Source organism: Arachis duranensis, chromosome 9 (assembly GCF_000817695.3).
Source record: "Arachis duranensis cultivar V14167 chromosome 9, aradu.V14167.gnm2.J7QH, whole genome shotgun sequence".
Classification (NCBI taxonomy): domain Eukaryota; kingdom Viridiplantae; phylum Streptophyta; class Magnoliopsida; order Fabales; family Fabaceae; genus Arachis; species Arachis duranensis.
In genome coordinates, this window is record NC_029780.3 from 27,039,236 (window position 1) to 27,105,595 (window position 66,360).

Consider the following 66,360-nt stretch of genomic DNA (forward strand, 5'->3'; position numbering starts at 1 on the left):
TGTCAGGCGATCAACCATGCATCGTGTATCAGGAATCCAAGAGATATTCACCCAATCTAAGGTAGAACGGAGGTGGTTGTCAGGCACACGTTCATAGGTGAGAATGATGATGAGTGTCATGGATCATCATATTCATCATGGTGAAGTGCAACGAATATCTTAGAATAGGAATAAACTGAATTGAATAGAAAATAGTAGTAATTGCATTAAAACTTGAGGTGCAGCAGAGCTCCACACCCTTAATCTATGGTGTGTAGAAACTCCACCATTGAAAATACATAAGAACAAGATCTAGGCATGGCCGAATGGCCAGCCTCCCATGATCTAAGATAGCATAAGACTAAAGATAGCTATCAAGATGAGAATACAATAGTAAAAGGTCCTATTTATAGAGAACTAGTAGCCTAGGGTTTACAAGGATGAGTAAATGACATAAAAATCCACTTCCGGGCCCACTTGGTGTGTGCTTGGGCTGAGCATTGAAGCATTTTTGTGTAGAGACTCTTCTTGGAGTTAAACACCAGCTTTTGTGCCAGTTTGGGCGTTTAACTCCCATTCTTGTGCCAGTTCCGGCCTTTAACGCTGGGCAGTTTTGAGCTGATTTGGAATGCCAGTTTGGGCCATCAAATCTCGAGAAAAGTATGGACTATTATATATTGCTGGAAAGCCCAGGATGTCTACTTTCCAACGCCGTTGAGAGCGCGCCAATTGGGCTTCTGTAGCTCCAGAAAATTCACTTCGAGTGCAAGAAAGTCAGAATCCAACAGCATCTGCAGTCCTTTTCAGCCTCTGAATCAGATCTTTGCTCAAATCCCTCAATTTCAGCCAGAAAATACCTGAAATCACAGAAAAACACACAAACTCATAGTAAAGTCCAGAAAAGTGAATTTTAACTAAAAACTAATAAAAATATACTAAAAACTAACTAAAACATACTATTAACATACTAAAAACAATGCCAAAAAGCGTACAAATTATCCACTCATCACCCACACTATTAAAGTTCGAACTAACCAGCCCTTAAAAGGAATATTGCAGAAAATAGATTTAGCAGGCAGAATTCTACAATGGGCAGTCGAGCTGTCAGAGTTCGACCTCCAATATGAAGCTTGGACGGCCATCAAATCACAATACCTGGCCGACTTTATCGCAGAATTCACAGATGCCCTGGAAACCCCCATAGAGTGGAATCTCTATGTGGACGGTTCTTCAAATAAAACGGGAAGTGGCGCAGGAGTGATAATAGAAAGCAACCAGGGAACCCAAGTTGAGCTCTCCCTCAAGTCCGGATTCCCGGCTTCAAATAACCAGGCGGAATAAGAAGCATTGCTAGCTGGTTTGAAACTGGCTGAAGAGGTGGGAGCTCGAAAACTTAACATTTACAGCGATTCGCAAGTGGTCACATCACAAATAATAGGGAGCTACCAAGCCAAAGATCCCACCATGAAATAGTATTTGGATAAGACCAAGGAACAGCTTGGACAAATCGGGGAATACAAGATCTGCCACATACCCCGTGAGCAAAATGCCCGAGCTGATGCACTCTCAAAACTAGCCAGCACCAAACCAGGGGGCAGCAATAGAAGTCTCATCCAGGAAATGTTACATAACCCATCAATCTCGGAAGCAGAAAAAGTCCTAACCATAACAGGCCAGGACCAAGGATGGATGATTCTCATAATCAACTACCTCAAAACAGGAACGCTCCCCACAGAAGAAAAGGAAGCAAAGAGGCTAAAAAGGGAGGCACAGTACTACACCATCATAAACAACATCCTGTACAAAAGAGGGATCCAGTACCATTACTAAAATGCGTACCGACCTTCCACACCAGGGAAGTGTTAGAAAAGGTACACGGCGGCATTTGTGGCAATCATCTCGGAGCACGGGCTCTCGCCAAAAAGATACTTCGGGCAGGGTTTTATTGGCCAACCTTACAGAAAGAATCTACAGAATTTGTAAAGACATGTCCACCATGTCAGAAACATGCCAACTTCCACATCGCCCCGCCAGAAGAACTCATTAGTGTGACTTCACCTTGGCCGTTCACAAAATGGGGACTCGACCTTCTCGGTCTCTTTCCCCAGGGATCAGGGCAAGTTAAATTCCTCATAGTAGGGGTAGATTACTTTACAAAATGGATCGAGGCAGAACCCCTAGCCAATGCCACCGCCCAAAGAAGCCAAAAATTCTTATATAGAAACATTGTCATGAGGTTCAGAGTCCCATATTCAATAACCACAGACAATGGCACCCAATTCACGGACGCAGGCTTCAAAAAATTAGTAGCCGACTTGAATATAAAACACCAGTACACCTTTGTCGAACATCCACAAGCCAATGGACAGGCCGAAGCCGCCAACAAAGTCATATTGGCAGGGTTAAAACGAAGGCTACAAAATGCAAAGGGAGCCTGGGCAGAGGAGCTTCCACAGGTTCTATGGGCATATCGAACGACGCCACATTCCAACACAAAGGAATCCCCTTTCTGATTAGCATACGGAATTGAGGCAATGATTCTAGTAGAAATTGAAGAAGGATCGCATAGGGTAGTCCATTATAACGAGGGAGCAAACTCCCAACTTCAGAGGGAAGAACTCGACCTACTACCTGAAATCCAGGAAAGAGCTCGGATCAGAAAAGAAGCTCTAAAACATCGAATGGCTTCCAGATATAATCAAAGGGTAGTACCAAGAAGTTTCACTGAGAACGATCTCATCTTAATCCGAAACGACATTGGAACAACTCGGCCTGGAGAAGGGAAGCTGGCAGCAAACTGGAAAGGATCCTACCGAGTCATAGAAGTACTTGGGAAGGGCTACTACCGACTGTCTGAACTCGATGGACGAGAGCTTCCCAGATCATGGCACGCCTGCAACCTAAGAAGGTACTACAGCTAGAAAAGGCAACGTATCTCACTAGTGGATGTGCTCTTTTTCCTGAAAAGGTTTTTTAATGAGGCACCATGTTGAGATCTAGGTCATGCCCGACTTAAAGGGATAAGAAAATTCCCACATGTATATATTTGCATTTTTTTCTTTGAATAAAGTTTATTTATATATTCTACAAAGAATCCAAGACGCATTAATCTGAAGTATTCATCGTCCGATTATAAAGCGACAGGTCGGCAGAAAGTGAAAAACAATTTCACTGCACGACCACAATAAAGATAAATCGCCCGATAAAGGTGAAAACGCGATTCACCCAAAGGACGATCTAAAGATGCCAACCACTTTCTACAAATCGGCAAAGGTGAACACAGAATAATGTAAGAAGTTATCGAAAGCAATCCAAAAAAGAACCTGACGAGGTCTTACGGATAGCTAAAATAATAACTTAAAGGCTGGCCGACGCTCACAAGTCGGACCAAGCCAACCCAAGTTATAAGTAAACCCTGGAAAGAGGTCTGGCCAACCCTATTAAAGAGGATTACTTTAACTTAGAAGGGCCTGACATAACAAAGTCAGCCCAAAACAAAAGTTATACAAGTAGTCCCTGAAAGAGATCTGACAAAGATCCAAGAAAGAGGACTACAAAAAATAACTTAAAGGAGACCGACATAACCAAGTCGGACTCCTACCACTAAAAAGTTATAAAAGTAGTCCCTGAAAGAGATCTGACAAAGATCCAAAAAGAGGACTACAAAAAATAACTTAAAGGGGACCGACATAACCAAGTCGGACTCCTACCACTAAAAAGTTATAAAAGTAGTCCCTGAAAGAGATCTGACAAAGATCCAAGAAAGAGGACTACAAAAAATAACTTAAAGGGGACCGACATAACCAAGTCAGACTCCTACCACTAAAAAGTTATAAAAGTAGTCCCTGAAAGAGATCTGACAAAGATCCAAGAAAGAGGACTACAAAAAATAACTTAAAGGAGACCGACATAACCAAGTCAGACTCCTACCACTAAAAAGTCATCAAAGTAATCCCTGAAAGAGACCTGACAAAGATCCAAGAAAGAGGATTACAGAAATAACTTAAAGTGGGACCAACGCAAAAGAACCACCAAGAAACAAGTTGGACCCATAAGTCACAACCTCAAAGGATCCAAGCTACAAACAATAAAACAAAGCAATCCGAGGAGGTCGAGATACAAGATTTCAAACATCAGTAGAAGACTGAAGATGCCAAGTCAAAAAACTACCTCTATTACTCCACAAAAGTTATAAGGCCCCGGAAGGCCACCAAAACCTACTGTGAAGGGATAGCGAGCTACCTTTTGTTTTTCAAAATAAAAAGTTGCTAAACAAGCAACTAGGAAATGTCAGCAATTAAATAAAAAGTTTTAAAACCCACAAGCCGGGCCAACTACATATCCAAAAAGAGATCAGTAAACATCAGGAGCCTTCTTGGCAGCATCAGGGCAAGGAGAAAGAGGACGAGTCTGAAGGGGCACAGCATCTACGGTTCCATCATCCCGGTTTAGAATCTGGCAATCCGGATCAGTTGTAACGAGGGGAACAGAGGAGGTCGACACCTTAAGAGAAGGCACTGGGGGAGGATCAGTCTCATCATTATCCTGGTCATCAGGGACAATCTTACCATCCCTCACGACATTATCCAGGCTGATGAGAGTCAAGTCGGCATCAGGAGCAACAACCCGGAACTGCTCCATCAGGTTCTCAGAGGCAACAGTTACGCTACCCAGTCGGAGGCAGTAGTTACGCTACCCACAAGGTGACCCTGAAGCTCACCATAATTAACTCGAGCAGTTTCCAAATCCTCCCGAAGATGCAGCAATTTCCTATAAGCTGAGACATAGCTATCCTTATGTTTCAATGCCATGTCCTCGGCCAGCTTCAAAGATGCAGCCAAGGCAATAGAACTGGCCTTCTCACCTTCCAACTCCTTCTCCACCTTTGCCAACTTCACCTCCAACTCCTCCTTCAGACCCTTGATTCGATCAAATTCCGACTTGGCCTCTTCCATGAAGGATTTAGTGGCATGAATCGGAATCCCCTGAACTATTTGGAATATAGCCGCACCCATATAAGCCATCTTCACGCTACTTTTGGTGATAAAATCCAGATGCTAAAGAAGAGAAATGTCGTCCCTAGAAAGCCCACCATAGGGGGCAATTTGCTGGTCAACAAACTCGATAGCATCAAAATCTGGGGCATCCAGGTTGAAGGGTTCGGACGTTTTTTGCTTCTTACTAGGAAGGGCACCAGGAGCTGCAGCAGAAGATTGTGGAGGATCGACCAGACGAACCCGAGGAATAGGAATTACTTTCCTCGGCCCGGGAGAACTAGGTACAGGAGGTTTAATTGGAACCTGGGAAGATCCCTCTCCGGCCGCCTTGGCCGAAATGTTTAAAGCAGCAGTTGCCTTCTTGGCCTTCTTGAAGGCCTTTATAGAATCATTATTCTTTGACATCTCTGAAGAACACAAAATCAACCACAAAAGACAAAGTTACAACATAGAAGAAGAAAAAGCTTGGAAAGCAAAGTATAAAAATAAAGCAGACAGTACCCAAAGCAGCCCGAACTAAAGATGGATCACTCAAAAATCTCTTCGTATCCAAATAGGGAGGCTTCCCCCATAAATCTTCAAGAATAACCACAAAGGCCCGCTCAACCTCACTAAACATTTCCCATGTGTAACGTGGCACTCTTACATTCTTTTGCCACTCTAGAGGAAAAGCAGGCTCATCACTTTCATCGAGAAAAAAGGGGCGGGCCCCCTCAACAGCTCAAACTTTAAAGAAGTAGTTCTTGAAGTCCTTAAAGGACTCATCATACATCGCAAACACTTTATGGCCCTGGGAGGACCGGAAAGAAACCCAAGAAGCTTTCTTTTTTGAAGAACCGCCAGCTTGGCGGAAACAAACAAGTAAAGAAAAAGAGTCTGGGAAGGTGTTACATCTAGTTCACGACAGAGAAGTTGGAAAATTTTAATAAAATCCCAGGAATTCGGGTGAAGCTGGGATGGAGCAATGTTACACGACCACAACAGATCGGTTTCAAAAGCAGTAAAAGGAAAAGAAACGTTCAACTGACTAAAAAAGTATTCGTAAGCATAAAAGAAGGGATGCTCTCCCTCAACAGAAGTCGGAAAGCAAACTCTATCATCAGAATCAGGGGCAACAAGCTCGTAATCCTCCTCACGGGCATTGTTACCACAAATCCTATGGGGCTTCCTCAGTTCTGTGCAAAACTCAGCATCTACAACAGAGACACACAACAAAACAAGGGAGTCCAGCCAATCGGACATCCCCTCGGGAACTCTGGACGACATTTCTACAATATTATTGCGAGAAGACATGAGGCCAACTAATCCTACATGTAAGAAAAGAAAATGAGGTTACTACAGACATCTCGGACAAAGGAGAAAACAACTCGGTCAATACTTCTCAGGCAATAAAAGCAGGAAAAGGAAAACCCCAAGACTCAAACCAAAGTCCTGGGGCATCCTTTGGAGGCAGTAACAAGGCAAGGTTTCCAGGAAAATAGTGTGAAGTTTGCACACCAGCATTTCTCAAAAAAAGAACTCAAAACAACAAACACTTTTCACCAAAGAAAAACACAGAAAATCATTACAAAGCCCACCAAGCAGAAACCATTAAAGATACAACCTTTTTTCAAGATCAGGCAATCTCCAAAAGTGAGGAACAGATGTAGATCGAGTATCAGACAGGAAACAACCAAAAGCAACAATAAAACCCTAGAAAGCCTCGACAGAAATACCAAGAAAACCCATAGGAGAAAGATAGGAAAAACACGCTACAGCCACAAGCAAATACAAGACCACGAAAAAGATTCAAACTGTCAAACATGCAAAATCACAACTTCACCAAAAAACTGAAGACAAAGCTACGAAGAAGCAAGGAAGCTAGTACCAACCTGGAAAGAGCAGCGAGCTTCAAAGAAAACTGAAGATGGAAGACGGAATTCGGGAACGCTTTCTCACAAAAGAAAGAACGCGAGCAAGAGCAATGTCGCAGGAAGAAACGTGAAACTCCAGGCAAAAACAGAAGCTCCAGAAACGCCAAACGACGTCGCAACACAGAGGAAGCAGTAACACAAGCGAAAGACAGAGAGCAAAGAGAGAGGCGGAAAAAGTTACAAAGAGGTTACAAGGAAAATAAAGGGAGAGAAACTGTTTTCTGGGTTTTTTCAAAATCAAAGTAAAGAGCCCAGGGGAAACGGGGCAATTAATGCTCAAAATTAAAGAAAGCATTAAACCCTCGCACGTTCCCAAAAAAGCGCTGATATAAAAGCGCGCGCCTTTTAGAGGAAACGTTCTACATTCAAAAACAGCTACAAAGGAATCGACAAAATGCTTGAGTTCGGCTTCACCAAAGAAGAACCGAAGTCAAAGACTCGACCTCAAAAAAAAAGAAGACCGAGCTCAAGCAGGGGCACTGTTCATACCCTGGGTCGAGATGACCGACCCGGGTTGTTCGACAAACAAAGCGACCGACCTCTTCAGGTCAGGACAAACCGACCTCTTCCCATTTATCTCGGTCAAGTCCCCACGAAAGCCCAAGGAAAGGCCTAAATAGAGGAACACGACCCAAATCCTAAGGCGGCCTTAGCCTATAGAGATAAAGGCGGTTCCGTTGAAAGATACGCTGACCTCAACTCAAAGATAAAAGATAAGATAAGATAACTAACTTATCTTATCCAAAAGGTCACATCTCACCATTATAAATACACTGGAGCACCCAGGTATAACTCATACTCTGATTCTACATAATACCTGCTTAATACCCTTGCTAACTTAAGCATCGGAGTCCCTTGCAGGTACCCCCCACCCTCCGGGGACAAAGGAATCAGCACCTCCACCAAGTCCAACAAGTCGGACACAACAGCTCTGGCCGTCTCCCACCATCCGAACACGTTAGCACCGACCAGTACAGAAGATCTCATCCAAGATCGACCTCCAGTTTCAGGTAACCCTCGGAACATACACCATCATAGATAATACTCTATATAAAAGAGGAATTTCAATACCACTGCTAAAATATGTGCCGACTTTCAACACAAAAGATTTCCTAGAAGAAGTACACAGTGGCATTTGTGGCAATCACCTCGGAGCGCAGGCACTCGCCAAAAAAGTACTTCGGGCAGGATTTTATTGGCCAACCCTACAAAAGAAGCCACAGAATTTGTAAGGACATGTTCACCATGTCAGAAACATGCCAACTTTCACACCGCACCGCCAGAGGAACTCATCAGCGTAACCTCACCTTGGCAATTCGCAAAATGGGGACTCGATCTCCTCGGACCTTTTCCTCAAGGATCGGGACAAGTCAAATTCCTCATAGTAGGAATAGACTACTTCACAAAATGAATCGAGGCAGAACCCCTAGCCAACGCCACAGCTCAAAAAAGTTTGAAATTTCTATATAGAAACATCGTCATAAGGTTCGGAGTTCCATATTCCATCACTACAGACAATGGTACCCAGTTCACAGACGCAGGCTTCAGAGAACTAGCGGCCGACTTGAATATAAAACAACAATTCACCTCTGTTGAGCACCCCCAAGCCAACGGGCAAGCTGAAGCTGCTAACAAAGTTATATTAGCAGGGTTAAAACGGAGATTACAAGATGCAAAGGGAGCCTGGGCTGAGGAGCTCTCACAAGTCCTATGGGCATACCAAACAACTCCACATTCCACGACAAAGGAGCCACCCTTCCGATTAGCTTACGAAATGGAGGCAATGATACTAGTAGAGGTCAAAGAAGGACCACCCAAAGTAATCCATTTTAGCGAAAAAGCCAATTTCCAACTTCAAAGGGAAGAGCTCGACTTACTTCCAGAAATCCGAGAAAGAGCTCGAATAAGGGAACAGGCGTTGAAATGACGAATGGCTTCCAGATACAACCGAAAAGTAATACAGTGGGCCTTTGCTGAAGACGACCTCATCCTAATCCAAAATGACATAGGAACAACTCGACCTGGAGAAGGAAAACTAGCAGCAAACTGGAAAGGACCCTTCCGAGTCATAGAAGTACTGGGAAAGGGCTACTACAGGCTTTCCGAACTCGACGGGCGAGAGCTTCCTAGGTCATGACACGCCTGCAACCTAAGAAGGTACTATAGCTAGGGAGGATAAAATATCTTGGATAAGGCGCACTCTTTCTCCTGAGAAAGGTTTTTTAACTAGGCGCCCAGCCAGGATCTACAAATCACCCGACTTAGGAAATTAACCCCCATCTATATTTGCATTCTCTTTTGATAAAATTTGTTCAGATTCTCTACAAACGCTCAAGTCGTATTATTCTGAAACATTCATCGCCCGATTATAAAGCTACAGATCGACAGAAAGTGAAAACCAAATTCACTGCGCGATCACGATAAAAACGAGGGTTAAGACCCAAATTCTACAAAATCGGCAAGGATGAAAACAGAATAATGCAAGAAGTTATAGAAAGTGATCCATAGAAAGGACCTGACGAGGCCCTAATAAAATGGATTTCTATAAAATAACTTAAAGACTGGCCGGCACAAAAAGTCGGACCAGCCACAACAACCCAAGTTATAAGTAAAGCCCTGGAAAGAGGTCTGACCAACCCTATAAAAGAGGATTACTATAACTTCGAAGAGCCCGACATGATGAATTCGGACTCCTACAAAATGTTACAAAGATAATCCCTGAAAGAGACCTGAACAAGGTCCAAGAAAGAGGATTATCAAGTAACTCGACAAGGCCCGACCTGACGAAGTTGGCCCAGAAAGATATGTTACAAAGATAATCCCTGAAAGAGACCTAAACAAGGTCCAAGAAAGAGGATTATCAAGTAACTCGACAGGGCCCGACTTGACGAAGTTGGCCAAGAAAGATATGTTACAAAGATAATCCCTGAAAGAGACCTGAACAAGGTCCAAGAAAGAGGATTATCAAGTAACTCGACAGGGCCCGACCTGACGAAGTCGGCCCAGAAAGATATGTTACAAAGATAATCCCTGAAAGAGACCTGAACAAGGTTCAAGAAAGAGGATTATCAAGTAACTCGACAGGGCCCGACCTGACGAAGTCAGCTCAGAAAGACGTAAAGCTGCAAAAGGTAATCCCCAAAAGAGACCTGAACAAAGTCCAAGAAAGAGGATTACCAAGTAAACTCGATAAGACCCGACATGATGAAGTCAGGCCCAGGACACAGAAATTACAAAAATAGTCCCCAATAGAGATCTAAACGAGGTCCAAAAAGGAGGATTATAAACAAAACCAAGCCAAATAAATCAAGCTAATCATGACGGACAAAATCCCAGCCTACGAAGGTACCAAGATGAGTGCAAGCAGACATGGTATAAAAACTACTAAGTTATGATAATAGCAAGCTCCAGAGGCCACCAAGATCAGCCCTGGAAGCTCGAAAACTACTTTGTTTTTCAAAATAAAGTTGCTAAAACAAGCAACCAAAAGAAGTATCAGCAGTCACCAAAATACCAGTTACAAGACAAAGAGTTCAAAAAGCCCACAAGCCGGGCTATCTACATTAAAAAGGGAGAAAAACTCAGTCAACATTAGAAGACTTTTTCAGCAGCATCAACTCGGGGTGAAGGAGGACGAGTCTGAAGAGGCACTGTATCTACCGTCCCATCATCACGGTTCAAGACTTAGCAACCCGGTTCCCCTTCTGGAAGATTGATCCCAGCAGTAGAAGTTGGAGAAGTCGGCACAGCAGAAGTCTTGGTAGCAGGCAGTGAAGGACGATCATCATCATCATCATCGGGATCATCAGGGATAATTTTACTGTCCTTAACAACATTGTCCATGCTAATAAGGGAAAGGTCGAGATCTGGCGCAAGAACTCGAAATTGCTCTTTCAGATTCTCATAAGCCGCAGTAACACTACCTACAAGATGACCTTGAAGTTCGGTGTAATAAGCCTGAACAGACTCCAACCTACTCCTGAGCTCCATCATCTCTCTATAAGTAGTAACATAGCTATCCTTATGTTTTAGCGCCGTATCCTCGGCCAGTTGCACGGCAGCCGCCAGACCAACAGCTCGGGCCTTTTCCCCCTTCAGCTCCTTCTCCAGCTCGGCCACTTTCACCTCGAGCTCCTCCTTCAAACCCTTAATTCGGTCAAACTCTGATTTTCCCTCCTCCATAAAAGCCTTGGTAGCATGGATAAGAAGATCTTAAGCAGTTCGGTATAAAGCCGCTCCCATGTGTACCAGTGTAATACCACTCCAAGTAATAAAATCCAAATGACGAAGAATGGATACATCATCGGTAGGCATGACACCATAGGGAGCAATCTGTTGATCTACAAACCCAACAGCATCAAAGTCAAGAGCACCAAGGTTAAACGGCTCGACAGTCCGAGGTCTTTTTGGAGGAGGAGCGGCAGAAGGAGAGGAAATACCAGCAGAAGAATCAATCAAATGAACTTGAGGAGTGGGGATAACCTTCCTCGGCCCAATAAAGCTTGTAACCAAAGGCTTAGATGAAACCTGAGAAGTTCCCTCCCCGGCCACCTTGGCCGAAGCATTATGAGCCGCAGTAGCCTTCCTTGCCCTCTTAAAGGCCTTCATGGACTCATTGTTCTTAATCATCTCTGCAAACAAACATCACAAACAGGAAACCAAACTACGAGTCAGAAAAAGATCTCCCAAGAGACAAACACAACAAACAAACCAATAGAAAAAATTGACCACTACCCAACTCAGCTCGGAGAAGAGAGGTGTTAGCTAAAAACTTCTTTGTGTCAAGATGAGGAGGCTCCCCCCAGTTTTCTTCCAGCACAGTCACAAAAGTTTGTTCAGCCTCATCTAACATCTCCCACGAGTATCTCGATACCACTACATTCTTTTGCCACTCTAAAGGAAAGGTGGGCTCATCATTCTCATCCAGAAAAAAAGGGCCGAGCTCCTTCAACAGCTCGGACCCTAGAAAAGTAAATTTTGAAATCGTGAAAAGACTCATCAAACATGGAGAAAACCTTTTTCCCCTGTGAAGCTCGGAAAGAAACCCAAGCGGCTTTCTTCTTCACTACACCAGGATTTGTCAAAACAAAAAGATAAAAGAAGAGAGATTGCGAAGCAGGGATGTCACGACACAGCAGCTGAAATATTTTTATAAAACCCCAGGAATTGGGGTGAAGTTGGGATGGAGTTACATTGCAGGACCATAACAGGTTGGTTTCAAAAGGGGTAAAAGGAAGAGTAATATTCATTTGACTAAAAAAGAAGTTATATGCATAGAAAAAGGGGCGCTCTTCAACAATCCGGGTAGAAAAGCAAACCCTTTCATCAGAAGTTGTAGATACGAGCTCATAATTCTTTTCATCACTACTGTTGCTATAAATCCTATAAAACTACCTAAGTTGCTGACAAAATTCGGAATCAACCAACGAGACGCATAAGAGGACCATAGAATCCACCCAATCGGCCATGCCCTCAGGGACCTGGGAAGACGTCTCAACAATATTTTTTGCGAGATGACATGGTTAACTAGTCCTACAAGAAGAAAAGAAGATTGGATTACTCAAAAAACACCTCAGAACACTAATTGAACAACTAGGGCATAAACGGAGGCAACACACAAAACTAAAGCATATAGGTGTCAAAGAAGCCAGGTAAAGCAACAAAAGGAAACCCCAGGACCCAATCCAAAAGGTTCCAGGGGCATCCTTTAGAGGCAGAAAAATGATTCAGGGAAGCCTACAAGCCTACACCTTTACACGTCCCAACAAAAAGCAAATAAAGTCATCAAAATAAGCGTTGATAGAAATTAGAACCTCAGTCCAACCAACAGCAAGAACATGCCAAACAGAAAAACAGATAAAAGCGCAATCTTTTCTTCAAAAATCAAACGAATCACTACTCATATAGAAACAGGCAATAACATGCAAAAGCCTTAGGAAGCTTCAACTGCCAAGGGAACATCAGAGAAGAAAAAGCCAGAAATCGTAGTAACAAAAAATACAGAAAAGCGAAAAGGTTCAAACTTTCTAAAATATACACTCAAACAAAAACCCTACTGTACCAGGAAGTAGAACAATGCAAGCAAAAAAGAGAAGCGCGCGGAGAGCGAAGACGAAGAGATCAGGAATTGTCGTTGAAAGCAAAAAGAGCACCCACGATCGCCAAACAATGTCACAAAGAGAAACGCGAAAGGGCAGACGACAGATGAAAATAGCAAAAGTGAGAAAGAAAAGGGGAAGTTACAGAAAGGAGAAAAAACAGTCTCCGTGTGTGAAGTTCAAAATAAAAAGAAGAAAGAGAAACAGGGCATTGAAAACCAATTAATGGGGGCATTAAAAACCTTCGCGTATTCCCATGACCAGGGCACTAACGCAAAAGCGCGCGCTTTCAGAGGAAACGGAACAGAAATGTTCCGCATTCAAAAAAAAGGGAAAACTCTACAAAGAAGAAATCGACAAAATGCTCGAGTTCGGCTTCACCAAAGAAGGGTCGAAGTCCTAAAACTAAAGACTCGACCTCAAAAAGGAAGACCGAGCTCGAGCAGGGCACTGTTCATACCCTGGGTCGAGCTGTCCGACCCGGGATGTTCTACGGACAAAGTGACCGACCTCTTCAAATCAGGATGATCCGACCTCTTCTCAAAGAGCTTGGCTAAACTACCAGGAAAGCCCAATAAAGGGCCCAAAACAGAGGAACACAACCCGAATCCAAAGGCAGCCCAAGCCTATAGAGATAAAGGCGATTCCCTTAAAGATAAGACGACCTCGCTCAAAGATAAAAGATAAGATAAGATAATTAACTTATCTTATCTAAGAAAGGTCGCTCCACACCATTATAAATACACTGGAGCACCCAAGTATAACTCATACTCTGATTCTACTCAATACTTGCTTAATACCATTGCTAACTTAAGCATCGGAGTCCCTTGCAGGTACCCCCCACGCTCCGGGGATGAAGGATCAGCATCACCACTAAGTCCATCTGATCGGACTCCACAGCTCTGACCAGCATGGAAGATCTCGTCCGAGATCGACTTACAGTTTCAGGTAACCCTCGGAACACTTACCTTTTCCCATATACGCTTTCTTTCTTTATTTTCCCTTTTTTTCACTACCAAGGCCGAAGCCTCCCTACCCATTCTCCTCTATCTTTTTTTCTTGTTCCTTTCGTTTGCGTCACTTATTTTTCGTTTTCATTTTACTCAGGGACGAGCAAAGCTTTTAAGTTTAGTGTTGGGTGCTCTACTTTGGTCCTTCATTTTTTTTACTATCTCCAGGGCACTCAAGATTGGAGAATCCCCATCAAGGAAGAGAAAAGAAAAGGCCCCGCATCCAATCCTTGGGATTTCACTAGGTTCTCCTCTTTAACACATGAGGCACACTTTTATGAGGTGGTGCACAAGAAGAAGGTGATTCCCGAAGTCCCCTTCTATCTGAAGGATAATGAGTATCCAGGGATTTTATATTAGATTTTGATATGGGATTGGGAAGTTTTGGCCAACCCCACAACTGAGGTTGGAGCACTGATGGTGAGAGAGTTCTGCACCAATACTTGGGTGACATATAAGCATGCAAGAGGCGTGAACCCAGAGCCAAAGAATTGGCGCACCATGGTCAGAGGACACATCTTGGATTTTAGCCCAAAGAGTGTGAGGGTGGCACTACAGTTACCACCATCTGGAGGAGACCCTCATTCATACACTCGGAGGATCAACACTGACCAGAGGCTGGATCAAGTTCTTGCTGACATCTGCCTTCTCGATTCTCAGTGGAGGAGGGATTCTAAAGGTCAGTCATACTAGCTAGGAAGGCATGACCTCAAGCCAGTAGCTAGAGGATGGTTGGAGTTCATCCAACGCTCCATCAGCCCAACTAGTAACTATTCTAAGGTTACAGTCAAGAGAGTAGTGATAATTCACTATATTATGCTCGACAATGAGGGTGGAGGTGCATGAGGTGATACCTCAGGAGATTTACAAGATAGCTGATAAGTCCTCCACCACTGCAAGACTGGCTTTCCCTCATCTCATTTACCGACTATGTGCAGTAGTTGGAGCTCACATTGAGGGTGATACCTCGATTGACATTAAGAGGCCAATCACGAAGAAGGGTATGGAACATGCTAGAGAGCTTGGGCATGGGCCACAGCAGGAGCCAGTTCCACCACCTCCACAGGATATCCCAGAGATGCCTCAGGAGATGTACCTCCCTCCCCGTAACTGCTGGTATCAGTTGACCACATCTTTAGGAGAGCTAACATCATCGGTTGATTAGCTGAGGTTGGAGCATCAGGATCATGCTGCACTGCTCTATCAGATGATGGAGGAGCAGAGAAGGTAGGGGCGTGATATTGAAGAGCTTAAACGCTCTAGCGGATTCCTGGAGGGAGCAGCAACCACCATCACTAAGGTGGTTAAGTTTTATTCTCCCTTTATCTTGCTTTTGTTTTCAATTATTTCATTCTATTTCTTGTTTTCTTTTCTAAAGTTTGCATGATCACTATTAGGATTTCCTTACTTTCTAATTTAGTTAGTTATTTCAGTATTTTATGAAAAGATGTCTCATGTATTCTGCACTGAACTTAAACAAAAATCTAAAGAAAAAGAAGTAATGAACTGCATGACACTTTGAGTTATATATAGTTGCTCTAATGTGATTGCACTATCTCTATTCTGAATGCATGAATTAACCGTGCATATTCGATGTTGGAGTTGAAAATATTGGTTCTTTAGGAACAAGAACTTAGAGAAGTATTATTGATTCTCTAAAGTAAGAAAAAGATTGATTCTTGAAGCAAAAGAAACAAGAAAAGAATTGAAATAAAAAGAAAAAAAGAAAAAGGTCCAAGGCTTTGAGCATCAATGGTTAGGAGGGTCAAAATTGATCTAAAGCTCAAAAGAGTAGTTTTCCCTAACCATATGCTTGTGGTGTGAAAGTATCAAGTAATCCTTGAGACTGAACACTTAAAGTCGTGACCCAATGCTCTTACAGAGTATGCAAGACTCTGAGCACCACTCTCTGGGAGAAAAAGAAAGAGAAAATTCGAACCCAATAAGTTCCCCAGTTAAGTGCTTGTAGTGTTTATGTATCAAGTTAAATTTGAAAACAAAACACTTAGAGTCACGACTAGGCTCAAAGGTGCAAACCACTAAGGAAAACAAAAGTTGTGTTCAAGAATCAATTAAAGCCTAAAGGAGAGAATCTATAATATCATCCGAGTTCTAGTTCCAAGGGATGCTGATATTTCTGAGCTTCAAAGGATGGTGAGATGCCAAAGTTATTCAGAAGTAGAGTGTCATAAGTCTCGTTCAGTAACTAGACTTAAACTTCATTGACAACTCAAAGTTTTAAGCATTATCTCTTCTTTGGTCCTATATTGTTTTGGTTGCTTGAGGACAAGCAATGGTTTAAGTTTGGTGTTATGATGCGTGAGCATTTTATACCCTTTTTACTAGCATTTTTTAGTTGTTTTTAGTAAGAATTTATTTAGTTTTACTTGATTTTAGTGCAAAATTCCTCTTTGGATGCTACTTTGAGTTGTTTTAGGTGAATTTCGAAGCAATTTGGTTGAGTTTGGAACAAAAAGGAGAAATGCTTGCAACACCTCCCATGGGCGCTAAATGCTTATTTGGTGTTTAGCGCAGGCAGAGGACCTTAGCTTGCACGAGTCGTACTCCCCTTAGGGCGTTTCACGCCCAAGCTGGTTCACACCAAGAGCAGGCCGAAGTCACCCCCTCTTTGGACCTCCAAGTGGATTTAGCACTTATTAGTTTTATTTTAATTTCCTTTTATAATCTTTATTTACAAACGGAATCTTTTTTTTAGGTCTAGAATTTATTACTAGGTTAGTATATAAGGAATAAGATGCACTCCTTCTAGGGCATCTAGGAGCTGGCATCAAGCATCATTAGATGAAATTGTGTTTTCTCTGTAAGTAAACCTCTCTTAGTTAAGGTTAGGAGCTCTGTTTATTTCTATGTATTAGAATTATTATTCTTCTATTTTAATTTATGTTTGATTCAATTCTAAGAATTTTTTTATTTCTTAATCTTATGAACTGGGTGGAACGAGAGTATGGCCCTTTTCTACATGAGTTCTTGTGATTCTCGAGAGAGTTATCTCGCTTGAACTACAGCTTGAAAACACTCCTCTTAGATGGCTAATTACACAAACTGATGGGGTTAAGCAACATTTATCCAACCAGTTTGGGGTGATTAGGTCCTTCGTGGTATAAATTAGTTTTTTGAACTTTACCCTCTAATCTGAGTTAAGTGACCACAAGAGTGGCGGTTGACGAAGGTTAGAGGAGGCTAAATCACTAAGAGATTAGGGTTTAGACACTTACAGTTTGCCATAGAATAAATCATTCATTATTAAAATAGTTAGTACGACTTTTTAACCTGGTAAGATAAACATCTTTGAAGCCTTAACTGTTTTCTTACATTATTTTCACACTAAACTATGTATTGCTTTCTTTATTTCTCTTGCTTATTGTTTATGCGTTTTTAACAACCAAAATTCCTTTTTCTCTACTTCACCTGACTAAGTCCAACAAGACAACCATTGCTTGCTCAGTCCGATAATCGTCGTGGGATTGACCCTCACTCACCTGAGGTATTACTTGAATGACCCAATGCACTTGCCAGTTAAGTTGTGTGAGTTCACAACTTGCACACTAACCAGTAGATCTGACCTTAGGTAGAGGCCCCGAGGATGATGCCTCTGTAGCAGGGAGGGATGAGGACTTCCGATCTCAAAGGCAATTATACGACGATGGCGTGCGACGCATGGCGAAAAAGGCGCCAAGGACAGCACCGTCGCGAAGGGGAAGATAAAGGATGCAGATCTTGAAATAGCAGAGGAGGAGGGAGTGCTTCGTAGCGGCGGCTTCGCGCTGCAAGAAGGAGAACCGCGAGCAACGACTAGTCCCCTAGAGGCAGCAAGTCGTTCTCGCTATAAGTAAACTATTTATGCAAATAAATAAAAACATTTAAATTATAAATTTATTTACATAAAAAAGTTTACTTGAATAATAAATATATTTAGTAAAATAATTAACTTAAATGTCTATATAATATAATGCAAATGAAAATGTTTCTTAGGATAACTAATTACTACACTAATAAATGTCTATTTTATTTAATTTAAATAAAATTATTTAATTAAATAGTGAATAATGTAACACCCTCACTACCAGAATGTCACACTTCCGGCTCCGCCACTCTGATAGCAAGTATTACGACTACTTTATATACTTAATATTAAAATAGGAGCCTGTGACTCAACACCGTATCGTTGATTCTTTTGAAAACCGGGAAAAGGTAAAGCTGTAGGGGGTGAGAACCTAACCACATGGTCTCACCACGGAGTTTCAAAGTTGTCATAAGAAGATATTTAATAAGAAAGTTGTTTTCAAGCTCAGTGATTATCATTGTCTTATGAATCTTTTAAAAACCAATAGGAAATTGTCAAAACCTTTTCAAAAAAAATGATTAATCTTCCAGAAATCCGAAACCTTTCCTTTCTTATAAGAAAATCTCAATCAGAAATTAACCACGCAATCAAACAACACAATCATTAATTCAGCATCAAAGATTATTCTCAAATGTAGCACGCCAGGACAAACACAAGCAAGACAGACAAGGAAAGCACAGGTTTAGGTAGCAGTTACAGCAAATAGTTCAAGTAGCAGTTAAGAACAGTTTAGCAAGTAGGCAAACCAAAACAAGTTCAAACCCAAGCAAAGCATTCAAATGCATATGATGCATGCCTGTCCTATGGCTGATGAGGCTCATCTATCGGTTATCCAGCCAACTCGACAAGTCTGAATTGAACTTAGACTATCCCCCAACGTGCATCCCCAAGAGTCTATGCATAGCTTTTTCTCAAATAATCAATATTGCTCAATGGGGGTTACATTCCCGGGAATTTATATAGTGCCCAGTCACACTTACGTCGTAGGGTCAACAGAGTATCAAGTTTTCAACCTGGTGCACGTGGTGACAAGCCATGGTACTTTATCCAGGGAACCTCGTATCTCAGATAATTCAAATTCACAAGCCATGTTAATAATTCAAAGTTCATATCTCAACATTCTCAACATCATAATCATTCATCAATCCAAATCTCATTTCCAAATTCATTCAAAAACCATATTTCAAAGAAAATCCTCGTCATCCTTCTTTCCATTCCGTTCATTAACAATCCCAATTCAATACAGAATTCTTTCTTTGATAAATAAATCAATCTTAAAACATATAATTTTTAAAAACAAATCTTTTTAATTAGTTACTTCAAATAAAACTTCCAATTTTATAAAACTTCAACAACATCTCCTCTAAAACTCGGACACTGCCACCCTTTTCGGGTCCCATCCAAACATTTCTCAAACCTTTTCTCAACCATTTCCAAATCTTAAATATTTTCTAGAGTTGAACCAGTTCCAATACCAATTTATTTTCAAATCAAACCAATTCCAACAATAAAACTCTTTTTAAAATCAAATCAGCTCAAATATTGAATCATTTATAAAATCAGACCAACTCAAAATCAAACCGCTCCCAGAATCAATTTATTTTCATATCTCAAATTATTTTCAAAATCGATTCATTTATATTACCAAGTAAACTCTAAAACAAAGAAAATCCACCTTTCATAATAATCAAGTAAATAATATTTCAAACCGGCTTTTATCAACAACCATACACCAATCACGCAATCAAGTACCCAATAATCCAGTCCAACAAACCATCACATCCATAAGACAAATATAATCACAAAAATATATCTTTTTTGCGTCAATATCTATTTATCACAACTCTATAATGTAAAATAGATTTTAAGAAAAACCCTTACCTCAGTTAGCTGAGTCTACGTAACTTATTGTGATAATTCCCTTTTCTTTCAATTCATGGCGACAGTGACAACAATAACCCCCACGGAAACAGCAACAACCTCGACGCCTCTTATAACAACCGTGTCAATACGAATTGCAATGACAGTGACTGAAACAATTTCAAGAAAACGAAGACAAGGACATATATCAAAAATTGAATCAAAACCAGCATATGACAACAATAATTATAAGGGTTCTAGATGAAAAACTCACTTCAGCTACAGAAAAATAGAGCGGTGAGCTGCAAGAAGCAGAAATCAAACCAGGAAATCCGTTTTGGCAGTGGTAGCATTAACCTGAGTGATTAAGGCAGCAGAGATACCAACAATAATCAGAACAGTGGAACAAAATAGAAGTGGAACAGGTTTCAAGAAAGCAAGAGACAGGGTTATCGGTAAATCTGGCCCGGTTCGGCAACAGCGTAGGCAAGGCTTCTCTTGGCGGTGAGACACGAAGGTGGCAACCCTGGTGACAGCCAGGTGATGAGCGGATAGTTTATACACTTTTTGGTATTGTTTTTAGGTAGTTTTTAGTATGTTTTAATTAATTTTTAGTATATTTTTATTAGTTTTTAAGCAAAATTTACATTTCTGGACTTTACTATGAGTTTGTGTGTTTTTCTGTGATTTCAGGTATTTTCTGGCTGAAATTGAGGGACCTGAGCAAAAATCTGATTTAGAGGCTGAAGAAGGGTTGCAGATGCTGTTGGATTCTGACCTCTCTGCACTCAAAGTGGATTTTCTAGAGCTACAGAACTTTAATTGGCGCGCTCTTAATTGCATTGGAAGGTAGACATCAAGGGCTTTCCAGTAATATATAATAGTACATACTTTGTTCAAGTTTTGATGACGTAAAATGGCATCAAAACGCCAGCTCTCTGCCCTTTTCTGGCGTTAAAACGCCAGAACTGGCATAAAAGTTGGAGTTAAACGCCCAAACTGGCACCAAAGCTGGCGTTTAACTCCAGGAACAGCCTATGCACGTGAAAGCTTCAATACTCAGCCCCAGCACACACCAAGTGGGTCCCAGAAGTGGATTTATGCATTATCTATCTTAGTTTACTCATTTGCTATAAACCTAGGCTACTAGTTGAGTATAAAAACTACTTTTAGAGATTTATTTTGTACCTCATGACATTTTCACATTTTACATTGTATCTCTATGGCATGAGTCTCTAAACTCCATTTTTGGGGGTAAGGAGCTCTGTTGTGTCTCGATGGATTAATGCAATTACCACTGTTTTCTATTCAATCATGCTTGTTTCCATTCTAAGATATTCTTTCGCACTTAAACATGATGAATGTGATGATCCGTGACACTCATCACCATTCTCAACTTATTAACGCATGCCTGACAACCACCTCCATTCTATCTTAGATTGAATGTGTATCTCTTGGGTTCCTGGTTCACGAATTTGAGTACCTCTCCTGACAACAGAGTGTTCGAATTCGTGCATCCAGAGTCTTCGTGGTATAAGCTAGAATTATTCGCGGCCATTCCTGAGATCCAGAAAGTCTAAAACTTGTCTGTGGTATTCCGAGTAGGATCTGGGAAGGGATGACTGTGACGAGCTTCAAACTCGCGAGTGTTGGGCGTAGTGACAGACGCAAAAGGATCACTGGATTCTATTCCAACATGATCGAGAACCGACAAATGATTAGTTGTGCGGTGACAGAGCACATGGACCATTTTCACTGAGAGGATGGAAAGTAGCCATTGACAACGGTGACACCCTACATACAGCTTGCCATGGAAGGAACCTTGCGTGTGTGAAGAAGAAGACTGTAGGAAAGCAGAGATTCAGAGACAGAGCATCTCCAAAACTCCAACCTATTCTCCATTGTTGAATCACAAGTACCTTTTATTTCATGTTCTTTTATTATATTGCAAACAAAAACCCTTTTCATCATTAATCTCCTGACTAAGAGTTACAAGGTAACCATAGCTTGCTTCAAGCCGACAATCTCCGTGGGATCGACCCTTACTCAAGTAAAGTATTACTTGGACGACCCAGTGCATTTGCTGGTTAGTTGTACGAAATTGCAAGTGTGATTGCAATTTCGTGCCCCAAGTTTTTGGTGCCGTTTCCGGTGATTGTTCGAGTTTGAACAACTGACAGTTCATCTTGTTGCTTAGATTAGGAAAATTTTGTCTTTTGGGTCAGAATCTTTTATTTTCTTTTCACAAAAATTTATTATTTTTCTTTTAGATTCTTCTGTTTGAGTCTAGTTGCATGTTTTAAGTTGGGTGTTTTCTTGTTAGTTTTTATTTTCCGAAAATTTATTTTTGGTTTTCTAAAAATTTTAAGTTTGGTATTCTTTTTTTTATGTTCTTGAATCCTTTGAGTCTTTGAATTTTTGTTCTTTGTGTTCTTGTGAATCTTCAAAGTGTTCTTGAGTCCTTGTGTTTTGATCTTAAAATTTTTAAGTTTGGTGTTCCTTGGTGATTTCTCCAAATTTTCGAAAATTTCGCATTAAATTAGTCATCAATTTTAAAAAAATCAAATCTTTTTAAATTGTCTTCAATCATATCTTTTTTTTCAAAACTTCCTAACCACTTTCTCTTTCTTCATTTTTTCGAAAATCCTAATAAAAAAATTTTCAAATCTTTCTTTTTACTTTATCTTTTTTTAGTTTCCAATTTTCTTTTTTTGTTAATTTTTTTCAATATATATATATAATAAAATAAAATAAAATTCTTATCCACATCATCTCCCTTACTCCATCATGGACCTAAGTGAAAATGAACAGTTCAGAATGATTTTGGGATCATATGCTAATCCCACTACTGCTTCATATGGGGGTAGTATCTATATACCCCCATTAAAGCTAGTAATTTTGAGCTAAACCCTCAGTTCATTATCATGGTGCAGCAAAATTACCAGTATTCCGGTCTTCCACAAGAAGAACCTACTGAGTTTCTGGCACAGTTTTTACAAACTGCTGGCAGAATACGTGATAAGGAGGTAGATCAGGATGTCTACAGACTATTATTGTTTCCATTTACTGTGAAAGATCAAGCTAAGAGGTGGTTAAATAACCAACCCACAGCAAGCATAAAAACATGGAAATAGCTGTCAGAAAAATTTCTGAATCAATATTTTCCTCCAAAAAGGATGACACAGCTAAGGCTGGACATCCAAGGCTTCAAACAAGGAGATGATGAATCTCTTTATGATGCTTGGGAGAGGTACAGAGAGATGCTAAGGAAATGTCCATCTGAAATGTTTTCAGAATGGGTGTAGTTAGACATCTTTTACTATGGGCTTACAGAAAAAGCTCAGTTATCTCTAGACCACTCAGCTGGTGGATCTATACACATGAGAAAGACGATTGAAAAAGCTCAAGAGCTTATAGATACAGTTGCCAGAAATTAGCATCTGTACTTAAGAAGTGAGTCCTCCAGAACAAGTTGCTGAACTCAACCAGCAATTACTCACTCTAACAAAACAGTTAGCAGAATTTAAAGAGATGTTACAGGATACTCAAGATGCTAATAAGAATATGGAAGCAAAACTTGACCAGAGAAAACAACAGTTATCTAAACAAATAACAAAAGAATGTCAAGATGTTCAATTAAGGAGTGGAAAAACATTAAATACATCAACTCAAAGCAATAGAAAGTCAAGAAAGAACAACTGACAGAGGACGAGCAGAATGCTATCCAAAATCCCTCTGAGGACAGTAAGAGCCCAGAGAGGAATGATTCTGGCGTTCAAACACCAGAAAAGGGTGAAAAGTTGGCGTCAAACGCCAATTCCATGTCCAGTTCTGGCGTTCAAACACCAGAAAAGGGTAGGAATTTAGCATTAAACACCCATTCCTCCTCCTATCCTGGTGTTCAAACACCAATGAGGAATCAGACACCTACAAGTGCTGATAATAACTCATTCAAGAAGGCTTCTCAACCTGCCTCTGTAGGAAATAAACCTGCAGCAACTAAGGTTGAAGAATATAAAGCCAAATTACCTTATCCTCAGAAACTCCACCAAGCAGAACAGGATAAACAATTTGTCCGCTTTGCAGACTATCTCAGGACTCTTGAAATAAAGATTCCGTTTGCAGAGACACTTGAGCAAATACCCTCTTATGCTAAGTTCATGAAAGAGATCTTAAGCCATAAGAAGGATTAGAGAGAAACTGAAAAAGTTTTCCTCACTGAAGAATGCAGTACAGTCATTCTCAAAAGCTTACCAGAGAAGCTTAAGGAACCCGGAAGCTTTACGATACCTTGCACATTAGAGGGTACTTGTACCAAAACAGCTCTATGTGATCTTGGGGCAAGTATCAACCTAATCCCTGCATCCACTATCAGAAAGCTTGGCTTGACTGAAGAGGTCAAACCAACTTGGATCTGTCTTCAATTTGCTGATGGCTCAATTAAATATCCATCAGGCATAATTGAGGACATGATTGTCAAGGTTGGACCATTTGCCTTTCCCACTGACTTTGTAGTACTGGAAATGGAGGAGCACAAGAGTGCAACTCTCATTCTAGGAAAACCTTTCCTAGTAACTGGACGAACCCTCATTGACGTTCAAAAAGGAGAATTAACCCTGAGAGTCAATGAGGATGAGTTTAAGTTGTGTTGTCAAAGCTATGCAGCATCCAGACACATCAAGCGACTGCATGAGTGTTGATATTATTGACTCCCTGGTAGAGGAGATTAATATGGCTGAGAGTCTCGAATCAGAGCTAGAGGACATCTTTAAAGATGTTCAGCCTGACCTGGAGGAACCAGAGAAAATAGAAGCACCTCTGATAACTCCTCAAGAAGAGAAGAAGCCTTCTAAACCCGAGCTCAAACCATTACCACCCTCCCTGAAATATGCGTTTCTGGGAGAGAATGGTACCTTTCCTGTGATCATAAGCTCTGCCTTAGAGCCACAGGAGGAGAAAGCACTACTTCATGTGCTAAGGACACACAAGACAGCTCTTGGATGGTCCATAAGTGATCTTAAGGGAATTAGCTCTTGGATAGTTTATACGCTTTTTGGCATTGTTTTTAGGTAGTTTTTAGTATGTTTTAATTAGTTTTTAGTATATTTTTATTAGTTTTTAAGCAAAAATCACATTTTTGGACTTTACTATGAGTTTGTGTATTTTTCTGTGATTTCAGGTATTTTTTGGCTGAAATTGAGGAACCTGAGCAAAAATCTGATTTAGAGGCTGAAGAAGGGCTGCAGATGCTGTTGGATTCTGACCTCCCTGCACTCAAAGTGGATTTTCTGGAGCTACAGAACTCCAATTGGCGCGCTCTTAATTGCGTTGGAAGGTAGACATCAAGGGCTTTCCAGTAATATATAATAGTCCATACTTTGTGTAGTTTTGATGATGTAAAATGGCGTCAAAACGCCAGCTCTCTGCCCTTTTCTAGCGTTAAAATGCCAGAACTAGCATAAAAGTTGGAGTTAAACGCCCAAACTGGCACCAAAGCTGGCGTTTAACTCCAGGAACAGTCTATGCACGTGAAAGCTTCAATACTTAGCCCCAGCACACACCAAGTGGGTCCTAGAAGTGGATTTATGCATTATCTATCTTAGTTTACTCATTTGCTATAAACCTAGGCTACTAGTTTAGTATAAAAACTACTTTTAGAGATTTATTTTGTACCTCATGACATTTACACATTTACATTGTATCTCTATGGCATGAGTCTCTAAACTCCATTTTTGGGGGTGAGGAGCTCTGCTGTGTCTCGATGGATTAATTCAATTACCACTGTTTTCTATTCAATCACACTTGTTTCCATTCTAAGATATTCATTCGCACTTAAACATGATGAATGTGATGATCCGTGACACTCATCACCATTCTCAACTTATGAACGTGTGCCTGACAACTACCTCCGTTCTATCTTAGATTGAATGTGTATCTCTTGGGTTCCTGGTTCATGAATTTGAGTACCTCTCCTGACAACAGAGTGTTTGAATTCGTACATTCAGAGTCTTCGTGGTATAAGCTAGAATTATTGGCGGCCATTCCTGAGATCCGGAAAGTCTAAACCTTGTCTGTGGTATTCCGAGTAGGATCTGGGAAGGGATGACTGTGACGAGCTTCAAACTCGCGAGTGTTGGGCATAGTGACAAACGCAAAAGGATCACTAGATTCTATTCCAACATGATCGAGAACCGACAGATGATTATCTGTGCGGTGACAGAGCACATGGACCGTTTTCACTGAGAGGATGGGAAGTAGCCATTGACAATGGTGACACCCTACATACAGCTTGCCATGGAAGGAACCTTGCGTGTGTGAAGAAGAAGACTGTAGGAAAGCAGAGATTCAGAGACAGAGCATCTCCAAAACTCCAACATATTCTCCATTATTGAATCACAAGTACCTTTTATTTCATGTTCTTTTAATATATTGCAAACAAAAACCCTTTTCATCATTAATCTCCTGACTAAGAGTTACAAGGTAACCATAGCTTGCTTCAAGCCGACAATCTCCGTGGGATCGACCCTTACTCACGTAAGATATTACTTGGACGACCCAGTGCACTTGCTGGTTAGTTGTACAGAATTGCAAGTGTGATTGCAATTTCGTGCACCACCAGGCGTGGCGGTGGCTGAAGCTTCATCGACGGTGACTTGGCAGTGGCCTGAACAGCGATGGCAAGGTATGAACGGCAGCTACTGGGTGACACTGGCTCCGACGGCGCGCAAGTCTTTTTCCTCCTCCTCTCTTTAATCACGTCACTCCCTCTCTCCGCGGCGGTGTCACAGCAGTAGTGATGAGCTTCAGCAGCGGCGAATTGCTGGCGACGGAGGTCTGGCAGTGGCGAACGACTTCTACTCGGCAGACTCAACGGCGTCTGGTACAGTGGCGGCATCTCCCCTTTCTCCATCGTAGGCTCTCTCGTTCCTCTCTCACTCTCCCTCAGCTGACTAGTCGATAGTGACGGCGACGCGGGTTCAAAACAGCGATGCCTCTCCTTCGACACGGTTGGACAGCAACGCGACACGGCGCAGTGAGCAGCGGTGAGGCAGCAGCACGGTCTTCTCTCTCTTCTCCTTCCTCAGCTCTCCCCCCTCTCTCTTCTCTGTGTGACCTGACGGCGTGACAGCAGTGACATCCGCTGGTGACGCCCTCACTCTTCTCTCCCCTTCTCCTTCCTTCCTCGGTCCCCCTTCCTTCTTCCCCTTTCTTTCTTTTTGTTTCCTTTTTGAAGTTGTTGCTGTGTGTGTAAAGAAGAGTGTAGTGCGTTGTGTGTGTGTTGTGCTGAGTGAGGAGAGTGGTGGCAGGTGTGGATGAGGTGAGTGTGTGGTTAGAAATTAGTGTTAGGAATAGTTTAGTAATTTTGAATAAAATTATGGGTAATAGAGTAATTGAAAATTTATTTTAATCCAACAATAATATTTATAAAAATACTATCTAATTATCAAATTACGATTTATTTTCGAATTAATACTCAAATACAAGAATTAAAGATAATATAATTAATTTTCTTTATTCATAAAAATTAATGTATCAAATTATAAAAATATCAATTATTTAGATTAAATCATATAAAATTTTTATTATTTTATAATTATCAACTTTATAATTTAAATATAGAGAATAATTCAATAATTATAAAATTAGATAAAATTCTAATTTAAATAGCCAAACCTCATTATTTTCGAATTTTCAAAACTTTAAATCATAAATAGGAAAATAATCCATAAGTATAGAGTTTGGATAAAAACCTTAATTTATTTCAAATCCAATTAATTGCCTTTAATTATTTTCAATAAAAATAATTTCTGAAATTAAAACTATAAATAAATATATAATTTGAGATTGATTCAAAATAGGACTTTTCAAAAGTCTTGGGTCTTACAAATAACAAAATTCATTTTGTATCTCCTATATATGATAGATTAAGTGAAAATATTTATTTAAATAATCAACAAGTACACCGTCAACTTGATAACTTAGTTTAAGTAACAAAAAAATTTAACAAAAAAATAATTTATTTAGATATTTTTAGTAAATAAAAACATAAATATTTTGCTACTTAATTAGGTTTACTACAAATTGTTAATAACCTTAATTAATAACTAAATTAATAAATATATGCTTAATAATAACTTAAACTAAAAAAAAAACTAACCTAAACAAATATTTAACTAACATCCATTTTAAATTATGCCTAACATCATATTCTAGCATTTAAACCAATCATAACTATATATTTATTCACCTAACATATACTACATATTACCTCTATAAAAGTACCATAATTATAGCAACACATCTATGCTTTAACATAACCATAAAATGAAAAACAACACCAACCTCAAAGTCGGCTGCCCCTGTAATGTGCAAAATCACGTTCAGTTTCTTAATATCTCCATCGTGATTATCAGCGCACGCCATATTCTTCAAGTAATTCGGAAATGTGATTAAAAAAGAGTAAAAGTGGGAGAAAAAATTAAAAAAGGAAAGTCAAAAGGTCTAACGAAAAGTTGTGTATGAGATATATATATATATATATATAGGCATCCGCTTCTCTTACTTGTTTACAGTATAAACAAAATAAGATAATATGTATCTCGTTTACACGGTAAACGAGATAAGAGCATTATATAACACGTGTATAAAACGTGGTACGACCATGTGGTTCCATGTATTATAAATGAGATACATATTATCTTATATCGTTTACACAGTAAACGAGATAAGAGATGTAATATTTTTTGATAAAAACACTCCAAAATATATATTTCGGTAATTAAAATATTTATTTTATTTATTTAAAAAAAATTAATTAAAAAATTATACTATAAATAAAAATAAAATATAATAATATAAATATGCATGATGTAGTTAAAAATTTTACTTTTTCTTTTTTAATCCTACTCTTAAAATTTTCTATCCTATTTTCTTTTAATTTTTATCTAATTCTCTATTTTTTTTATGCAAATTCGGATCACACTCTTTGTTAGATAACCGTTGATTGAAGGTTCATCATCCTCCTTTTACAAACTAATCCAACTTGATATTCAGGTTGACTCTTATGAAGGGAGACAGTTATTGACTCAGAAACCTAATACAATAAATCTGTATATACAAATAGAGAATATAAATAATTAACCAGTTTTTTTCTTCTCATCTTACTCTCGCCATTCTCTATGTATATAATAATTGGATTCGGAAAGGGTCACGCCTGCCTGCTGGAAGATAAATATAATGTTAAATGTTAACAATAATGCAATGTATGCTATTTATTGACTCAGACATGTGATATGATAAATCTATGTACAATACAGGAAATATATTTTAATAATGAGTTTCTTTCTTCTTATCTTCGTCTCCGTATATAATAATAATAATAATAATAATAATAATAATAATAGGGTTCGCCAAAGGTCAGGTCCGCTTANATTATTTAATTTATTTTTACTATATTTTTTATATTGTACAAGATTTAAATTCATGCGTGGGTTGTTGGCCAAGTCAGTGAGAGAGAGATTGATACCATTTACTAACTCCGGATCTTTTTCTATCAAAATTTGGTTCCGCTATTTTCCACTGCGTAAGTTTCCTTTGGCTTCTTCCATTCTCTAGTTTTTTTTTCTCTCGTAAGTCTCTTTATTATTTTGCATGGACTGTTTTATTATTACTGGTCATATTTAAAAAGATAATAAAAAATTAGAGGGGAGGGGAGGGGAAGGGGAGATAAGTCTACAGAACCTCCTTCTTTGTTTCTTTCTTTTTAAAGTATTTTAGGGGTATGAACTTGTCTCCAAAGAGGTTTGGAGCATGGTGTTTATCAAAATCAACGTAATCTAATGAATTCATGTGTTGGTGTCCTTGATCGCTAATCCAGTGTAATAGCATTTTGCCTGAAGAAAATTCTTAGTTTAATGTGAATAATATAAGTATCCAACGCGGTTTAACCTCCGAATTTTGGTTCATAAAACTGTGATTATCATGATCAGAGTGAGAATCTGCATTGTGATCTCTGTTTGAATCAAGTGTACAACGCATTCTTAAACTTTTACGTTCCAAGAGTAACAATGCTGCTAGTTTTACCTGTTTCTATAACAGGCTCTATTTTTCTTTTCTAATAAAATTGAAAAATAGTTTAATGTTGGTTATCACTGATAACCATTATCGAAGTTCAATGACTTTCTCTGACTGAGTTTAATTTAGCTTTTAAGGGTTTATCTAACACATTGTTGCTTTGATTACAGTTCTTGACTGGGAGGATTTGGAGAAGACTGTACTGAAGATGGGAACAAAAAAAGACAATGCCGTTGGAATGGGGACCTTATGTACCCATGCTTTCTATGATTTAAAGCATGTATCGCCGGCAGTATTTCTGTATCTGCTGAAAGAATGTTATTTTTATGGTATGTGTACCTTCTCTATGCAATTTTACTTGTGTGCCAAGTGGTATTACAGGGACTTTCAGATGATGACTGCTACCTGTTTGCTGAAATGCTTCAATTAACCATGATAATTTGTTTCTCTCATACACTTAGCTAGACTGATTGCCATTTATTTTCCTATGTTTGTACAGTAAACATGTTCAACCCGTCTGAACCCTAGTACTTGAGGCATGTCTTGAGTATCCCCACGTCTAACGTTTCCCTTTTGTGCTGCAAATATCCATCATAGGCCATCATAGGATTTTTAGTGATAGTCTTTCTGTCATGTCCAAAGATTAATTTTCCAAACTCTCATTCTTCCACTTCTCGTACGAAGGTTATGCTGAGTGGTAGAATGAGAAGATATCATTTCATTTTTTTTTTTATATAGGGTCGATTTTTTTTGTGGTTAGTGGTGGGGCAGGGGAATGTTGTGATATGCAATCATCCAGTTTTTTTTTCGACTTTACATGTATGATGGCTTTTTTAATCTGTCATTGCCCATGTGTTTAAAGTGTTCACATTAGATTATAAAGTTTCTGAAAGTCATAAACAAGGGTGCACAAGAACAGGAAGGTGATTGTTTTGAAGTGCTGTAACTGAACATTTGTCTGAATCCAATATTTTATAATTTCAGATATAGGAGTTGTTGATAAAGTTTGTTGGCTACATTTAAATAAGTAGGAGAATTTCTTTACAATAATAACAAGTTAGCAAACATCTTTGTTGCAGTTGCATTTGATTATTCATTTGACTTCATGTGGTTCTGTCTCATCAACATACATTGTTTTTCTTACACTTCAACTTTGTTTCAATTCTAATGAAATTGCATAGGAACATGTAAGGCGACAGCAAAGTTCCGAGCACTTCAGTATCAAGTATGTCTTGTGCTCCAAAATGATCCAAAGCCTGGACCAGCAACTTTTACTGTTCAATGTCTATACTTGGCTCCTCTATTTGAAGATGATAGTCATGGATTTACCCATTTAATTATATCTGCTTTCCGCCGCTTTTTGAAAAGATCAAATACTTTGGAGGACTCCTTGGAAGTGAAAGATTTGGCTGCCCATCTAATTGTTGATATTATTAGGGGCCAGAGCTTTCATGATGAAAAGATTGTCATGAAACTATTGGAGACTTTTGATGTAAAATTATCAAATTTTGAGAAAGCAATGTGCCCAATTAAAGAAAATGATGGTGTAAGTTGTGGTACGGCAAAAGAATTTGTTGAGCGGTATATTGTTGAACTACTAGAATCCCAGCAGTATATAATAGCTGTCGCTTTAATGGAGCATTTCTCTATCAGTCATTATGGCCAGTCATTTCTCCTAGATATGATAAAGAGCAAACAATACAAAGCAGCAGAGAAGTGGGCGACGTATATGGGGAAGCCAATGCTATGCACCCTTATTGAGGAGTTCGTTGAGAAGAACATGCTAAAGGATGCCTATGAGATTATCAAGAAAAATAATTTAAAGCAGGATTTCCCGGATGTATACAAAAGGTGTAAGGAAAGGTTAGTGTATTTTACCTCAGTGGCTGTCTGATTTGTTGAAATCATAATAGATACAATTCCACCTCCCCTTTTCCTTTTTTGTTTTATTTTCATTTATATGATTACCTCATTGATTTGTAGCTCGCTAAAGAACTTAGCTGAGAAAGGATGTTGGGATGTGGCTGAGGCAAGAATAAATAATGATAGACAGCTTATGGAATATTTGGTGAGTAGTTATCGTTATCTTTTGCACAATGACTGTCATTCTACGTGCCTACTTAAACAAGTCTATACAGCTGGAGATTGTGCATAGAGTAAAGCTTTACTTTCGTTTTAAACTATCTCATTCAGTCTTCTTGTACTACATGGTGTCACCATTTTGTAACTGCTAACGTAAACTCGAATTTTTGTTGCTTCCTATTTTGATTTTATTGTCTATGGGCTCTTAGAGAACCTATTTCTTATTCTCCATTAGTTGCATGGTGCTTATCAGCAATCTTGGTTGGACAACGTCCTTTTGTGTCTTACTTAGCCAAAATATGAATTCCATTTTTTTAAGTTTATTTTTTACCAGTTCTACAGCTTACATGTATATCAGTACGTATGTGCCTCGATTTCATCTTCGTACTACCCAACATGGAAACTATTTGAATTGATTATGGTGGAATAGTGGATATAATGAACAAAATATGTTGAATATCTTGAAACTGGAGTGAGGACAGAGAGGTTGATGATTTCTGTTCCTGATGTTGATGTCTGATTGAGTTGGCTTGAACAGTGTGAGGTGCTCAGGAGGCTATGAAGCCTGGAAGTGACCAAGTAACTTTGCTTGAAGGAAGTATTATTATTGCATCAAATGCGTAATTGAAAATGATTATAGCTTTATGCTAAAATAGTTGTGGAGCGTATAGATATTATTTACTAATTTCCCATTGCAATATCTTAGTTCTTTCTTGAGATATTCTTAGCCATTATTGGCCCAGTGAGTTCTTGAAAGATTGTGTTGTAATGGTTAGCATTTATCTTTTCAAGGTTTATTTGGCAATGGAAGCTGGTTACACAGAGAAAGTTGATGAATTATGCCAACGATACTCCCTTGACAGGTTTTTGGATATCAAACGTAAGCCATTTCAATTCTGAGCTTGGAGCTTGAAAAAACTTGTAAAAAAAAAAGGTGTAAAAAAGGGATTTCCATTTTATTCCTCAGTCTTGGAAGGAGCAATTTGATCGGTGGTATAGAGTTAAACTGTTTGGGCTGCAGTATTGCTAACCTATTTAGCCAGCTATGGAGTAAGTGCAGCCCATTTTTATTGTTAATTAGGCTGTGCCCACCTGTTTGACACACCTACCTTTGTGGATTGTTCTGCACATGCAGGAGCTTTTGTTATCAGCTCACGGTTGATGTTATTGCTATTTTGTTTAATTTACATTATTGTTATGTAGAATGTCAAATATCTGCACTGTTATCCTCAGATGACAAACACTATATCTTTTTGTCTTTTAGTACCTGAAACAACTATACAAGAAGGGCGTTATTTGCATCTTGATGAACTACTAGTTGAAGACATCATTTGGGTTGATGAAGTTGAAGGTTTGCTTGATGCAACAAGTCATATAGATGGTTTTAAAGTTGTCGGTCTTGATTGTGAATGGAAACCTAATTATGTAAAAGGCAGCAAGCCAAACAAGGTAAATTAAATTGATCTTTCTGATGGATTAGTGTTTCTCCATGCATTTTCCGTTTTCCCCCATTTATTTGAATCATATGAAATTAGTTGTTAGGATCCTAGCCTTCCAAGTTTCAAAGGTGAAACTCTTGATTATCCTGTTTTCCTTTCTCCATCAATTCTCTTTTTTCAGGTCTCAATCATGCAAATTGCATCTGAAAAGAAGGCTTTCATCTTTGATCTGATAAAGTTACATAGCGAGGTGCCTGACACTTTAGACGATTGTCTAACACACATTTTGATGTCACCTAGAATTCTAAAACTTGGTAAGAAAATGTTAAAATTCATTAGTCTTGTGAATGTATCAACCAAAAAATACTTTTGGTGAACATTTCGTAACGCTAACTTTTTGTGCCATTATTATTTTAACTTGAATGAGCAAGCGGCTATCAATAGCTAGTATGGTCATGTTATGCTTCATAGTGGCTCAAACGCTTATGCTGTTTTGAATGTCTTTACTGGTAACCATTAGTCCATTACTCCTCCGTGGCTTATGTTTTTCAGGGTATAATTTCCAATGTGATACAAGGCAACTTGCTCAGTCATATCCAGAATTGAAATGCTTCAAGAACTACGAACTGTTATTGGACATTCAGAATATTTTTAAAGAACCTCGGGGTGGTTTGGCCAGGTTAACCGAGGTACTGTACATGTGAATGCCCTTTTGGTGTCTCAGGTCTTTCTTTTATGCACTTAACACTTGTGGGGGGTAATCTTTGAAACACTCGATTCTTTTTGTCATGGCTTATTTTGACACAGCTTGTATCTTTTATATCAGAAAATACTGGGAGCTAGTCTAAACAAGACGAGACGAAACAGCAACTGGGAGCAAAGACCTTTAACTCCAAATCAAGTAATGCTAATTTCTCCGTTCCTCTTTGTTATTCATTTAAAGCCTTTCATCTTCGTTGCGCCTGTTATGAATCATGTCTGAAGTCAGTCCTTTTAATTTGGAAAAATATTTTTTGAACACCAAACTCCTCGAATATTGAGCTAAAACTCACTTTATCATTTATGGATGAGAAATTATATAGGGTTTGGTTACTATTTTTATCTACTTAACATGTGCTTTAAGAACACTCGTTAACATATTACAATTATTTATCCTCTTGATTAATTCTCCTAAACATCTTCCTACATCAATCATTATTAAATGGAGAAGTTCTTTCAAGACATTGATTGTATCTATTTTTTGTTCATTCATTTACTAGTATTTAGGAGGATGTTTAACAAGATTACTAGCGACAAAGCATGTATGTTGCACACACGAGCCTATAAAGTTTGTCGAAATCAAATTGTTTTATGTCTCAAGCACAAAAGTAGACAGAATAACAAATAAAAAAGCATAGTAAAAGCTGTAAAAATTTTAGATGCAAAACAGTGCCTTCATAGAACATGTGTCGATTCCTAAATTAACATTTTGAAAATACGTTTGAACTTTGAACCGAAAAAAAAGAGTTAGAGCTTTATGAAATTAATGAGTTTGGCATCTGTCTCTGGTTATAAAAGGATTTGGAATAAAAATAGATGCTTAAGCTCAAATGTTTACCACTGAATTAGACACAAATTATAATCTACAGAACACATAATATATACGAAGTTGCATAAGACAATAGGATAAAGAATTATCAACACACAACTTTTTGCATGGGACCGATATGCTAAAATAGTCATTAACCCAAATTTAATTGTAACTGATAAAGCAAAAAGAACTTATTGACTGGGGTAATAACTTGTTACAATAATTCAAAGAGGAAGAATTTAAATTTTATAATATGAAAAGGGCTTTTATGTACCTCACTAAATCAAAGATATAATTGTTATATGGAAACTGAAATAGGAAGATACTTTCTACTCAAGGAAGAGAATAAAGGAAATTATGAAAATAGTCTTCACTTAATTAATGCCATAGCTATTCAATTTTCCGAAATAATGAATGCAACTAAGTTTAAAGTTACTTTAAACTGCTCAATTTGTTCTTTCTTTTTTTTTTCTTTAAACGTCATTGGGAAGGAGAAACAAATTTTATCACATATTACGAAGGAAATCAACACTTAAAGTTAAAACTCTTATTTTCCAACCTTGCATTTAACTTTGGTGTCAATAAGCACCCACTTTTTAGTGTACAAATAACACGATGCATCTTCTGTTTAAAGTTCTATAATCTGTTTGAAGTTTAAATGGAGTCATTTATTTAATAATCTAATACGGTTTTATATGTGCAGCTAGAATATGCTGCCCTGGATGCTGTTGTGCTTGTTCATATTTTCCACCATCTTTCTGGTCAAGGAAATGGTAAATTTGAGTGGAAGTCCCATATAGTGAGTAAATAATACCACCTTTCTCAATTGCATATTCTCTTTTCCAATTATTATGACATTTTCTTGTATAACATTGGCTTTTGTAAAAGTTTGCCTTTTGTAAGAATACCCTTGTTTGTATGTGGCTAATGATAAATGTTTCTAACTGCCTTCAAGGTGTCTCATTCTGAAACCAACAAGAAATCCAAGAAGAATTCATCAAGAGTTGAACAGACTTAGATTCAGAACAAGAAGCATTGATCTTGAACTTCCCATTGTCTATATTTTCCTTTTGCTTGCAATCAATTAGGGTCTTTTGTAAATATTTACAGGAAATGTTCCCTCAAACAGTAATTGGCATACATGATACATGGCTTCTGTGTAACTATGCCATTTCTTTCTATGCTCAGATATGGCGACTTTATTAACATTCATTTTTTTTTGTTGATATTTTATAAATGAGATCATGATTTTAGGATTAGATTAAGGGTCGATCTGGGTAAACAATTTAATTAAGTTCTTTTGAAAAAAGAGTTTAAAACATAAGGACTTATATTATAAATGCATTATTTTGTGCTTGGAAAGTTATCATAAAAATATTCATCTTAAAGTTGTGTAATAAATAGGAGTGATAAAATAGATTTTGAGAATTAGAGAAATCAAATTTTTTGACTTTTTCAAAAACTCTTAAATAACATTTATAAAAGTATACCAATCACTATTAGTGTGACTTTTCATAAGTCAAAGTCTAAAAAAGTAATTTTTTAAACTTTCTAAATAAACCCTAAGAGTTTGACATGTGGAGTGTTAAAGTTTGGTTTGTGTTGAAGTTTGGTTTGTCTCAAATAGGATTATATTAGTTCTAGAGAATGTGTTTATAACACTTGAAAGTATAGTGAAAATTTCACCAACGTTGTGGTGGAGACTGGATATAAGTTGCATTGCACAGAGAAACTGAACCAGGATATATGCTGGTGCCATTTTCTTCTTCTCTGCACTATTTTGTCTCTTTACGATTTATGAGACAACTAAATTGTCTTCTGCATAATCCATCACGTAGACAAACAGAAGCAAAGTTTCATTTCCAGGTTTTAAGGGTTAATCAATCAACTTAAAAGAAGGCCATAGATTCAATTCCTCTTCTCTAGGCCATCAAGAACTTTCAATTGGTATCAAGAGTTAGGTCTTAAGAATCAAGTTTCACAGCTTGGAGGAAAGGTCTAATGGCAAACAACATGGGTGCAACCACTGTGGCCTACACTGTAACAGAGGGCCAATCAAATAACAGGCCTCCCTTCTTCAATGGGAAGAACTATGCTTACTGGAAAGAAAGGATGCGGATCTTCATTCAATTAATTGACTATAATATATGGAAGATAATGGTGAATGGTCCTAAAATCCATACAAAGACAAGTGCTGATGGAGTAGTGACTCCAAGGGAGGAAGCCGAATGGAATGATGATGACAAAAAGAAGGTGGAGTTGAATGCTAAAGCAATAAACTTACTACACTATGCTATCAGCTTTGAGGAATACTGAAAGGTATCTAGATGCAAGACGGCAAAAGAAATCTGGAAGAAACTCCAAGTTACACACGAGGGCACCAAACAAGTCAAAGAAACAAGGATTGATATGCTGCGAAAAGAATATGAGATGTACACCATGAAGGATGGAAAAAGCATTGATGATATGTTTGAGAGATTCTCAATCATCGTCAACAGCCTTGATGCTATGGGCTTGACGCACACAAAACAAACTCTAGTGAGAAAAGTCCTTAGAAGCCTTACAAAAGAATGGGAAACAAAAGCCACTGTCCTAACCGAGAGCAACAGCCTGAGTTCTTTAACCTATGATGAGTTGAGAGGAAAACTCTTAGCATATGAAGCCACACACACCAGCCAAGACACAAAGAAAAAAGGAGTGGCCCTAAAATCAAAAGTTGAATCTAGAGAGAGTGATTCAAGTGACATTTTTTTAGATGACGAACTTGTCTTTTTTGCTAAGAGATTAAGAAGGCTAATGAGGAGTAAAGGCAAGTACAAGGGATCGAGTTCAAAGGAGCAAAAGAAGAATCTCAGCAAGGTCACTTGCTATTACTGCAATAAGGTAGGACACTTCAAGTTAACTATCCAAAACTCAAGAAGAGGACAAGGCAAAGAAAGAATAGAAGAGAGTGCTCATGGTATCTTGGGAGGATCTAGAGAATGACTCGGATGAGGATGAGAACTCCGAATATGAAGCTCAAGTCTGTTTCATGGCTACTGATGTTCAACTAGAAGAGATAAATTACTATGACTTATCTCTTGAAGAATTACATATTATTGTTGATGATCTCAATCACCATTCTAAAAATTGCTAAAGAAATACAACAAATGCGAATCTGAAAATGAAGTTTTGAAAGCTGAAAATGAGTTTTTGAAAGAAAAAGTGAAGGAGACCGAATGTGCTTTTGACCTTATTGAAGAAAATAGATTTTTAAAATCTGAAATTGAAAAATGTAAAGAAAAGCACACGGTTGACACTTCACAAGAACTGATTGCAGAAAATAAAAGATTAAATGAAATGATTAAAGGGTTGAATAATAATTTAGCAAAATTTGCACACAGTTCCAGCAACTTGGACAAATTACTTGCTAATCAAAGACCATTATTTGAAAAATCTGGTTTGGGTTATGTGATAGAGGATGATGCAGATTTTGAAAAATCATTCACTAATACTGAAGCATCAAACTCAAAGACAAAATCCTCATTTGAAATTTCTGGTTTGGGTTACTCAACTAAAACTGATGCTAGTTTTGAAAAACCATTTTTTGATAAAAATGCATCATCTTCAAAGACCAAATAATTGTCCAAAAATTTTGGTCTTGGTTATTTCATTAACAATGAGGTTGTTTTTGAAAAGCCACACTTTAATAAAGGTGTCTCATATTCAAGAACCAAATATGTTTCAAATAATTCTGGTTTGGGATATGTTGCAAAAACAGGTGCAGTTGCTAAAAATCAATTTTTCAAAAAAAATGCACATTATTCAAAAACCAAAAAATTTCAAACCTTTACTCACTTTCAGCACCATACCTTAAATCAATTTCAGCATCATAATATCAATCACTTTCAGCATCATGCAATTAAAAATTAGTGTTCCAATTGCAATAAAATTGGTCATTCTTCCCCTCAATGTTTTATTGACAAAAGAATTGTGGGAAATAAAACATATAAAGTTGTTTGTAATTTTAATGAACTTGGGCAACCAAGATGGATTAACTTCAAAGGATCCAAACTTGTTTGGATACCTAAGGCCACTTAAAAATGACTACAGATTTACCTAGTGTCCAAGAGGAAGAAAGACCTATGGTACTTGGACAGCGGATGTTCTAAGCACATGATAGGGAAGTCTATCTTCTTTGTCAGTCTCAACAACTATGATGGTGGCTTTGTGACCTTTGGGAATGACGGTAAAGAAAAAATAATTGCTATTGAAAAAGTGGGTAAAAATCTTTCTACCTTCATTAATAATGTTTTCTTAGTTGATGGATTAAAACACAATCTTTTTAGCATAAGTCAATTGTGTGATATTAGTTATTTAGTTATTTTTAAAAAAAATAGAATGCCAAGTTGTGTAAAAAATTAAATGAAGTGTTGTTTATAGCTAAACGGTGTGATAATGTGTATGAACTCACTCTTGATGAATTAAATAATCAAAATGTGACTTGCTTTCACTCAAAAGATTCTGAAAAGGCATAAAAGATTGGGCCATGCTAGCATGTTTCAGATTAATAAGCTTGTTAAAAGGGATTTAGTAAAAGGTCTTCCTAAAATTAGATTTGACAAAGACATCACTTGTGATGCATGTCAAATAGGAAAACAAACAAAGAGCTCTTTTAAACCAAAGGAAGACATTTCTACTAAAAGATTCCTTGAATTGCTACATATTGATCTCTTTAGTCCTACAAGAACTCAAAGTTTAGGTGGTAAACATTATGGTTTAGTGATTGTGGATGACTATACAAGATTTAGTTGAGTTCTTTTTCTAGCACATAAAAATGATGCTTTTTCAGCCTTTGAACCATTTTGCAAAAGAATTCAAAATGAAAAAAATTTAAAGATTGCCTCTATTAGAAGTGATCATGGTAAAGAGTTTGAAAATCAATTTTTTGAATCCTTTTGTAATGAACTTGAAATTTCACATAATTTTTCTTGTCCAAGAACACTACAACAAAATGGTATTGTTGAGAGAAGGAATCGAAGTCTTCAAGAAATGGCGAAGGCCATATTATGTGAAAGTGAAGTTCCTAAGTTTCTTTGGGTTGAAGCCGTGAATACGGCATGCTACATTTTGAATAGAATCATCATTAGGAAGTTTTTAAAGAAAACTTCTTATGAACTATGGAAAGGAAATCCACCAAATCTAAAATATTTTCATATCTTTGGATACAAGTGCTTTGTTTTAAATACCAAAAATAATTTAAGAAAATTTTATCCAAAGGCCTATGAATGTATTTTTGTTGGTTATTCTACAACTAGCAAAACTTATAAGGTTTACCATCAAGATGCTAAAATAACTAAGGAATCCATACATATTACATTTTGTTATTCTAATGCTATTCCAAGTGTTTTGGAAGATTGTGATACAGGAAATCAAGTGGAAAATAACATGAGTAAAGCCCTTAATCAAGACCAATCTGAATCTATGCAATCTGCCCCTGTCTCAGATGATGCAAACGATTCTGCAGGAGACAATTTAATTTTATCTCCTGCAACTGATGAAATTTCTGGGAATGTCAACCAAACTAAACCATCTCAAGTTGAATCTTCTCCTAAATCATCAAGGCCCCGTGAATGGAGATTTCTAAAGAACTATCCTTAAGATTTCATCATTGGGGATCCTGCTCAAGGTGTCACAACAAGATCCTCAACAAAAAGAGTTCCAGAAGAAAATAATTTGGCACTTATCTCTCAAATTGAACCTCAAACTATCAAAGAGGCTCTAGGTGATCCTTCTTGGGTCAAAGCCATGGAAGAATATTTGCAGCAATTTGAGAAGAATCAAGTGTGGACTCTTGTACCGGATCCAATTAAAAAAAAAGTGACGGGTACTAAATGAATTTTCAAGAACAAACTGAATGAGGATGGAAGCATAGCAAGGAATAAAGCTAGATTGGTGGCACAAGGATATGATCAAGAGGAAGGGATAGATTTTGATGAATCATTTTCTCCTGTGGCTCGAATGGAAGCTATAAGACTTCTCCTTGCTTATGCTGCCCATTGTAGTTTTAAACTTTTTCAAATGGATGTAAAATGTGCATTCTTAAATAGAGAAGTGTATGTGGCACAGCACCCTGATTTTGAAAATAAAAAATTTTTAAATCATGTTTTCTAGCTTCCCAAAGCACTTTATGATTTAAGGCAAGCTCCTAGAGCTTGGTATGAAAGACTTAACTATTTCCTTTTGAAAAATAATTTTTAAAGAGGCAGCACAGACACTACTCTATTCATTAAGAATTCTAATGATTCTATTATTCTAGTTAAAATTTATGTTGATGACATAATATTTGGTTCACCTGATGAGTCCCTTTGCACTGATTTTGGAAAACTCATGACTAGTAAATTTGACATGAGTATGATGGGAGAACTCAACTTTTTTCTTGAACTTCAAATTAAACAAACTTCAAATGGTATTTTCATTCATCAAGAGAAGTATACTAAGGAACTAGTTAAAAATTTTGGAATGGAGAATGCCAAACCTATGGGCACTCCCATGCATCCAAACTCTCAGTTAGATAAGGATGAAACTGAGAAAGATGTTAATCAAACTAGGTATAGAGGTATGATAGGTTCTCTCATGTATCTTACATCCTCTAGACCTGATATTGTACAAAATGTTGGGGTTTATTCTAGATTCCAATCACAACCTAAAGAATCACATCTTTCTGTAGTAAAAAGAATCATTAGATATATACATGGCACATCTAACTATGATTTATGGTATTCTAGGTTTAATGAATTTTCTGTAGTTGGGTACTGTGATGCAGATTTTGCTGGTGATAGAGTGGGAAGGAGAAGTACCTCTGGTATATTCTATTTTCTGGGCAATTCATTAAATGTATGGTCAAGTAAGAAGCAGTCCACAGTGGCTCTCTCTACTGCAGAAGCCGAATATATTGCTGCATCTTCTTGCTATTCCCAATTGTTATGGTTGAAAACACAATTAGCTGATTATAAATTGAATGTTTATAATATTCCCTTGTTTTGTGATAACATGAGTACCATTAATAGTTCTAAAAATCTTATTTTGCACTCTAGAACAAAACAAATTGAAGTGAGATTTCACTCAATTAGGGAACATGTTCAAAAAGAAAATATAAGCATTCAATTTTGTTAAATCAAAGGAACAATTGGCTTATATATTTACTAAACCTCTGGCTGAAGATAGGTTTTGTAAATTAAGGACAAGTTTAAGCATTTTGAGTTATGATTCTTTACTTTAATTATGCTAATGTCTTGTTTGAGAGTTTTGTTTTGCAGGTCAAAGAGATATTTGTTGGATAAGATATGAGTGATCTGAATTTTGAAGTGTACAAAAGGACATAGACCTTGCTTGAATCTTATTATACATGTGGTTGTTTTTGTTTTCTGAAATTCTCTTTTTGGTCCTAATGAGTTTTTACCAAGAATTGATCTTTGTACATCATAATTTTTTCCTTGTTTTAGTACTGGTAGTACTATTTTTTCATAACTATGGTGCTGTTGGTTGAAATATGATCTTTATTTCTCTTTCGAATTTTTTTACTTAATATTTCAGGACGCAACATTTAGTTTTTTTTTACATGCCTCTAACATACTATTTTGCAGGTTCTGTTTTTGTTTTATTTTTTCCACTTTGATAACAAAAGGGAGAGAAAAATAAATATATGAGGCTTGATAAAGCATATGGCTTACTGAGATTATTGGATATTAGTTTTGATTAGTCTTGTGTTTGTGAATTGACTTGTATTTGTGAATTGAACTTGGTTGACTTTAAGTCATTTGAATTTTATGTTGTGTTAGTGAATTGTTGCTTACATATGGCCATACAAGATTATTTTTAATAGTTTACAATATATGCTGGTATGGATAATTAAACTTTTGTGCAACCATAGAAATCTATGTTGTTTTAGATATAGCAACAAGGAGAAAGAGAAGCCCATTAATTGTCCATATCCATAAAATAAGTGGCTGGCTCCATGAGAAATCAAGGAGGGCTTCAGGTCACAAACTGATGAATCAAGCCAATGATTCATAACAAGCCCAAGAAGAGATCCAAGTCCATTCAATCAATTTGAATTGGTAGCTAACTAAAGCAATGCAACTCTATTTGCATCTGAACTAATCGCTTCTCCACTAAACCAACTCTTTGTTCTCTTTCTTCTCTTCTCTTACCCACGTATGACAAGATGGATATGCTAGGGATCACATTCTAAAAGAAAAAGGTGTTAACTACAAAAAAGAAAAAAGAAAAAAATCAGATCTAAGGCATTATCAGAAAATCTTTCCATTTGTGGTACCCTAAAGTAACATGCTGAAACTTCCTTCTCCCTCATACCCATTTCTGAAGAAATAAAAAAATAGAGGTTATGAAATTCTACTGTGGATCAACGGTCAAGAAAGGAACTTGGAGCCAAAGTAAGAATAAATGGTTCAGATCTTTGAAGATATTGGAAAAAGGATGAAAGAGAAGATGGAAGGTATGAATTGATGAAATCTGAAATCTCTGCTATAGTCTCATCTCTCGTCTGTGTCGCTGCTGCTCTGATTTCGTGAGAAGAATAAGTCAACTGTGTGAAGCAAAGTGTGGTAACTGAAATCATACAAAAAGAAAAGAACTCTTCAGTTTGAAGGCAAGGAGAGAGAACCAGAATCTGAGTTGCATTGAGAGCATTCCCTATGAGAGTCCAATGCTTTGGACTGTGTTTCTACATCAAATAAACATACCGCCAAAATGAAGAACAATCATAGAGAGCTCTGAAGTTGGTTCATCTGATAGTTTTAAGGTTGTGATCATCATCTCCTTTATGGTTTACTGGTTTATTATTCTGTTTCAATGTTTATCTTTCTCTATTTTTTCTCGAGTGGAAAAAGGTATAAATGTGAAGCATTTGAAAAAGCCAAATAGAAAGAAAAGACAAAGAGAAAAACATAGAGAGAAAAGCCAAAGTTGATTTTAGATTTCTATTTGTTTGTATTTCTATTTTGCATCTTGTATCTGATGTATCCCTTACTAAGTTGGGTAAGCACTTATTGTATTAAGAGTCTAGAATGTTGCCTAGCCAAATCAAGCTTATGTTGAAGTTTGGTTTGTCTCAGATAGGATTATGTTGAGTCCTAAGGAATTGGTATTTATAACACTTGAAAGTATAGTGAAAATTTCACCAACTTGTGGTGGAGACTGGATGTAGTTTGCATTACACAGAGCAACTGAACCAAGATATATGCTGGTGCCATTTTCTTCTTCTCTGCACTATTTTGTCTCTTTGCGATTTATGAGACAAAACTAAATTGTCTCCTGCACAATCCATCACGTAGACAAACAGAAGCAAAGTTTCATTTCCAGGTTTTAAGGGTTAATCAATCAACTTAAAAGAAGGCCATAGATTCAATCCCTCTTCTCTAGGCCATCAAGAACCTTCAATTGGTATCAAGAGTTAGGTCTTAAGAATCAAGTTTCACAGCTTGGAAGAAAGGTCTAATAGCAAACAACATGAGTGCAACCACTGTGGCCTACATAATAATAATTAATATATTATAAGATATTAAACAAATGCATTTTTATGGTTCAAAACACAGTAATTTTTTTCTATTTTTTATTATTATATTTTATATGAAAATACTCTAATCTACTAAAAAAATGGCCAAAATTATAAGATAAGAAACTATTAAGCGTAACATCAAGTCAACCATACTGACGAACACATTGTTTTAAAAACTTAATCAATTATTAACAATACTATAATATTTACGTATATATAAATTTACATATATTTTAACCTAAATCATTATATATAGTTATACATACAAATAACTCTTGAAGTTCATCATAATTCATGATTCCTTAATTATTAGTTATACTATATAAGTAATTGAATTTCAATGTATAAAAAATTTGCATGTCAAAGCGTAGTAAGAACATATTATTATTATTATTATTATTATATGTCACATATGTCTTAAATTTAAATAATTTATTAATTAGTTTGTACTTATTATACCATATATTCAATAATTTATTAAAAAAATATTAATATAATAATAAATATTATGACAATAAAAAATTTATTTGAGAAAAATATTGTATCAATTTTTTTAGGATAAATAGATCCTTGATAAATAAATCATTGATTAATTTGATGTTAAAACGATATCATTTTGTTTGAATGAATATAGACAAAGAAACTTTGACCAATTTGAATTTAGGAACAAATAAATCTGACCATTTTATGTTAGTACTTGACGTCCAACTCAGTATGTTAACAGAGTAAATTTTCATAATAGTCCCTGAGATTCACGGGATTATCTAATTTGTTTTTCGAAATTTTAATTTTACCATAGTAGTCTCTAGACATTTTTTTGGTAATGACTCAACTATTTCAGTACTGACGTGGCTATCATGTACCACACTGGAGTGTACAATAATTAGCTTAGGTGGCAAAATTACAATTTGAACCTAATTTGATCTCTCCATCTCTATTTAACCCTAACATTCTTTGGTCCTTATCAAATCTCCTCTTTTTATTCTTCGTCTTCATATCATTATGGTCAACAACCTCTTCGATGCTACTAATTTCTTCTTCTTCTTCATCAATTATTTTTTGTGATTTGGTTTAATGGTGATTCTATTTTACAGGAATATCAAAGATTTAGAATTGGAAGTGATGTGATCTTTCATCTGCTGTTTCATGAGTTTCTTTCATATCAATAATTACCAATATAGATTTTATACTTGTTTGGACACTATTAAATCGATAAAAATATATTTTTTAATAAAAAATATATTTTTTATGTTTTAGTGTGTGTGGCAAATTTCTAATAATAAAAATAAAAATACTAGAAAAATAAAAAATATCTTTTTTGAAAAGTTATCATTTACATCTTTTTTTAAAAGATCTTTTTTCTTAAAAAAAGATGTTTTTTACATAATAAATGAACAAAAAATACTACTTATTTTACTCAAATATAATTGATAGATAAAAAAATCTTTTCACATGAGATATTCAAACATAAAATCACTTTTACTTTTGTAAAAGATTTTTTTTAAAAAATCTTTCTCGAGAATGACGCCCAAACAAACCATTTGTCATGAAATAAAAAATAGTAAAAATGTTGTATCAAATTGTGATGTCAATGTTACCTCATTTACTCTATTCCTCCAACCCTAAACAACCCTTCGACATTTTACCACAAATTCGTCCGTAACTTCCTTGAATTGCTTCATTTCCACCATCTTAGCTTCGTAAAACCTATCCCTTTTTTCAAGCAACTTCTCAAACTCATGTACCTCGTTTTGAATAAACCTAAAGTGCCAAAAAATCAGCTCCAATTTCAATTCCGTAAGAACAATTAAGGGAGGTGGCATTAACTTAAAAAATTGGGAAAGAAAATCGTATTTGACTTCAAGGTTGTGGATTTGAGAAGTGAGAGACACAAGGTTGAAGTCTTGAAAAGTAATTTTGTAATCGAGAAGGAAGAATCTATATTCGGTGGCTCTGATATTGGTAAGCTTGGAGGCCAAAATGCGAGACTTATTTTTAGAGAACTATTATAATATCCGAAACTTAATTTAGAAGACTATTATGATAAAATTGAAACTTCGAAAACTAAATTAAATAATTTCATGAATTTTAAATTTATTATAAAAATTTAATGACATGTTAGCTATTTCTGTTAATACTAACAGAAAATTCATGTTGTTTTACGAGAGATCAAGAACAAAAATCAAAATGAATCATTTTTTTTCTTTTTTTCAAAACTTATATTATCATTTGAAAAAGAGGTAAATACCAAATTGGTATCTGAAAGATTCTGACACTGATAAATAGTACCTGATCTTTGTTATTGATAAAATGATCCCTAGAAGATTTTAAAATTTGACAAAAGTAACCGACCTCCAATTGAGTTACTTGGAGTTAAGGTTTTAGGGTGACATGTCAGTTAACAATTTTCATAATTATAAATTTTACCACTTTTAATTTTTATCATTTTAAAAATAACCCAATTTTAATTTTTAAAAAATTCTAATCCTTTTTTATGAAACTCTCATCTCTTCTTCTGAATCATCATCATTTTTAAAAAATCCTAATATCTTTTTTTCTTCACCTTTTTTAATGGAGAGACCTCAAGTAAGACAGCTAAGAAGGATACATCAAATATTTTAGGCAAGATGCTTATGAAAATTAGGAGTGGAGGCAAGTTGATAGCGAAAATTTGATTTCTTTTTGGGACGGATAAAATGATTGAACGTGAATTGAACCACGCTATCAAGGCGTCAGTTTTCTTGGATGATAATGATAATGAAAATGTGAACATTCTGAGTGAATGATGAAGTTTTTTTAGTTTTGTTGCTACTATTTTTGCTAAAAATTCTTTAATGGACTGACGAACGAATTTTTGCGTGGTCTAGAATTTCACAAATAAGTTCTCATTGAAAGTATAGCTTCTAAACCAATAAGAATCCTTTCGTATAAAAACTTGGTTGTCATAAATAACAAACTCCTAATAAAAATAAATCGAAGTATTTAAACTTCGGGTCGTCTCTCAAGGAATTGCAGGGAAGTGTTCTTATAATTGGTTATGGAAAAGTGTGTTTTGGAATTTTGGATAAGAAACAGGGAATGTAAATGGCAAAAGAAGTAAACTAATAACTAGAAAAGCTCTTGGCAAGGTATGAGAACTGGATGTCCTATCCTAGTTATCCTTATCAATTATGATGAGAATTGTCTTTTGCTCTCACTTAATCAACCTCTAACTATGAAGGAAGGTCAAGTGGATAAATCAATTCGATTCCTCAAGTCCTAGTCAACTCTCAAGGAAAGACTAGAGTTATTGGAACTCAAATAAATTAGCAAGTTCAATTATCAATCACAAGGGAGTTTGATAACTCAAGAGTCACCAATTACTCAACCAAAGTCAAGAGATTCAATAACAACAAATGGAGAAGCAAGCAACAAACATGAAATACCTCAAATTGCATTAATAAGAGAAATCAAATCTAACATGAGAATTCATAAATTAAAGTAATATAATAAATAAAAGTAGAAGAGAAACTAAATTAAAGGAATATTGAACCTGGATTGGAGGAGAAAATAAATTTAAAACTAAGAGAAATCCTAAATCCTAAAACCTAGAGAGAAGAGATAGCTTCTCTCTCTCTAGAAAACTACATCTAATCCTAATATTTTGAATAATAAGAAGTTGTCTCCTGATTCCTCCACTCTGCAGCCTCTAATCTGTGTTTTTTGGGTCGAGAACTGGGTCAAAAACAGCCCAAAAATCGCTGGGGACGATTTCTGGGTCGCTGAATTTTCGTGCATGCGACGCGTGAGCGTGAAGCACGCGTGCACGTCGCTTAACTGTATGGCCACTATGGTAAATTATATATCATTTTGAATCCCCGGACGTTAGCTTTCCAACACAATTGAAACCGCCTCATTTGAACCTCTGTAGCTCAAAATATGATCGATTGAGTGCGAAGAGGTCAGGGCTGACAGCTTTGCAGTTCCTTTAGCTTCTTGTGTTCCTTCCACTTTTGCATGCTTCCTTTCTATCCTCTAAGTTATTCCTGTCCTATAAACCCTGAAATCACTTAACACACATATCATGACATCGAATGGTAAATAAGAGAGGATTAAAATTAGCTAAATTAATACCAAAGAAGCATATTTTCAATCATAGCACAAATCAGGAAGGAAAATGTAAAACATGCAATTTCTATGAATAAGTGTGAGAATAGTGGATAAAATTTACTCAATTAAGCACAAGATGTGCCACGAAATAGTGGTGCATCAAATCTCCCCACACTTAAATATTAGCATGTCCTCATGCTATGCTCAAGGAACTAAAAGAGTGAAGAGGAATGGTAGAAAGTATGAAATGCAACCTATCTATATGAATGCAACTACATGCAAAAATGCTTCTACCTACTTGGTGAAAAGTAAATAAACATTTCAAGAACAAATATGAACTGAATTTCACTAATTCAAATCTTAAAAATGAAGTACAAATAGACTTGCAGAAGAAAATAACCCATGAAAGCCGGGAACAAAGAATCGAGCATTGAACCCTCACTGGAAGTGTATACACTCTAATCGCTCAAGTGTTTAAGGATCGATTGTCTCAATTCTCTACTAATCTTGCTTTCTAAGGCTTGCTCTTCTTCTACCAATCAACAAAGAATTAATGCACAGATACACATATCAAGAGGTCTTTTAAGGGTTGTAATGGGGTTAGGGTCAAGGTAGGATTGTATTTGGTCAAGTGGACTAAAATCTGAATCCTTAATTAACCTAAACTTTCCACCTAACTTAAGACAATCCACATAATTAGAATATAAAATCTAACTACCCATTCACTATGTTTTGCACATATTCATGCATCCCCAAATTGAGTACAGTACATATGTATTGCTATCACCATATAATTTGGGACATTTTGTCCCCTTTTTATTATTTACTCTTTTTTTTCTTTTTCATAATAATTTTTCTTTCTTTTGTTTTTCTCAATGCATATGATTAAGATATTGAATGTATGAACATATTCTCAACATTCTTTCACATTTTCATAAAAGTCTAACATACTCAATTTTCAAACCAAATGTTTTCAAGATCAATTTCTCCACACTTAATTCATGAGCACTCTTACTAGTCTATGATAACCAAGGATTCAAATTAAGGATATTATTGTTTTTTGCTTAGAGTTAGTGATGAGCTAAAGTAAAGAACAAATAGGGTAAAATAGGCTCAAATTGGTTTGCAAAGGATAATGAAAGGGTAAGGCCATATAGGTGTGTGAGCTATAGTGAAACAAATGCCTCAATCATATAAGTGCATGCATACATCAAACAATGGAAATATAGAATTAAGCAAGACAAAGATCACAATTTTAAAGAGAACAACACACACCAAAACAAAATATTGGTTGATAAAATGCAACAAATCGAATAGGCTCAAAATCTCACTGGTTTTGTGTGTTCGAGCTCTAAACCATGTTCCAAAATAAAATTTCTTCAAACAAGTTTAACCAAAATTTTAATTCAAATTAGTGAAATGCTGTAAAAAGGTTTCTTGAAAAAGAAATTATTACTTCAACTAAGTAGTTGGTAAAATATGCACAAAATCAACAAACATGCAAATGCAATAACTAATTTAACAAAGAAAATTAAACATTGGTGTTGAAAAGAAAGTGACTAACCTACGGAGATCGGTATCGACCTCTCCACACTTAAAGATTGCACCGTCCTCGGTGCATGCTGAAAGGTACAAGTAGACGAGTTGCTACAACTGATGCTTTTCACCAAAGGTTGTACAAGTGGACTTGTTTGTTGCCTCACTGAAAAGCTTTTCCTTTCCCTTCTTGGTGGCCACCCTGAAAGAAGAGGAAAAGGAGGAAAAGTAACCCAGAAGCAAAGATAGAAAACAAATAAAATATGGGTGGATTTATGCCGAATAATGAGGGTATCAATTACATGGTAGTTACAACATGCAAGTGAGAAAATAGTAGAAGCAAATGACATATCAATAGTGCAACAAGTACAATAATGGGGGAGAGAGTGTGGGTTATGAAAGACAATATAAGTTCAAATGAATACAAAAGGAATACAAGTGTCATAAAAGATTAGCATTGACCTATAAATAATATTACCCAACAATGGAAACAAGTCACGAAGCACCAAAAGAAAGCAAGAGAAATACAACAGTGGAATAAGAACATTTAACACCAATAGAAAAATAATACACATAGAAAAGAAAATAAAAACATGCATACAATTAAATGCAATGAATGAAAGAATGTAATTGTAATGAGGAAAAGAAAATGAAAAAGAAGAGGGAGGAGATGAAAGTAGGAAAGGAGGAGGAAAGAACGAGAAAGGAGAGAGAAAAGTAGAAGAATGGAATCTGCGAAGCGATGCGTAAGCGTCGCTCACGCGTACGCGTGGGTGTGCAAGAGAAGAGGCTACGCGTAAGCGTCGGTCACGCTTACACGTCGGTGAGCGAGAATCCAAGTGACGCGTAAGTGTCGGTCACGCGTACGCGTGACCACTGGTTGTGCTAAATGCACAATACCAGCACCAAGGCAGCACAACTCTCGGCCAAATCACCCATTAACGCCAATTTTCCATCCACGCGTACGCGTCGCTGACGCTTACGCGTGGGTTGACTAAAAGCGTCACAATCACTGACTTGGAGCAAACGGGACAGACCACCATCCTTGCTTTTGTCCAGGTATCTCAAATATATATTCAAATAGTTTAAATCAAGCATCATCGTTATCAAATCTCAAACATTAACCTGGAGCAAGCGGGATAAACCACCATCCTTGGAACTACCTATGTTTCACAAACATATATTCATTCAAAACTTCATAATTGAATTCATGTCTCATAACTTTTTTTCTCTATCTCATACCCAGAGCAAGTGAACATCACCACTGCCTACTACCCGGGGCCACAATCACTTTTACACACACCCCAAATCTCAATTCCAAAACCTTCAAAAAATTCCAACCCATTTAAAACTTACCAAAACCTACAATAGTAACTCAAAACCAAACTTAACTACATCACATCAGTCCTCAATACACTAATTTATCATCTCCATCAAGTTTTCAATCCAACAACCTAAGTTCAACACAACATCTTTAATATACACCATCATGAATATAACCAACAATTCAAGTTCAATATAACAATATACATACTTATCAGTACCTAGACCATCATACACTTTAAATATCATCTTTTCACCATCATCAACTTCTCATGACCAACAATCATTAATCAAACATAACACATCAACTAACATAATGTGTATCAAACACAAGATTCAACTTATCCTAGGTTGTCTAGCCTAAGTTTTCAAGACACCGTACATATTATATACGAAAAACCAAACCCATACCTTGGCCGATTCCTTCCCAAGTTCAAACATCTCAATTCAAGCCTCCAAGGTTCCAAATCTAGTGTTATAGGTTCCAGCCACCAAAAACTCCAATTCAAGTATACCACTTCGCCAATTTGACTTCAATTTCACATATATACAACCTAATGCCATATAATTTCATGTACATACAAATCTTCAATACCCTAATCTCATTGATTTGACAAATTAGAAGGGAAGTAATGATTCCTTACCTTACCCATGGATTAATTAGACAAAATCCAATAATTATTCACCGCTAGAATATCCCTAAATCATCAAAATCACCAAAATCACTCAATACTCACATTAAAACGCGAATTCATAAAGGGAAAAGAAAATGGGTACAATATACAGAGTTTCTTACTACTTTGATTGAATTGAAATGAAGAGGACTCCGAGATGAATGCATGGCCGCTGACAGCTCGACAATCGGAGTTTCGGATCAAAAGTTACAAGGATTTGAATTTCAAGAACAATGGTTTTGTTCTTCCCCCTTTGCTCTCCTTGTGTTTAGCGTGAAAGTGGTAAGAATGAAGGAGAATGGTTTGGATTTATAGATTATGGGCTCGGTTCGTTTAGTTCAACTCGTTCGGCTCAATGTTGGGCCAATTTCTTCAAATTTGGTGTTAAAATTTATATTTTAATTAATTCTACCACATTAAACTATAAAATTCTATTTTCTAATTTATTTAATTAATAATTAATTTATTAACTAATTATTCACTAACTACTCGGGGTTTACAGTTTCTATAACCACCCATCATGAGCTCAACAGCCATAGTAGCATCTCAATCACTGGGTCAAGAAAAAAAAAAGAGAAATGAGAAAGGGGTTGATTCTTGTGAAAAAGGGGTTGAGTCTCAGATAAGCATTTTGGTTAGAAAAGAGAGAAGAAGAGGAAGGAGGAGGGCGGTGCCGTTGTAGTTAGCCAGCGTCGGAAGTTGGTCGGAGGAAGAATGAGGAGGAAGGTAGCGACGACGATGAACGAAAATAAAGAGGAGTTTATTAGGAAAGAAGAAGAAAATTGGAGGAGGATACTGAGGAAGAAGAAGAGACGAGAGTTTCAGAAGCAAGGGAATTATGGTTTTAAAAAATTGAAATTGGGGTGTTTTTAAAATTATAAAAATTAAAAGTAGATAAATTTTGTAATTATGATAATTGTTAACGGACATGTCACTCTTAAATCTTAATTCTAGGTAACTCAATTGATGGTTGGTTATTTTTTGTCAAATTTTAAAATCTTTTAAAAATTATTTTATCAACAACAAAGATCAGGTACCATTTTGTCAGTGTTAAAATCTTTTAAATACCAATTTAGTATTTACCTCTTTAAAAAAAAAAAAAAAACAAGGTCCTTGTTCCTTTTGAGCGATTATGCTTACTATTTTAGTAGTTTATTTGAGACTCTTATATAATTAAGGCTAATTCTATGGTGCTTATGAGTTGATACCTAAATTTTGTCTAACTTATTTTTATTAATAAATTTTGATTTTTTTAAAAATTATTTATTGTTATATCTTTTAAATTAAATATTATGTTTTAATCTTTTTTAGTAAATAGATACTACCTTTTAAGCTTTTAAGCGTTACCATTAATTAAATCGAGTCAACATCTAACGGTTCGTGACTCCTCTAAGGCCTAAGCAACTAGCGAGGGAAAGAAAATATATTTAAAAAAATGAAAAGGCAAAAGCTCGAATAGCACAAAATAACGCGGGAACTGGGAAGAGCTAATGAGCTAAGCATAAAAGTTGAAGCACAAAATCCGAAGGAAAGTGGAGCGGAAAATGGGTCGCATGAACACCAAAGAGAAAGTGCACGATCTCGAGTTGGAAAAAGCTCGCTTGATTAGCTTAGCCCTCGATTTCGGCTTCGACCAACCCTCCGCCACCAAATGCCTCCATCGCCTCATCGACCTCTACGGTTCACACATCCTTTATCATAATTTCCTTTTTTAAATGATTTTTTCTATGAACAACTGATACTAATTAGTTTTTTTTCCATTATTATTATTATTTTTAAGGGGAGGATGGTCGGGATTTCATCACGGTGGAGCACTGCGGCGACGATTTTATTGCGGCGTTGGCGGAGTCGATGGAAGATGCAGAAGAATGGGATGATTTGCAGGGACTGGAATCGGAGGCTTGTGGTGCATTGACTCAGGTGCTTCACAAGACTGGTGTTGGTGGTGGTGGTGGTGGTGGTGGTGGTGGTGGTGGTGGTGATGATGGTGAGGTTTTCTGCGTTGATGCGACTGATGATTCGCCTTGGCGGCGGAAGCAGAAGGGGAAAGTGGTGGAGTTGGTTTCGAGCGAGGAGGATGAAGATAAGGATGTGGATTTCAGTTTTCTGATGGGAAGAGGGAATTGTGTCACTCCTGCTTCTGCGAAATCAATGGTATGAACTATGAACTATGCTCAAGTAGTTGATGAGAAGTGGAACAAAGGCCCATGGGCTGTTATACTTTCTTTTTAAATTTTTTGGTGCAAGCTAGACTCTGCGATGGGTATTATATGACTCTATTGATGGAAGATTAAATAGTTAAAATCTTATAGGATTGCAGAAGTGGCATCACTCAAGGCTCAATTTCATCCACATCCAGCAAAACAAAATTCTACTCAGCATCAAAGGAAGAAAATAATACTCTTAGCTATGACGAATTGCAGGCTCTAGATGATATTGAATTGGCAAATGTCGTTATCTTTGGTAATAGGGCATTTCGACCATTGCAGCATCAAGCATGCAAAGTAACTTTGGCAAAGCAAGATTCTTTTATCCTTATGCCTACTGGAGGTGGTAAATCTCTATGCTATCAGGTCATTTCTTTCTCCTGTAACCTTATTCTTTCCTGCATAATCTCCAAAAAGACTAAATGTCTGTGATCTCGATATTCTTTTCAATTTTAAAAATAAATGTTTTATTTTATGCTTACAGCTTCCAGCAACCCTTCAACCAGGTGTTACAGTAGTTATATCTCCCTTACTTTCACTCATTCAGGATCAGATAATCACACTAAACCTTAAGTTTGGTATACCTGCTACTTTCTTAAATTCTCAACAAACTGCTTCCCAAGCAGCAGCTGTCCTCCAAGAGCTAAGGCAAGACAGAACACAGTTCATGCGTATCATATTAAAAGAAATGCCATTAGATTAATCATTAATGATTGCTTTAGTGTTTATGTAGCCTAACATTAGTATTCTTGTATGTAGGAAAGACAAACCATCTTGCAAGCTATTGTATGTGACACCTGAGAGAATTGCTGGCAACCAACCATTTATTGAGATTCTTAAATGCCTGCATCGCAAGGTTAAGTTTTCATGATTTGATTACATTTTCTGAAACCATTGTTGCAGAGCTCTAGCTTGTAAATATCTGATGCGGAAATTTTGCTGGTGCTCCCTTACATTACAGGGACAACTTGCAGGTTTTGTTGTTGATGAAGCACACTGTGTTAGGTATTCTTTTGCTTTTTGTCTGCAATTTTAGTGATTTTACTTTGTTTATCAATAACTGCAATAGTATAAAATTTGAGAGATGCAACCTTGCCATTGATCATTCGCTCTTGAAGCAGTACTTACCATTATGTTTCTCATATATAGACTGAATGATCATCCAGTATGAACAAGCACCAAAATTTTAACTACCATTGGAGTGCACCGTTCATAAAATGTCATTTTAAGTTAAGCTCTCACGGCGGCCATAAATAAAGTTGAATATGGACAAATTGATTATAGTAACACTTGGATATGGTGAGGACACAAATTTGAAGCAGGAACTTTTGTTATCTGGTTTAAGGGTCTTAAAATGATCCTTCCTTAAGTTCACAACTCTTCAAACTAAATTGATAATAAATAAATAATACGTGAGTGGGTTAGCAATTGGTATCTAATGGCTGAAGTATTCTTATTTTCTAGACTGTTCCCCTTATTTCCACTTCCATAACTGTAAATCAGCTTGGTGAAACATGCTGCTAAAATGTTATACCCAGTAGCTAAATTGCCCGACTAGTTAAGGCCTGCTTCAATGGTGTTGGGATAAAGGTTGTTGAAGCTGCGCGACTCTTGCATTGTAGTGTTTCACTGCAGTTTTCTACTAGTTATTATCAATTTCTACTATATCTATTATTAACTACTCTTTAATCCAAACTACGATGTCCAGCCAATGGGGACATGATTTCCGGCCTGACTATCGCGGATTAGGATCACTTAAGCAAAACTTTCCTCGTGTACCTGTCATGGCATTGACAGCAACTGCAACCCACTCAGTTCGTGAGGTAATCATAATACCAGATTGCTACAATGGACAATGCAATCAAGCCTTTAGTAACAACTTCCTCCCCTTTTAATTGTATCTTGTTTCAGGACATTTTGAATGCTTTAAGAATCCCCCATGCACTTGTTCTTGAAAGAAGTTTTGACAGACCAAACTTAAAGTATGAAGTGATTGCAAAGACTAAGGAACCGCTGAAGCAGCTGGGACAGCTGCTAGTGGATCGTTTCAGGAATCAATGTGGAATTGTTTACTGCCTCTCGAAAAGTGAATGTGTCGAGGTCTCCAAATTTTTGAATGAGACATGTCAGACTAAAACGGCGTATTACCATGCTGGCATGGCTGCCCGCCAAAGAGTTGCTGTTCAAAGGAAATGGCATGATGGAGAGGTTCATGTTGTCTGTGCAACTATTGCTTTTGGAATGGGGATAGACAAATCTGATGTTGTAAGTTGATAAGTTTTTTTCAAATTATTATGATATTGCTGTACATTCTAAGCAATTTTCTTAGAAATCTAACAGAGAAGCACTATTGAAAATATTGTTTTCAGGTTGATAGTTGATATTTAGTTATTTATATCTGTGAAATAAAAATGAAGGTCAATGATTAATTTGCTACATACTACTATTTAAGGAAGGATCTCTATATAATGAGATAGCAGAACCAGCCTCATGTAGAGAGCATAGCATTTTTCTAATTTAGAATTTGCCAAAATCCTTTGTCTGGGACTCTTTTGCTTTCATACAAAGTCTTCTCTTTTCTTGCATTCATAAAAATGACCATTTCCACAATTATTACAGTGATAATCTTATCCATCCCGGTTAAGATCATCTTTTCCATCCCGGTTAAGATCAAGTTGAAAATATAAACATGAATCTCAGCATTATAGGTAGAATCTGCATAATACACTAAAATATACCATATGTGCACTAATTTAACATTGGATGATTGGCGGGGCAAATGTAAGTACATGTGACTTTAAAAATGTTGTATGAATTGCAATCTGTTGAGCAATTTACTGCACCAGAAAGTTGGATTCTTTTAGTGGTGTCTCAGTTTTAAGTTTGTTACTCAAATTGTTCTTTTTTTTTCTTATATGCTTTCAGCGCTTCGTTGTCCATAATACAATGTCAAAATCAGTTGAAAGTTATTATCAAGAATCAGGAAGGGCCGGAAGAGATAATCTTCCTGCAGTTTGCATTGTATTGTACCAGAAGAAGGATTTCAGCCGAGTAGTATGCATGATAAGAAATGGTCAAGGATATAAAAAGGAGAGCTTTAAGACAGCCATGGATCAAGCGAAAAAGATGCAACAGTACTGTGAACTTAAGGCAAGGCAAACTCCCCTATATTTCAGCATCTTTTTCTTTAGTCAATTTATAGCACCCTTGAAAATAGGATAATTAGTCAAAATGATTCCTATCACATGTACATTAATTTGGTTTTCGTTGAAATATAAGACACCTAATGAATCGAATTGGTTCTTTTGTCATTTAAACGATGACAGATACAAAATGACTTATACCATGTGTCATTATCTAACTGGCAAAAAGATCAATTTGACTCGGTTATATTTTTCACGAAGCAATTTAAGGCGTTTGATTTTTCGAGTATCAAATTGGTGCATGCCTGATCTTTCAGAAACCATTTTCACTATTAACCCCAATGGAAGTAAAAAAATAAGAACAAAGTACGCTGCTTTGCCCCAAGGTTTAGTGAAATTCGTTTTGAGCCCTCTTAATTTACAAAAAAACATAAATTGAACCTTTCTCATATAATTGCAACAAAACAATTAAGCATTGTCTCCTTAAGTTTGATTAGCTATTATATGATGACATCATTCTTTCCTATCGTAAAGCATGAATTCATCAGTTTACGGTGTACCAAGCTACCCCAAGTGCAAAAAGGTGTTTTATATATGCCAAAGTGTTTATCCTTTATTTTTTTCAATGTTTTAGGTTGAATGTCGGAGACAAACTTTACTCAAACACTTCGGAGAATCTTTTGACAGAAAAGGCTGCAAGTATGGATCTAATCCATGTGATAACTGTCTCAACACTGCACTATGAGTTGTTGTTACATTCAATTTTCGAGTATGATATTCTAACATACTCTGGAACAGTTTACCTTGGAAGCTTTTTGTTTTTGCTACTTATTCTATTTGTATATCTCTATTATAGATTTGCATTTGCGTAGCAAGTTGTTCCTATTTCTAGAAGTTGTGAATTCTACTCTCGACATTGCATTGCAATTAATTACTTTCAGATAATTCCTTTTTGGTGATTACTTCCGGATTATCTCTAATCATTATTAGTGTTTTACATGTATATCTTATTAATGACTTAATGTACTGAGGATGTAATTTGATTATTTCTAAGTTTAAATGCTTTTTAGTTGGAATTTTTTTGCAGCCTCTTCGCTTAATTTCATTTCTTGGCATGTTGATATTCTTTTCAATTCAATCCTTACTGTATTTTATTTGTATTTTTTAAAATCTTTTGTTTTTTAGCTCCGGATTAAGTGTTTTAACTTTTAAGTGAGAGGACTTGTGAATTTAATTTTTTTTTTCAAAAAGATAAATTACATTCCATAAAATTGACAAGATTACAAGTGTCCAAAGGGACAAAATACAGAGCAAATGGGGTTTTCTCATAATACACTTTTGAAGTGTAAAAGAAAATGAGAAAAACTTAAAGAAAGAGAAAGTAACTTAGGTTAGGAGTATTCATTAGTTTCAAACTTAATAAGAGGTATTTAACTTTAAATTCCAAACTTTATATGATAATTGTTATATAATAATTTAATTCTCTAATTTAAAAAATTATTTATGATTGTAGTATAATTTATATAAATCATATTTAATTCATGTAATAATATTATTTTTTTCTAATAATGTAATAATATATTTTTTCTTTTATTAATTAATTTAAAATATTTAAAGTAAACTACCATTTTTATTTATGAAATATGAAGATACTAGCATTTCTATTAAAGTTATACTCATTAAAAATTAGCTCTGTACAACAAACTATTTAAATCTTAAAAAAAGTTACTAAAGATGCCAAGGCAACATCTATTTAAAATACTTGTTATAACCTGATATATCATCATCCATATGTTAAGAATTAATAGTCAAATCGAATTAATTAAAATCAAATGATATTTTTAATAAAAATAGTCAATTATAATTTGAAATAACAAATGTACATAAGAAAAAGTCAAACAGATAAACTACTAATACTATCAAAGAAAGAAAAACAAAACTTTAATCACTATGGGTCTTGATAATTGTCATTGTTGCGCCCCTAATTCTGTTGAGTCAGTAGTCTAGGTAGTGTGTCGGTACCTGTCTTGGTGCCTGTGCAGAGGACAAGGGGCCCCTCCAACAGTAGCGCTGCTACTAGTGCGCATCTGGTCATAGTAGACTTCTATTTGGAGTCACATCTGCTGGATCTACTCCAACTCCTGCCTAAGCTCATACCTTAGGAACTCTGTTTTCGTATTGCAATCATCTCTCTTTGCCATGTATGCGAGCATCCCTCTCTGCTATGCGTGCGAGGAGCTCATTATACTTATCCTCAGCCAAATGGGGATGCCCACCAAAAGCTGTTTCTCTTTTAGGCGCACATTTCTCAACTAGCAAATTATTATGATTATGATGTGCATGACTGACTGAGTTGAGAAACCATATTCAGGTGAAGTCCTAAGTAACGTCGGGTTGCGAATAGACAATCGACGCATGAGCTCATGGCCTGCTATAAGAATAGGTATGCATTATGTTGTTTGCACATATGCATTTACTGTGTTTGGTTACTGTTAGACTCTTTATGCTTGTGTTTGATTTTCTCTTTCTCTTTTTTTTTTCGTATATTATATGCTTGTATTCTATTTTTTTCCAATAAAAACTTGGAGTCAAATGCCCTAAGATTCCCTTTTTTTTCCCGTTCACCCTATTGGAAACTATAGGTTCTCACGCCCTTACTCCCACGTCTGTGGATCGGCAGTGATATTCTTTGAAATATCCCTCATACTGAGTTATAAATACCTTGAGTAGGGAAGAGTCTTCATGTGGGGAATATCGAGGACCTGCATCTATGCTTTATGCGACCGTGGCTTTTGCACTCTATACATAGTCTGGGGTTTAGCCCTGACATGTCCTACAAGTTCTTTTTATCAGAGTAACATCCGAGCCCTGGTCAGTTTCCTTTTGCACACCTTCTTAATTAAATGGACCCTGTATATGACGTACATCCTCTAGTAGAATAAGTCCTACCAGAGTGGGAAGAGGGTCTGGCCGAGGTTGAGATGATTCTAGCACTTCAGTTTGGTCCTATGCTTAATGACCCTTAGTGACATTATGTCGTTGTAGTTCAGGATGCGCCCTCTAGTTCATTAGAGGTCGAGCCTTTTAAGGAGATACCTTCTTGGGTAGATCAATTGGAGGTGGACTTAGCTTCTGATGGTTCAGATTCTGGGAAGGTAGGAAGAGTACCAGGAGAATCCCTTGACGATCATCCTTGAGTCGGCAGCTTTGGGTATTTTGGATGGACATTTCATCTTGTCATGATCTTCGTTTCTTAGCAGTATTCTTCCCCACTTTTGATAGTCTTTTTGAGGATTAGGATCTCCTTAACTTCGCGATAGTCTGAGTTTTAGTCTAGGAAATCCTTGTGTGGGTTAAAGTCGGAGATTTCTTTTGGTCATATATATTCTGATTTATAGTAATTATGTTTTCTTATGACGCTGGGCATGTGCTTTGAAAATACTTGATTTATATATTTCTTTTAGTATGGGTAATGATGTATGACAACATTTTATTTACACTTTTTGTATTAGATGATTCATGCTTTAAGCCTAGTTTATTGAGACAGTTACAGTTATGACTTACAAATGTTTGATTAACTCCAATATAATACTAAAGGCTCATATGTATATAATATTATTCTCCTGAGTCTAGATCTCTGTAGGTTCCTCCGATGAGTAGCATCTAGCCGTTGACATTGGCCATGACGTGTCAATAGTTGGGTCATTACATGTGCGACCTCAATTTCCTTATTCTCTAACCAATATTCACTAACTGTGCCCATTGCAACTCATTCCTAAACAAAGATTGGAATGTTGGTCCGCTTGACGAGGATTCTCTCCTCTCATCATTCCTTCTAACTCTTGATCTCTGTGATTCAACATGAGATTCAAAATATAAGGAGCAAAATGCGAATGTCTCTTTGGCTAAAAATGCTTCGCAGATACTACCCTCAATCCGGCTTTGTTTTTCATAATTTTCTTGAATGACCAAATCAACCTCTCTAAAGGAAAGATCCACTTAAACTGAATCACCTACACACTCTTGCTTCGTATGGTAGGTGGATTGCTAAGTATTCTATCACATAAAAAATTCTTGGGGCGAATATCTTCTTTAACCTACAAAGTATGATGTGAATGTTCTTTTCCATGACCATAAGATCATCAACCCTAAGTTTGGTAGTACATAACTCCCTAACGAACCCACTTAGAGCTGTGAGAAGTTTTTAGACGTTGGTAAAGAGTCCTTTAAAGACAACAAGAAGCAACAACTCCATAAAAATGTGACAATCATGACTCTTCAACCCATCAAGCTTATCTTGTGAGACGTTTTCACATCTACCCAAGTTAGAGACGTGACCATTGAGAAACCTCAATCCCCTAATCCACCTAAAAATATTTTCTCTTTGATCCTTTGTTAGAGCGAATATAGCCTTTAGTTTAGACCACTGTCCGTTGTTAAGTCCTTTTAAATTCAGATTTGTCGCCTGTAAATGATAACCAAATCTAACATAGCATTATAGTTATCATTTGTTAGCTTATCATCCATTACCGTATGTATGATGTTATCAAACACATCTTTTTTAATTATGCTCCTTGCCATATCCCAGAGTTCTCAACCTTGCCCAATTATCGACGATCTTGGGATAATACTAACCCGAAGTCGCACTTCTAAACCACTCAACCAAATGGGTGTCTCTTCTTGTTCAATTTTATTCTTCCTAAACAAGTCTTTGTTATGTTGAAAGGGATGATCAAACTCAAGAAATCTTCAATGAAAATTGAACCACAAATTTCTAAACCCATATTCAGCCAAAATAACCTTGATTCTCCATATAAATAGGACACAATATCCTTTTCTGAGTAGACCAGCCAGATAGCATATCGTATGCAAGAAAGTCATTGATGTCAATGATAAACCACTATTTTATGATTTATCTTGTGCTTAACTGAGTGATTTTATCAATTCTTCACCCACTTATTCAAATGAATTGCATGGTTTTACAATTCCTTCCTTATTTTATGATATATGTGAAAATATGTTTCCTATGCCTTAAAAATGTTAAATTTAATTATCCTTTATTACCATTTGATGCCGTGATCTGTGTGTTGAGTATTTTAAGGCTTCATAGGGCAGGAGTGGCTTAGAGGACAGAAAGGAAACACGCAAAAATGGAAGGAACGCACAAAATGGAGTTTTTGAAGAATTGGCAGCGACGCGAACGGGTGAACAAAGCGAACGCGTGACTAGCGCGAAACACAACTGACGCGGACGCATGACTGACGCATATGCGAGGAAGAGAAAAACTCCAGATGACGCGGACGCGTGACCCACGCGAACGCATGACGGACCCCACGTGCAAAAAATTGCAGAAGTCGCCGCTATCGATTTCTGGACCCTTTTTTGGTCCAAATCCAAGTCCAGAAAACACAGATTAGAGGCTATAAAGTAGGGAAATGCATCCATTCATGGGAGAACAATTCATACAACAAGAATGCAACATTCATTATTCACAATTTTAGGATTAGATGTAGTTTCTAGAGAGAGAGATTCTCTCTTCTTTCTTAGGTTTTAGGATTAGGATTTCTTTTAGTCATTAGGATTGTTTCTTCATACCAGGTTCAATGTTCCTTTAATTTATGTTTCTCTTCTACCTTTATTTACTATAATGCTTTTACTTGTTAATTACTTATGTTGCCAATTTGGCTTATGAACTTTTCCATGTTAGATTTGATTTCTTTTATTAATGCAATTTGAGGTATTTCAGATATATGATTTTTATTTAGCTTTCTATATTCTTGGCTTTGGTTGAGTAATTAGAGACTCTTGAGTTATCAAACTCTTTTGTTGATTGATAATTGGAAGTTGCTAATTGACTTGAATTCCACTAACTCTAGTCTTTCTTTGGGAATTGACTAGGACTTGAGGATTTATATTGATTTATCTACTTGACTTACCTTCATAGTTAGAGGTTGAGTAAGTGGGAGCAACGAGCAATTCTCATCACAATTGATAAGGATAACTAGGATAGGACTTCTAATTTTCATACCTTGCCAAGAGTTTTCTTAGCTATTGATTTATTAATTTCTTAGCTATTGATTTTCATCACAATTTATTTCTCTTGTTCAAACCTTTCAAAAACCCAAAAATACTGGGTTTTTGAAAGGTTTGAATACTTCGGTTTATAAATTTTACTGAGTATGTTACTTGTGACAACTAAAACTTTTGCACGAAAGGACTCTCCGTTGGTTTAGAAACTATACTTACAACGCGAACTTATTTGTGAATTCTTTACCGATAGAAAATCTACTCGTAAAAAATGGCGCCGTTGCCGGGGAATTGCAAACGTGTGCCTTATTATTGGTTTTTGTAAATATTTTATTTTGCTTGTTTATTTGTTTTTGTTTTTGGTTTTTATTTTTATTAGTTACTATGAGTTCTCACCCCCATCGCTTTGAGTTTGGTTCTAATATTGTTGAAAGGAATGGAAGCTATAACAGGAACATGCATCAAGGTCAAAACAGTCAAAGATGGACAGAGCCACGAGGATCTGATAAACCCTTTAGGCAACAACACTTTCCAAAATACCATGGACGACGACCATTCTACAATGCATGCCAAGAGAATAGTTATGGTGGACCCTCTCATAACAACCAACACCCACCAAATTACTATGGTCAATAGCCATTTCTAGGTGCGTACCAAGATGATAGATATGGTGGACCCCATTGTAGTTACCAACAAGCCCCATCATATGTCCACAACCCACCTCCTCAACATAACTTTGAACCACCACACTCACAAGCCCTCTATCACCATTCACTTCCGTATGACCCTAACCCTTATCCACACCTATTCCAATCCAATTACTCCCAAGAACCACCACTTCCCTATGCACCATGTCCATATCCATCAACCCAAGAATCAAGGGAGCTTCTAAAAAAAATAGTGGAAAAACTTCATGCAACCCTTTGAAAACTGGATCAAGCGATAAATCGATTACCTTCCCGACGTTCGGATACTCAAGGAACCCCCATGGCTTCATGTGGGCAATCTAACGATGAACGTAGCATGAAGGAGATACTAGAAACTCCGGTGGACAGTAAGGAGCATGACTTTGTACTGGAACAATTGGAGGAAGCCGAAATTATCCAAGCAGAAGATGAATTGGTTGAAGACTTAGGAGATGCTGAACCTCCATGGGACTCTAGAGTTGTGGAAAATTCCATCAAGAAAATTACAATTGATGCTAAGGAGAACAGTGCACAACCCCCAAAGCAGGTATCTTATGAAGAACTAGACGGAACAACCCAAGACGCGAGTTTCCTTGATAATGATAATCACGAGTCAAGTTCTCCTAGTAATGAACTTGCATCCGCAAGTGACTTCTTTGAGACAGAAGAACTTTCCCCAAGTGAATACGAAGACGATGCTGAGGTAGAATTTTCTCAACCTCCAACTTATGACTTGAGTGATGAGGAAGAAGTCGAAGACTCTGATCGAGACACGGTTGCAATTGAAGAAGTTTGCAAAGAAGTGGAGGAACTCACAGAGGAATACAAGGGAGCAGAGCTTGCAGAACCACTGAAAACATATATTCCAAGGCCACCACCACCCAATTCCAACTTCAAGTGGGTAAAATCCTTAATCTTTATCTTTACTTTTCCACTTGAATATGGTTTGCTTGAAATAGATGGCCAGCTTAGAGCTCTCTGCGGCTTTAAGGGTAAGAGGAAAAATGGTTCGTACTCAGAGCTAGTATGCAAGATCCAATAAGAGTCCACGCTTCAATATGAAGCGCAAGGATTGGTATCAAGTTCGATTGAATAGGTCTCGGAAGCTGTTTGGTAGCTTCAGTGAGAATTCAGATTGCTCACCACCCAGCTAGAAAAATGCAGATCAAGACAAAAACGGGTGTAAAAGTAAGGTTTGGGATCCTGGAATCTATTCTGACATTCAACACCCTGGGAACCTTGAAGCCTGTTAGAACTTACTCAAGGGCTTTACATGCCTTATTCGAGACCCCGGAGGCTGTTGGCATTCCAAACAATGGTGGAGATTTTTGGATGAATTCAAGCACAAGCCACCATAACAAGAAGCACACCAGAATGTCCAACTTAAGGACTTTAACTAAAAGTGCTAGGTGGGAGACAACCCACCATGATATGATCGTTCCTTTTTCAATTTCAATTTTATTTCGTTTTGTTTGTTTTTAAGTTTTATTTTATTCTATTTTATTGAACCTGAAATTATGCATAACATACACATTAGCATTGCATTCTTCATACTGCATCAAAAAAAAATCACCCCACGCGAGCGCTCAGGCCACGTGGGCGTCGATTGGAAATCGGCGTAAAGATCCAACACCCAGAAAGTTAGGCTGGAATGTGCGGCTGGTGTGCATTAGACACAAATTGGGCCACGCGTTCGCGTTAGTGATGCGATCACGTCACTTACACTACACACACACCACACAAAAGCGTGGATGTGACGCGTACGCGTCGCGTGGATATTATGGCCCCCTAAATGGAAACAGCGAGTTGCACCAAAACGACGCTGGAATTGTGCGTTTAGCACAATTCCAAGCGATGCGTTCGCGTGTTTCATGCGTTCGCGTCATTTACATTATACCTCACTGATGAGCGGATAATTTGTATGCTTTTTGGCATTGTTTTTAGTATGTTTTTAGTATAATCTAGTTAGTTTTTAGTATATTTTTATTAGTTTTTAGCTAAAATTCACTTTTCTGGACTTTACTATGAGTTTGTGTGTTTTTCTGTGATTTCAGGTATTTTCTAGCTGAAATTGAGGGTCCTGAGCAAAAATCTGATTCCGAGACCAAAAAGGACTGCAGATGCTGTTGGATTCTGACCTCCCTGCACTCGAAGTGGATTTTCTGGAGCTACAGAAGCCCAATTGGCGCGCTCTCAACGGCGTTGGAAAGTAGACATCCTGGGCTTTCC

The 66,360-nt window shown here is 36.9% G+C and overlaps 2 protein-coding genes across 6 annotated transcripts; both read left to right on the forward strand.

The window, feature by feature from the left end:
• Nucleotides 1-29,224: 29,224 nt before the first annotated feature.
• On the forward strand, nucleotides 29,225-36,084 carry LOC107465270 (uncharacterized). 4 transcript variants are annotated; one of them, XM_016084253.3, is made up of 11 exons: nucleotides 29,225-29,305; nucleotides 29,967-30,125; nucleotides 30,978-31,659; nucleotides 31,780-31,864; nucleotides 32,671-32,758; nucleotides 33,143-33,327; nucleotides 33,499-33,631; nucleotides 33,870-34,006; nucleotides 34,144-34,218; nucleotides 35,591-35,686; nucleotides 35,843-36,084. In XM_016084253.3, the coding sequence occupies exons 2-11, from the start codon at nucleotides 30,005-30,007 to the stop codon at nucleotides 35,903-35,905; spliced, it is 1,665 nt and encodes a 554-aa protein (XP_015939739.1). In that variant the 5' UTR covers nucleotides 29,225-29,305; nucleotides 29,967-30,004; the 3' UTR covers nucleotides 35,906-36,084. The 4 variants fall into 4 exon arrangements, with proteins under 4 accessions (XP_015939739.1, XP_020986376.1, XP_052109756.1 ...); XM_021130717.2 differs by lacking the exon at nucleotides 29,225-29,305 and adding an exon at nucleotides 29,311-29,351; XM_052253796.1 differs by lacking the exon at nucleotides 29,225-29,305 and adding an exon at nucleotides 29,478-29,600 and having other exon boundaries at nucleotides 35,591-35,660.
• Nucleotides 36,085-53,551: 17,467 nt separating this feature from the next.
• Nucleotides 53,552-58,402, forward strand: LOC107465256 (ATP-dependent DNA helicase Q-like 1). 2 transcript variants are annotated; one of them, XM_052253885.1, is made up of 11 exons: nucleotides 53,552-53,748; nucleotides 53,849-54,222; nucleotides 54,381-54,641; nucleotides 54,760-54,923; nucleotides 55,035-55,131; nucleotides 55,237-55,280; nucleotides 55,984-56,098; nucleotides 56,187-56,540; nucleotides 57,201-57,425; nucleotides 58,053-58,187; nucleotides 58,275-58,331. In XM_052253885.1, exons 1-10 carry the CDS (start codon nucleotides 53,613-53,615, stop codon nucleotides 58,161-58,163), a joined length of 1,881 nt encoding a protein of 626 aa, XP_052109845.1. In that variant the 5' UTR covers nucleotides 53,552-53,612; the 3' UTR covers nucleotides 58,164-58,187; nucleotides 58,275-58,331. The 2 variants fall into 2 exon arrangements, with proteins under 2 accessions (XP_052109845.1, XP_052109844.1); XM_052253884.1 differs by having other exon boundaries at nucleotides 58,053-58,402.
• The last annotated feature ends 7,958 nt before the right edge of the window (nucleotides 58,403-66,360 follow it).

Bases quoted from the DNA above. Each gene is read 5' to 3' on its own strand.
- LOC107465256 (XM_052253884.1), top strand. From the start codon at position 53,613: ATGGGTCGCATGAACACCAAAGAGAAAGTGCACGATCTCGAGTTGGAA. The intron at 54,924-55,034 runs GCAAGACAGAAC...TCTTGTATGTAG, and splicing joins GCTGTCCTCCAAGAGCTAAG to GAAAGACAAACCATCTTGCA. The intron at 56,541-57,200 runs GTAAGTTGATAA...ATATGCTTTCAG, and splicing joins GGATAGACAAATCTGATGTT to CGCTTCGTTGTCCATAATAC.
- LOC107465270 (XM_016084253.3), top strand. From the start codon at position 30,005: ATGGGAACAAAAAAAGACAATGCCGTTGGAATGGGGACCTTATGTACC. The intron at 32,759-33,142 runs GTAAGCCATTTC...TTTGTCTTTTAG, and splicing joins CAGGTTTTTGGATATCAAAC to TACCTGAAACAACTATACAA. The intron at 34,219-35,590 runs GTAATGCTAATT...TTATATGTGCAG, and splicing joins GACCTTTAACTCCAAATCAA to CTAGAATATGCTGCCCTGGA.